Source organism: Labeo rohita, unplaced genomic scaffold, assembly GCF_022985175.1.
Source record: "Labeo rohita strain BAU-BD-2019 unplaced genomic scaffold, IGBB_LRoh.1.0 scaffold_363, whole genome shotgun sequence".
Lineage (NCBI taxonomy): Eukaryota > Metazoa > Chordata > Actinopteri > Cypriniformes > Cyprinidae > Labeo > Labeo rohita.
This window is the reverse complement of record NW_026129281.1, coordinates 1,605-73,693: the sequence shown is the minus strand read 5'-3', so window position 1 is coordinate 73,693 and position 72,089 is coordinate 1,605. Positions and strand designations below refer to the sequence as shown.

Below are 72,089 nucleotides of genomic sequence, written 5' to 3'. Positions count from 1 at the left end.
ACAAATCGTTTTTAAATTGCAGCTAATATTGTGATTTCAAATAATACATTTAATTGATTCCAATATACAATAACATATCATTGTTTTGCCTGTGCGGACTCTACCAAGTGTTTTCCCTGTTTTCATTGCCCTGTTTCATTGTTTTTTTTGTTTAATGCCATTGCAATTTTCTTGTTTCTGTGTTATTTTTTTCATTGTTTTGTTTCATTTGTTACTTTGGACTGCCCACTGGTATTTCTGACCCTTCTGCCTGTTTATTGGATTGGAGATTGACTTTGCCTGTCTGACTACGGTCTGTTAAATAAAGCTTGCAATTGGATCTATTCATGCTTCAGACAAGTCCAGTTACAATACTCATTGTTTGATTACTTAATTTAAAATAAATATGACACTAAAATACTGCAGATTTCTGAAAAAGACCAGTGTTTTTAATTTCTCATATGTTCACATTTAGCAAGTTAATTTTAAATGAACATTTTACATTCTGTTACAGTGCCTTTGTCAGGATCATGGACCTGTTTTGTTGTGTTTCTGTTTCTGTTTTCCCTTATATGGGCATGTTCCTGTCCTTGTTTAGTTTGATTATAATCCCTTGCACCTGTGTTACCAATTAGCCTATGTATTTAAGTTCCTGTATGTGCATTCCTTGTTTGTCGGGTCTAATTGTTGGGTTCGTGTGTGTCTCCTAAAGCCTCTGTTGTGGATTATCCTCTGTGTTTCGACAATAAATGAAACCCCATTTCAGCACTAGTTAGTTCTCACCACAGTTTTCAAAAATGCTGCAAAAGTGGGTGTGGTGCACTGCAGAACGCACAGCCCTTTGCACTCTGTTTTGAAAACATATCTGAGAACATGCTGTTGCATCTCTATAAACTTTTAAAGATGGTTTTGCACCATTTATAATCTTTTTGATGGGTTGCATCAAAGAGTTGTAAAAGATGCTGTTAGCCTACTGTCACGTGTTTTGGAGCAGAAACTTGAAGGAGCCAGGAGATCAAAGAAACTTAACTTTAATAAATCAAAGAGCATAAACAAGATGAAAACAACCATTTAACACAACGGTGACAGGACAAAGAAACTGAGGAAACGTAGGGCTATAAATACAAAACAAACGAGGACTAATGAGGATAATAAACAAGAACCAGGTGCAGGGAATAATCAATTAACTTAACAAGGAAAGGAACATGACCAAATAAGGAAAACAGGAACTAAGCAGGAACATAGAAGTGACAGCTACACTCACTATCCACAAGTTTCCGGGGGGCGCTACTGTAAAAAAAGAACGTGGGTACAACTTCCAGTGAGGCGGTGGACGTAGTATACCAATAGTATTTTGTGTGCTAATTAGTGAAGAGGCAAAGAGAAGTGGTTTTTGGACCATTGTTTACTTTGTAAAGTTGCAAGCCTTTATAAGAGATGTCACTACGGTTCTTAGGGACAACATATGCTGTTCAAATTTGTGTTCCCACATTGTTAGCAAGTTTGGATCACTAAATCTTGAATTACTGTCAACTAGTGAAATGACATTTGAACCGAGACATCAGAGCTTGTGTTAAAGGGCCAACCTTGCCAACCTTTTTCCACCAATCTAGCAGTCGACTTAAGTATTTCCCTTGTCTTCAAAGGGAGCATTTCTTTTCCTCAAGCAAAATAATTAATGACCTGGAAGTATTCATCTTTTTTTTTTTTTTTTGTTTGTTTGTTTGTTTTAGGTGATGAAAAAAAACCAAATTGGACATGTAAAAAAAAAAAAGTATTTTAATGTGATTGTGTTAGTTTGGTGTTTTTATTGATTACATTCCATGCATGTGATAATATACATTAATATGCATTAACTCATAATAGAGGGTAATTTTAAGTATTACCTTTCAACAAAATTGTTTGTATCAGAGTCAGCATAGTTGAAGCACCATCCAAAGTCAGAGCATGTGTCCAGCCAGTGATCCTTATGGATCACTTAAAGCTCATACCTCTTATGTTGCACAGCAGTTGATTTAAAAGTATACTGCTATTTTAACAAAATAAAAAAGAAATAACTTATTTAATGGCAAACAATGCAAATGCTAGAAAGAGGTGTTGCAAAGAGGTGTTACCAAGAGGACAAATGGACTACTGTCAAAAACTGAACAACAAATGCAGGTTGTCAGAAAGCAACAAAATCTGAACCACATGTCGGATTGTCTTGATCAGATCACAGTTTTTCAAAGACTGGTACTTTGAACAGGAAAGGTCTTTGAACCAGGACTTGAACTGGGGATACCTGAATATATCTATATGTGTGTGTGTGTGTATATATATATATATATATATATATATATATATATATATATATATATATATATATATATATATATAGATATAGGCTAATGACACCTGGCTGAGGGCAGAGCTCAGACTTGGAATCAGAAAGAGTTTCCTTTAAGGGATATAGCCTACAGTCTAGGACGGTAGTCTAGACTTTGGCCTGTCATCAGGGGGTTTACCTATTGCTTGTGTAACCCTGCTCGAAGGGAAGGCAGCATAGGTCATAGGCACCCCATTCAGAAGTATCATTTTTAAGCGATACATAGGTCAAGTGTAGCCCAAGATTCCGGGGCTGAACAACTCAAGAAAGGGTACAAAGCTGAGCGCGTGATCCCCACCATACAGGATTTGAGAAAGAACACAGGAAGGTAGTGTGCGTTCTTACCACAACGTGGATTTTAGAATGTGTCCGGCGAGCCTGGACACTGAAATACCATTCAAGAGGAGACTCTGGGAAGCAGAGAACACAAATCCCAAAAAAGGGAGGTTCTGAGCACTCATGCTCAAAGCAACCCTTCCGCAGAAAAGGGGAGCATTATAATGCTCAGTATGAGCGACATGAATGGGATGCCCCGGAGCAGAGGAGATATAACTCTCAGAGAAGAGAAATCTGGTTGCTCAACAGGGTATAGCATGCTCACAGAAGACTCTCAACCTAGAGAGGAGCAAAGAATGTAGATTTACTTCATCCCACCAGGGGCTACCACCTGGAAGCCAGAGCCATAGGGAGCAGAGGTCCCTCTCTCGGCACATGAGCTCCAAATGGCGTGACATGCTCAAAAAACACCCTCAGCGGCATTTGGCATGCAATGTCAGGAGACATCACTGGGGCAGGAAAAACTTGTCTAATTCTAGAAGGCCCTAATGGATCAGAGATAAAAACACATCGGGCGGCAGCAAGCCCCGAATCTCTTAGAAACCAAGGCGAGCATTTAGCAGTCACAGGGTAGACACCTCACCCACGGAGGGGAGGACCTACTGTGTGTTCTACTAGGAACGATACACTTAGACGGCCCTTTAAAAGAGGGAGGCACCGCCATGCTCATCTCCTGACAGGAGGGATATAAAGGCAGAAACGGGGTTAGTGACCCGTGCTGCCAAAATCATAAGCCAAACAGCCTTGGATACCCAGCTTCCGTACATGGCAATGTGACAGAAGCGGAGACACGTTGGGCGGCAGCAAGCAGCCAACTCCTCCAACGTGGCAATGATGGGACGCACAGCAGCTATAGGGTAGGTACCCAACCTACAATAGAGGAAGGACCTACCCGCTCTGCCCAACGACAGCCTGCTGAAATGACCCTGCATGGCAGGGAAGCACAGCCTACTCATCTTGTGTTAGAAAGATATCATAAGGGTAGAGAAGAGACCAAGGTTGCTGATTCTAAGAGGCTCCAGGAGGCAAAGGCCTCAAAATACCCAGATAGGGTGGTCATCTTCCATACACGTGTAATGTGATGGGAGGAAAAACACATCAGGCAGCAGCAAGCGGCTGATTGTCCGATGAGATGGTCATGGAGCATCAGCGGTCTCGGGGAAGATACCTGACCCTCCTCAGAGGGGAAGAATCTTCTCACTCTATCGAAGGATAGTGTGCTCTAGAACACCTCGTCCCTAAGAGGTGAGCACAACCTTATCCTGAGATGAGTATCCAGAAAAGGGTACAGAACGAGATCCAGCAACGAGAGGGAGTCGAGTCGTTCTTAGAAAAATGGGTTGAAATTACCCCATAACAGATAGTAGCGCTCTAGAACCTCCAGCCATAGTTGAGGTGAGCATCGAGGCTAGCCCTCCATAGAGGGTGCCTACCAGGGCCACAGCAATAGCTAGAAAGGGCATCATCACCTTCTGTCAAAGAGGGGCTTAGGTATACCCGCCCAAGTAATCCGTGCTCTAGAACCTTCAGCCCGTAGCTGAGGCGAGCACCAAGGCTAGCCCTCCATGGAGGGGAGCCTGCTCAGGGCAACAGCCATGGCTAGGAGGGGACACGGTCACATTCTGCCAAGAGGGATTCTAGCCATACTCGCCCAAGTACCTAGAACAAGGACAGAACAAGTCCTGTAGAAATAACATGAGACATGTAAAACAAAAGGTTACCTGAATGGCGCTCGACGTCAGCACTGACGTCATAGGCTGTCGCCGGCCAGTACCGTGTAGTTTTTGTATATGGCTTCAGACACGGGTCACATAGGAGACGTTCCCCAATAGCGACCTCTAGAGAACGCAGTTTGAGTTCCTTGAAAGGGAACTATTAGTTGTTCCAGATCAAATTGTTTTGGCAGAAATCTTTTTGTTGTTTCTTAAATACTATGATTCAATAAATAATATTTTAAATAATAGTAGTATTTATTGGTATATAGTATTGGGAAACTGTGTGTTCATGATGGTGATATAGTTCAATTTTCCTGCCATTAGATGGTGACAGGAGACAGGTGACAGATGTTTTTATGAGTCATTCAGTAAAGACCTCAGTGCTGTTGTAAACAAGAAGTTATTTTTAGTTTCAATAGCACCTTATAAGAGCAGATTCAAAGATATAGTTTCCCTTAGCAGACATTCAAACAATTTTTTTTTATTGTGAATATGAGATTGAGCTCAAGAATGAATGCTGTATCATATGCAGGTAATCACACTAGCTCTCAGTCTTTCTTTCATAATACTCTTCCAAATTAGCAACTTTTAATACAGTAATCCAGTAAGCTTTTAATGAATCAAGTCAGTGTTCCTTCATTACTAGTTCTAAAGTGATGTTTTTGAATTAGCAACTAAGGTTTGGGCTCATGCCTTATAATGCCAAACTGTGGTATAAACGTAATATCACACTTGTAGCTGTGATATATGGTTGTATATCAGCATGAATGTGATTCAGCCATAGGCATGAGGCCACAGGCCTCATTTGTTTATATATATATATACTTGAAATCTTCAGTTGCACAACATCGTATTTTGTGAAACTATAATGCAAACAAAAGCATACATTAAGTATAAAGTATGACTAAAAGTAAGTTTTAAGAAATAAAACAGCAAATCTAGCGTTAATATGTGAGAGAGAAAACAACCATCTTCTTATTCGAAAGCACAACAAATGTTTCTTTTTAAATGGAATGAAATACTCATTTTTTTAACATAGATGAAACAATTAACTTACAGACGATGGCCTCTGGCACAAAATAACAGAAATATAGCTTTTATCAGGGAGACATCTACTGCTGCATCACTGCTGCTGTGAGGAGAAATCTAAGATGGCTGCCATGACCTCTGACCTAAATCACATGATGCATCTTAACCAATGAAATTAATTCAAAATTAAATGACTACTTAAATACTCAGAACAATATATATATATATATATATATATATATATATATATATATTATTCTTGAGATACCATGTTATTCTATATGGTGTGCAGTTTGCTTCCATAATGAACAATCTGTGCTAAATCTTGACACGAATGCCAATCAGTGCTGGAGGCAGCCATAATTCCCATTGCCAGGGGCAATGCTAATTGAATGCTGGGCATCTTGCCACAGTAGCTTATTTTTAATTTTGTACACCAGTACCTTGCTCTGATGTCTGTACATGGACACAAGTGACTTAATCCTGTTGACCAGTCAAGGTACTGAAGCCACCAACTTGTCAGCATGCTTTCCCTTCACTTTTCATGAAAAGTAACATTTTTGTTGTAAAAATTATATTGCATAATTATAAACATCTGAATTTGCTCTTGTGAAGGCTATCACAGCAAACAGATTGCAGATACCAAAGATCAAGACCTCTGTGTTTTTATACACCTGACTATACACCTGATGAAGTCTTTTGCAATAAAACATACACTAGGCAGAGATTAATTTTCACATGTACTAACAAACCTTGCATGATGTTTGAATGATGTTTGTAATTGACTCAAATTGCTGCAATAATTCTGATAAGGTTTGACCCATGGTTCCAGCATTGGACTTAAAAATCTTTAGCAGACAAGGTGGATGTCTGTCAGATTGACCAAAAAAAAAAAAAAAAAAAAAATTACATCTGAAGGTTCTTGCAGACAATATTTGTGAATTCTGCAAACACATAATAAACAGCACACAAAATCAGTAATGTAACAATGCTAATGAAAACAATAAAGCATAATAAGATACCAATTTGATAACACTGTAAATTAGAAGACGCATTCATTTCCAATCCTTTCTCAAAAATGGGATAGTAATGCATTTCATCTATGTTATTTATTTTTTTTTTTTATGTTCTGTTTTGGAGGCTGTCCTTCAGAAGAATACTTGCCCCTCTTTCCTCATCTTGAACACAGAAGTAAGCCTATGGGCAAAACCTCAGGTTCATTAGCCACTATAAGGAAATTAACAAGAGGAATAACAACGTGCAGTAAATGGTAAAACTGTTTGCACTAAAAACCAGTCTGTTCATAATTAATACATTTAAATAATATGGTAAGACAAACCAATTTCAAATATCAAGCAGCAGAATAAGCTGTTTTTTTACAGCTAAAAATAGCTGGAGGTGAATGAGACTGGAAGGCAGACCCATAACATTACAAATGGCACATCCACTTTTGTGGGGAAAAAATAAGGTGGATACAGTTAATAAGTTTTGCTTGATGAATCACCTGATGTAACAGGGCATCATTCAAAGTGGGATCCATAAGCAGGCTTTATTCAACGTCGTGGTCAGACCGGCAAAAGTTCAGATAACAGAGAAACAGTGTCAGAGGGCAAAACACAATCGTAGTCGGTAAACAGGCTGGAGGTCGGGGCAGGCGGCTAGCAAACATAAATCAGAAACTGTCCAAAAGTCCGAAAGGCAGGCAGCAGAGAATTAGAGATGAGGAACAAACTGGGTCACAACAGGCGGGCAAAACAGAATATAAATGCTCAGAATTCTTAACCGTCCAAAGTTATGTTCTCTGATGAAAGTCAATTTTGCATTTCCTTTGGAAATCAGGGTCCCAGAGTCTGGAGGAAGAGAGGAGAGGCACAGAATTCACGTTGCTTGAGGTCCAGTGTAAAGTTTCCACAGTCAGTGATGGTTTGGGGTGCCATGTCATCTGCTGGTGTTGGTCCACTGTGTTTTCTGAGGTCCAGGGTCAACGCAGCTGTATACCAGGATGTTTTAGAGCACTTCATGCTTCCTGCTGCTGACCAACTTTATGGAGATGCAGATTTCATTTTCCAACAGGACTTGGCACCTGCACACAGTGCCAAAGCTACCAGTACCTGGTTTAAGGACCATGGTATCCCTGTTCTTAATTGGCCAGCAAACTCGCCTGACCTTAAAGGGGTCATCGGATGCCCATTTTCCACAAGTTGATATGATTCTTTAGGGTCTTAATGAAAAGTCTCTAATATACTTTGATTAAAAATTCTCAATGGTTTTGTAAAACACCCTTTTTACCTTGCCAAAATCAGCTCTGCAAAAATCATCTCATTCTAAGGGGCTGTTCCTTTAAATGCAAATGAGCTCTGCTCACCCCGCCCCTCTCTACTCTCTGTGAAAAACTGTGTTGTTTACATTAGCCGCGTTTAGCTGTGTTTAGCTGCATTTAGCCGCTAAACTTCCTAACTACCACGTTATTAGGAAAGGCGATCGCAAAGATTCATAAAAAACCCCTTATACTCACTTCTGCTGTAAGTGAAGTTGGATCACGAGTGATTCGCGTGAACATAGATGGATATATGTAGATCAGGAGGCGCATTCCATTCACAAACAAACATAATCCACTGCATCTTCAGCGGCTCAGATGTCGGGAGTAAATGATGACCACTATGTTCATTATTACATCCAGCAACACAACACCTCAATCGGAGATATTCTTGTCTAACTTACATCCCTGCTCCGGCATCGAAACAAAGAGGGCGGACTGTTACAGCTGATTCAAGGTAAATGGCTCATGTCAATCAACTATTGTGGGAGCGGCATCTGTTGGTGTGACGCCACAACGACAGGCATCTGAGAATGGCTCGATTTGAAAATATTATTTTTACAGATTAATTAAAATCGCTGCATGGATTTTTATCATTATAGGGTAGATTTGTACATACACTGCCAACACACATTAATGTTCAAACAGCATGAAAAAGTCAACTTAGCATCCGATGACCCCTTTAACCCCATAGAAAATCTATGGGGTTTGTGAAGAGGAAGATGCGATATGCCAGCCCCAACAATGCAGAAGAGCTGAAGGCCACTATCAGAGCAACCTGGGCTCTCATATCACCTGAGCAGTGCCACAGACTGATCGACTCCATGCCATGCCGCATTGCTGCAGTAATTCAGGCAAAAGGAGCCCCAACTAAGTATTGAGTGCTGTACATGCCCATACTTTTCAGTTGGCCAAGATTTCTGAAAATTCTTTCTTTGTATTGGTCTTAAGTAATATTCTAATTTTCTGAGATACTGAATTTGGGGTTTTCATTAGTTGTCAGTTATAATCATCAAAATTAAAAGAAATAAACACTTGAAATATATCAGTCTGTGTGGAATGAATGTATACATTATACAAGTTTCACTTCTTGAATGGAATTGGTGAAATAAATCAACTTTTTGAAGATATTCTAATTATATGACCAGCACCTGTATATTGTTATATTCTCTTATATATCCTTCAAAGATGTTGATGCCAATAGCTTTGTGGGCAGCACTGTCTTGGGTTTGAATCCCTACTCGGGGCCTTTCCTGATCCCACCCCCATGTCACTTCTTGTCATTTCTGATGTGTCCTTTCATAATAATAATAATAATAATAATGATGATAAAAGGCAAAATGTCTTTTATTATTTATCCAAAAAAAGTCTTTAGAGTTAACAGGATTTGTAGAATTTGTAGAAATTGTAGAATTTGACAGAAAATGAAAAGCAAATCTTGGTAACACTTTACAATATGTGTACAAAAATATGCATTAATTCATGCTTAATTAATGCACAGATAATCACAAGTTAATGTATAATTCATGATGAACTAAAGCATTTATTAATGATTCCTTCATCAGCAACAATTGAACATTTTATATGATTCATAGATTAAGTAATCATAAATGTGTCATAATGTATTAATTTCCTTTATCACTTATTTTATTAACTAATGATGTAAATTCATGTTAATTACCACAGTGTTCAAAGCTATGTACTTCAGCTTCCAGTTGTCTGCTTTAAATACTCATTAGTTAATGATTTGCAAATGTATCATTATGTTATGACTTTACTTGTTGAGGCACAGAACTATTAACTAATTGTTAAGTAATATGTCATTATGGTTATGGATTTACAATTAGTTAGTTAGTCATGTGCCTCAACAAGTAAAGTCATAACATAATGATATTACATATTGTAAAGTGTTACCAATATTTGCTTTTCATTTTCTGTCAAATTCTACAATTTTCCTGTTAACTCTAAAGACTTTTTTGGATAAATAATAAAAGACATTTTGCCTTTTATCATTATTATTATTATTATTATTATTATGAAAGGACACATCAGAAATGACAAGAAGTGACATGGGGGTGGGATCAGGATAGGCCCAGAGTAGGGATTCGAACCCAAGACAGTGCTGCCCACAAAGCTATCAGCATCAACATCTTTGAAGGATATATAAGAGAATATAACAATATATATGCTATATGATGCATTGTGACAAATTGCCATTCATTTTCTGTACAAATCTTCACTGAAATCTCCTGAAACTTGATACAGACAGAGTGTTGGGCATTCTGAAAAAGTATGAATAGAAATGTTGCTGTGAGATTTGAAGGAATTTAAATAATGCATGTATAAATGTGAAAGAATGGTCAGTGCAATGTCTCAGACTTTGCCATTCACAGACTTTGCCATTCATTTTCTGTACAAATCTTCACTGAAATCTCATGAAACTTGATACAGACAGAGTCTTGGGCATTCTGAAGAAGTATGAATAGAAATCTTGCTGTGAGATTTCAAGGAATTAAAATAATGCATGTATAAATGTGAAAGAATGGTCAGTGCAATGTCACAGACTTTGCCATTCATTTTCTGTACAAATCTTCACTGAAATCTCATGAAACTTGATACAGACAGAGTGTTGGGCCTTCTGAAGAAGTATGAATAGAAATCTTGCTGTGAGATTTGAAGGAATTTAAATAATGCATGTATAAATGTGAAAGAATGGTCTGTGCAATGTCACAGACTTTGTATGAATAGAAAATTTCCTGTTAACTCTGAAGACTTTTTTTTGATAAATGATAAAAAACATTTTGCCTTTTATCGTTATTATTATTATGAAAGGACACATCAGAAATGACAAGAAGCAACAATATATATGTTATATAATGCATTGTGACAGACTGCCTTTCATTTTCTGTACAAATTCTACACTAAAACATCGTGAACACAGATAGAGAAAAATAATTTATTGAAATGTTCATGGTAACTCTGAAGAAATTTTAATAATGCATGTCGAAAAAAGGAGCAAACATTAAGTGTTAGAATGTATTTTATCAAACTTTATTTTTTCAGAAAACTTCACAGTATAATGTATTTGAATGTAATATAAGTGTATCTTCTATAATGTACAATATATATACGTTTTGTAAATACTTTTTGCCTGTTTTCGGGCACATTTAATTTTTAACCGCTGAAATATAGATGTTTATCAGCTTTTTGGCCGCTTCGTGTCTCTGTACCGTAATTCCACTAATAGACGTGCAGCGGTATCCAGATGGCGGCTCACTTGACCGGGTGTTCGCAGATGGCGGCTCACTTGACCGCGGTAACGCATTGAACAAAACAGAGTTATTGAAAAAAATCCATTGAATCATTATTCTGAATTGTCCTTTTGGATACCAAAGGGTTGTTCTTGTTTTGTTTTATTTTTATTTTACTTGAAGTTGTCAAATCGGTACTTGAACATTTAGGGTGCTTTCACATCTGTGGTTCGGTTCATTTGGTCCGGACCAAGGGCAACAAATGATACATTGTAGCATTTTTCTCCCGTTTTGGGTCCTTTTCACACCACACTGATTGCTCTGGTCCGAACCAGTTGAAACGAACCAAAATGCAGTCATGTGACAAGATCCATATCACTCGTTGGCCAGATGTGTCATTGAACGTATTTCCTAAACTGCTTTTCGATTGGTCAGAATTAACGTGCGGGAAAATTCCAATGGAACTCCCGGAAGTAAACAAAGAGAGGAGAAAAAAGCCGGCAGACAACACGCCGCTTTTTAGTATGGAGAGACGACTGTGCTGGCTGATTGTATCCCTGTAATTTCTATGATTGTAATTTCTATGAGGCTCCGCACCTTCTCACAACTCCATCTCAGCTTGTCCACGAGCTGCCATGGGGCTATGTTGCTAAAGCGCTAACTGTAAACAAATACTTGTCCTCATCACATAATGCACAGCGCAGCTGATTACGGCAGCTGGATTAGTCCAAAAAGGTGCAGTACTTTTTGCAGTTGGGTCTGTTCGAGTTCGGATCATGTTCTCACCACAAACGAACCGCTCCAGAGTTCGTTTGAAAGCGTACCGAGACCACCTCTTCAAGGAGCCCTTACGAAAAAGAAGTTTATTCAAGTGTGCTATTAGTATACTTCTTTTAAACTAAAAATATGAAAGTCTACTTTCAGTCTACTTTTTATGTACTTATCTGAAATGTACTTTAGGTACTTCTCAGAAATACCCTTAAATTGCACTTAAGTATACTTGACTTATACTGACAGATAAGTCTAAGTATATTAGGCCTATACTTGTTTATTGATATATATACTTAAAAATATAATTACGTATTCTAAGTATAGTTGGCTTTTACTTCTTGTTACTCTTTGATTGAGTGGCATATTATTATTTTTTTTATTTATTTATTTTTTTTCACGTAATTAAACATACTTACATATGTCTTATATACGTACCTGTTCAAGTTCATATACTGTAGTAACAAGTTTTGGTGTGGAATAGCTTTTAAAGTAAATAAACTATGCATGTGACTGAAGTTGATCTGCTTTGTACAAAGCAATAATAACCCACACAGAAACTGATACATTTTTACAGATTTTATTGGCCAATCTTCCAAGATGTAACAGTATTGTAAAAGACTTAATTTATACTGGTTTCTATAATAAGCTATACCAGCATATAAAATTTCATTGCAAAACTCTCATTACAGAATTTCAAGCCAAACAGGAAAGTCTTTTATGTAACGTAAATACATAATACAGCACTGGTTAATATGACTAATGACTGCTTTTTTTTTAGTCCCGTTCATATGGGTTTGGCAAAGGTGTAATGTACAAATTGTCAGCTGTTTCAACAACAACACATTTCTTTCTTATCATTCCAGGCCAGATGGCACTGATGCTCCCAGTCTTCTTAACCTCATGTACAAACGTACTCTGTACATTTATTTGTGAATCTTTACATAAAGGGCTGCTAGATTTAACAAGTACCTCAACTAAAACACAGCAATGTTTGGTACATTTACAGTATGCTGGGCTTTGATGCACACACTTTTGTTTAAAAATGACAAAGTCATTAATTAAACAGAATGTACCATCTTTTAAGTATACAGCACTGTTGAATCTTTTCCTAAGTCGGGTATATTTTTGAGTGTGATACAGAACTTCATTAACCAAGAAACGTTTGTAAGACCAGAAGCAATTACTTACATTTCCACATAATTTAACAATGGCAAGCCTATATGCAGTTGTGATGTTTTCCTGGATTGGGGGACGCCCAAACACCTTGACACCGTCACTTAATATTTCACATTTGTCTGTTGTTCGCTTATTAAAATGAAGTTCTTTAACAAATGACTGGACCTTTGCACTCGTATGTTTGGCCTTTTCTGGCAATTCTCTCCACAAAAGAAACTGTCTAGCTATTTGTGAAGAGACATTCTGTGTTCCATTAAAATACTTCAATAGAGTGCCCATATTTGATTCAAATGGAAAGGCTGACGTAGCCCATAATGGTCCCCACTGTTTTACACTTTGTGCAACATGTGTGAGTAAGTGTATGTTAAAAGTCATGTGGTTTTTCCCATAAATTCTTTGAAATTCAATGACAAATTTTTTAAGCGCCAGTTCTGACAACAAGACACTTCTAGTCTTGATCTTATCCTGCAGTAATGTATATATACCAAAGACCAAAAGAAACAAATGATTCCAAAATCTCCCAGGTAGTATGCCTTTCAGTACAGGAAGAGCATAGAATAGGAGGAATGCTCTCCATTCTGAAGCTTTCCAGAACTTCCTTTCATTCACTGACCTTGGTGTCCTATTTATCTCAACAGGGGGTTTTATTTTTGCAAGTCGCACATCAACCTCTTCTATCTGTTTGCCGATGTACCAGGCGGCTTCACTGTTTGCTGAATCAAACCACAATGTGTACAGTTGCCGAGTGACTCCAAGGCACACACTGTGTTGATATTCAGGAATGAAACCATTTATCATTTGGAAATGACTAAGCTTCATTAAAGGAGTTGGCCCTTTGACTCCAAACACTGGCTCATTTTCTGAAGCTGACATTGCATGACTAAAATGATCTTTTTCATTTCGAAGTGGGGGCTCAGGTTGATCATATACATAGGATTTACCACCTTTGTGATAACAAAAGTCACAACCATAAAAGCCATTAAATTGCTTTGTGTTACGAAGCATTGGACGAGCCATCGAATCAGAGCTACAAACAACTACAAACACTTTAGAAACATGCCAGTTTCCCTGTGTATCTTGCCAGTCAATACCTTCAGTCTCTAATGATAAGGCTTCTTTAACAAATGGTGTTAGTAATGTTAACATGGATGGTTTACTTGGCCCAAACCATAATGCTGACATTAAAATGTGACTTTTTCTCATTTGTGGTTCCAGTTCAATTACCTGACACTGAATTGGCCAAATGCTACATTTAGAACGTTTGAACACTGGTGCGCCATCACAATTCAAAATTAGCGTCAAATCATCTTTTCCAAGAACTCCTCTGTCACGCAACATTTGATACTCTTCACCAGACTGTATGTCTGAGACAACCCCACAGGTTCTATTTTTTTCATTAAGACTGACATCATATTCTTGCAAAAGTTGCTGAATCTGTGCATGCAGTGGCAACACAAGAAAATATAATCCATTCTTAAAGTTTGCATTGGCATCAAATTCAGTATTGCAAGAGTCACACTGAGAGGGACAGCCTGATCTAACACCAAGGTATTTTAAACAACTTTCACAGTAAAAGTGTACTTCAAATTTAGATGAACTTCCAAAATCTTTGTGGAAAAGGTAACGTGAAGATGGGATTAGACCTGGAAACATTATGTTAAACATTTCCAGTAAGTGAGTTAATGCTTTGCCTGTTAAATTATGCCGTAAGAGATAGGACATTAACATCAACACGCTTTCTCCTTTTGAAAGAGGTGCACCAGGATACAAGGGCTTGTCACCAGTAACTGTATCTTCAATTCCCTAGAGAATAAGACAGAGACAAAATATTAAAAATATGAGCAGCAACAGAAAGATCAAGAATATCAGTCCAGCTTTCTAGTATATTTCCTAGAAATATTTACTCTGGGTAATCACAAAATGGCTAACATATATATAAGTCAAGTCAAGTCTAGCTTTATTGTCATTCTGTCATGTATGTATTTATATCGCTGGGGTATATTTGTAGCAATAGCCAAAAATACATTGTATGGGTCAAAATTATTGATGTTTATTTTATGGCAAAAATCATTAGGAAATTAAGTAAAGATCATGTTCCATGAAGATATTTTGTAAAATTTCTACTGTAAATATATCACAACTTAATTTTTTATTAGCAATATGCATTATTAGGAACTTCATTTGGACAACTTTAAAGGTTATTTTCTCAATATTTTGATTTTTTGCATATATTTGATTTTATATATATATATATATATATATATATATATATATATATATATATATATATATATATATATATATATATATATATATATACACACATACATATATATATACACATACATATATATATATATATATATATATATATATACACATACATACATACATACATACATACATATATATATATATATATATATATATATATATATATATATATATATATATATATATATATATATATATATATACACACACACACACACATACTGGTTTACATGTTTGATGGGGACCAACTTTATAATCATCACTTGTGGGGACCACCATTTCTAAAGGGTTTAAAGGCCTGAAAAAAATTAGGGACACTATCCATAGCTCTCTTAGCCTATACACGACTTCAGATACCTGCACTGATGAAGTAATGACTTGACCATGCTTAATGGGGACTTCTGAAATATCGGATGAACATGACTTACAGGGACCTAATTTGCATATTGTATGCAAATATATTTGCATAACACACACACACATTCCCATGATTTGTGGGGACATTGCACACACACTAATACACAATTATTCCCATCATTTGAGGGGACTTTGCGCACACACTAATACACATTTTCCCATGATTTGAGGGGACCTTGCACACACACTAATACACAAATCTTTCCATCATTTGCGGGGACCTTGCAAAGACACCATATGACATATTACTAATGACAAATAAAACTTATTTATATTCCATTTTATATTTATAAGTAAATCTTCAGACTGCATTTGTTAATTTGCTCTTAACATTGGTTAAATCTACAGCCAAGTAAAATTAAAATGTTTATTAATAGTACAAAAGTTTAAACATTTTTAAGTTTAACTAAGATCAATTTATGTGAAGATATGTGAGGTTATCAAACGGTGCTAGTAATGCAAACTTCCCTCATGCATGAAACGCCTAAACCCAGTTTCACAGACAGAGATTATCTTAAGACAGGACTAGGTCTTAGTTAAATGAGGGTATTCAACTTCTAAGGGGGTAACAGCTTCTATTAAAATGCCTTAGAAAATAAAAACAAACAAGAACATTACTGGGGCCTATTCCACAAAAAAGTTTTACCAAATAAGCCAGGCTTGTTTTAATTAGTCTGATATTTTTTGAACCAAATCAACTGACAATAATTCAGACTAACTGAAATAAACCTGTCTTATTTGGTAAACTTGTTTTATGAAACAGACCTACGGTGTGCATCTTGAGACAAAACAATGGCACTAACTTGCATTGAGGGATATTAAAATATGTCATTTTCAGCTAGGACAACTCAAACATGCATTTTAGTCGGGGACCAGTCTTAAGCATGTAATCCATCTCCTCAACATGTAGAAATATGGTTGGATTGACTGATTGATGTTTCCTGCATTTCATTGGAATTATCAGTGTGACTGAAGAGGACTAATGTTGCAGTGAACAAGTTTTTAATTAACATACAAAGGATTGTTTGTGAGTCGTGAATAATTGTCTGGACTCATATCGTTCCCACAAACATTTACTCCCAGTTTCACAGACAAGTCTTAAGATAGTCCCAGATTAAAATGCACATTTGAGCTGTTTCAACAAAGTATCTTGCTCTGAGAAATCTTAAAATATGTCAGTGTCATTGTTCTGTGTCAAGCTGCACACCTGTAATGTTTTCTTCCAAAGCATTTTTGTAAAAGTTGCTTAAATACCTTAATTTAACCAAGGCCTAGTCCTGGCTTAAGCTAAGCCACGTTTGTGAAACCGGGCCTTAAACTTTTCCACTTTAAACTATTCTTTCTATAATTGTGTTTTGTTTAAACAGTTTTCAGCCCGAACCAACCACCCAGCATCAGCTACTTATTCACCGTATACTTTTCAATACAATAAACCTACTACTAACTTCAAGACATTAATTCAGAGTAAAATGACTTCAGTGAATTCAACTTTTATTGAGTTAAACTTCACACAAGTTCTCAAATACAGCCAAGTGTAGTCAAACCTGAAAAGTTTTGTTATACTAAAAGTAAAAATAAAAATTACTCAACTTTCACACATGCTTCCTTTCAGAGACATGAATTTCAACAAAAATTAAAACGTTTTTATGCATTTATGCACCGGTTTAACAATAACAGTTAACAGTTATTTGGTTTTCTTTAAGTGCTGCTGTGGCTTGAACTTATTTTAACAAAACATGCCATCCCAGATTGCATATTCACAGTATTACCTGCACTGTAATTTCTTTTTGAAAGCTGTAATACGATTATAAACATAAAATTTTACGGTCTTCCAGTCGCGGTTCCTCAGAGCTTCTGGTTCAGCTTTCAAGCATTTCTCGCAGTCACTCTTTGATGGCACAGTGCCAGATACGATGCACTGTTTCAGGTGCCTCTCTACCGCCTGCACCTCTGCCTGCTGCCAGGGAGTTCTCTTCTGGGTAGTTTTACCTTAAAGTGATTAGAAAAAAAATGAATGATTAAGAGAGTATGTTGGAATTCCAAACCAAAATTCTAAATCCTATATTCAATATTCAAGTCAGCATCTATAGTGCAATTATTTGCCTATAAACAGAATTACATTGTCAATCAAACAGCATTTTTTATATTCTGTCACCTGCCCTAAAAATGATCATTGGTGAAAACAAAAAGTTACATTAGGATCAATGTCTTCCCTGTAAGTAATTTCTATGCATCAATCCACTCATTAAACCGGCCCAAGAGTTACTGATTTTTCAGTTACTAGAACAACTACAGTTACAACTAGTCAACTAAGTAAACCTATAAACAACCACAGATGGGTTGAAAAACGTGCAGAGAAGAACCATTTTGGGGTGCTGGCAGCAACATTTCTGCAGCAAATAACTGTTCGAATAAGTGTCTTGGTAGAAACATTTCAAAAAGATAAACAGCAAAAAAAAAAAAAAAAAAAAAGATAAAAATATAACAATTTGTGATTTGGTCTGAAGTCTGAATGTTAAAAGGTTCTCTTCTGCTTTATTTCAAGTATCTAGCTTTAGAGGTCTCATATGATATAATTACCTGTGTCCAACATAAAAAAAAAGAAAACTTTATTTTTTTCTTAATACATATAGCATTAGTGGGAGAAACTATTCGTTGAAGGATTCAATCTCTCTAAACCCTCCTTTAATGAACCTTTACTCTGCTCTGATTGGTCAGATGTCCCAGTCTGTTATCGGCTTTACCGTTGTTTGAGATTAGGTCAAACTACACATTCGCAAACAGCCACTGAAAACCAGAGGCTGGCCTTTTGTTACAAACCTACATAGGTTCATGCAGGAAGTAAGTCTGGAATTACTGATGACTCATTTCTTTCATTTGGACTTATTTCTTGCACTTATTTCTTTTTGCATTGACAAACAGCTATATTACACACTACATTATAGGTTATACCTGAGAAAGCATAAATATAGCACTTTAATAACTAGATGAATGATTTTGCTCAGACCTTGGTGACTAAATACATATGACATAACTAGAGATCTGTAGCAATTTTTTTAATTGTGGGGAGAAATAGGGAAAAAAAAGAAAAGAAAAAACATATACTGAAATCTACAAATTGAGAGTGAAATAATCAGCCAATATAGCCAGCAAAATCAGCAATTGCAATAATATTTTTCAGTTAATTATAGGGGAAAAAAAACAAAAAACAAAACCTCTCCTACCCAGTCTAAAGAAATTGATTTTCTCCAATGCAATGTTTCATGCCAGAGATCGTGCATTTATGCATTTCGGAAGGACCTACAAACCTCTTTAGAGACAATATACAACGCAAGCAGCAGAGCACATTAAATGTGTATGCCAAACATTACATGCGTGACATTTTATTTTATTTATTTACAGCTGAAATAGGAGGGTAACTTTGTAATGAAAGAGGCATGAATTTATTTTTTTAGAGATTAAATATCATAAACAGATAAGCTTAATGATTAAAAAGGAGATATTTAAAGTTTAATTTGTTTAATTCTACAGAAATCAACAGACATACAAAAGAAAAAATGGAATTCACCTTTACAAGGTGGCCTCATAGCACTGGCTCCTGACATCTGCTTCTGAGATGATGGTTTGCTTCTCTTGGGTGGTGGCGACATATTCCTCTCGGTAGGAGGAAGCACCACCTCGGCTGGAGGTTCTATGGAATATAATCAAAGTTTCAGAAAGATCACTGATTTAAAAAAACAAATAAAACAAAATGCTGACAATGCATAAGTGATATGTTTTTGTCACACTAATGATTTTAAATAATTAGTACATATACAGTAAGTGCAATTAACCCTAAAGTGTGCAGTTGTTTTCAAGTATAATTGAACTTCGTCTACATTATATGTCTCTGCAATAAACATGTAGAAAAACTCTAAACGGAGTAGTTATTTCAGTCATAATGGAATCGTCTGACAATTTGTTTTGTTCCTCAACCCCTCCAACATGAGAAGAGAATGGATCAGCTAGCATTACACAACAAATCTAAGTTTATCTTATGAAACCATTTTAAGTTCCTCCCAAAAAATCTTTACTGTAAGAGAGCTTGGAGGCATTTGATTCGTTACAGAAGTTTTAGTGCTCAAACGTCTTCAATGTTGGAACTATGTTTTGGCCAGACGGGTCTTCACAAATCACTTGGCTAACAACTATTAATAACTGCAAAATTGTGTATTTTTACAGTAACACAAACCATCTACAGTAGATGAACGGTGTCCCTCTTGTATGCTCCCGTCTTCCTCATCACAGTCAAGAACTTTTTCTGTAACAGTTTAAAGTACAGCTTTACAGTGGTATATAATGGTTTGTAAACACATGGTACATGAATAGATGGTTTAAAAAAAAAAAAAGAAGTATTTAAATAGCAAACCATCAGGGTCTATCCCAATTTCATCCAAGTTCTTGCCATGGAACTCAGACAATCTTCCTTGCTCAAGAGCCATTAAAACTTTGCTGATCTTGGCAAGTTGCAGGGTCTTCTCAGGCAGTCGATAGAACTCACGATGGATTCTTATGTCATGCCCAAGAAAGTTTTCCAGCTGATCCATCTCTGTGTCTGTCATGTTCAACACTGTGGAAAGGGTTGCAGCATGCTTCCGCAGCCTGGTGGACGTCAGTGCTTTGGGACACTTTGCACCACAAGCCTTTGCGAAGCCACGGAGGCAGTCTGACCCTCGGACATATAGGCATTGTCTTTTAAAACACCACAAGCCTCTCTCTGCTTCACGAGGAGTTCTAAGGAACAGAGCATTTTGGGAGTCAGAAGAATTGGAACTGGCCGACCACGCTTTCCCCTGGTGATAACCCTTGTGAAGTGCCTGCAGAGTTTTTTCTCCACTTCGGAGAGAGCCCAGTCCACATCCTCATGTGGATCAGAAGTGTCTCTTGATAAAAACGCAGACAGAGGCATGCTCGCCACCTCTCCTTCTCTCCGCCGGTTGAAGAGAATCATCTGGGCTAGACACACCTTGGCCAGCTCCATCCAGGCTTTAGTAGAGGGACTTTCAGAGAGCAGGTTGAACCACTCGTCTTGCACTTGACTGAGAAAAGTGTGCATTTTTTGCATGTCTTCAGTGAAGGGCATGAGAGTGGGCACATTCCACTTTGCTTCCCTGATATTCCTCAATGCTGTTGCCGAGATCATCTCGTTCCACTTATTTGCATGGACTTCTTGAAACTCACTGGAATTCTTCATGAGCTGTTTGTCATTGTTGATTAAGCCCCGAGCTTTTAAGAGTTTGCTTACTTTAACCAGGGAATTCCCAAGCTTATTTGCAAGTGATGGAATCATGAATTTGTCGGTTTCACTGTCATACCCACATGTGTACTTGACAGCTTTGACAGTCTCCATGTACTTCTTTGGGTTTACACAGTCCTCCAGTGTTTTTAAAGAGGTGACTCTCCTGGCATGGTGAATTAACCTTCCCAACTCTCTCATCTTCTCCCGCACACATTGTTTATCTTATCTGAAAGCCCACCTTTATTCAACAGGTGCTGCCCCATTTCAGTAATTACTCTGTCATTTTTGATTATATCTGTGATTGGGTCAGGATTCATGGCACCGATTACTCCCCACAGTTGTTTGGTCATGTCTGAAGGCACAGGCCCGGTGTAGGTACACATGGATTGAACACGGTTTCTTCCTGGTTTAGGGGCGACTGACTGCGGTTGAAGTCTACAAGTACGCATATGTCTCCACAGGACCTTCCTTGTAAAAAGTCCTTGACAGTACGCACAATGCATGAAATTTTCTCCCTGCACTTTTTTACATGGTCGTTTAAATGGCACTAGTTCCCCCTTTCCTGACTCCATAACAGCAGCATTGTGGGCATAGTTTCCTCTGTTGCGAATATAATTAAGCTGTCTTTTTCTCTCCTTTGAACCCTTTGGAAAGCTTAGAGCTCTAGCCACATCAGACTTATCTTCATGTGAACTTTCTAGGTGCCTTGCCATCTTAGCATAAGATTTAGTGCAATACAAACAGTAATGTCTCTTATTGTACACTCTAGCACCATCTCTTTTTTGGTATGCACTAACAACTACGCCGTCTGTTGTGTCCTGACTTGAACTGGGTTCTTCTCCTGTTCCAGATGCTTCGGACGCGAGGCTGTGCATTTTGTCTGATGTTGTTGTGTCACAGTCAGGTAAACTCACTAGGCCAGATTCATCAACATCCAGTTCATCAAGAAGCTGATGTTTTGTCCGGTTTGGTGTAAGGCTAACGTCACCATCACTTTCGGAAGTGGTATCCGGAACATAATCATCTGAGCTCTCTGGTGTAGAATCAAAGAGCTCATCAGAATCTTCAAGATTTGTGTCTTTCACCTTTATTAAAAAAAAAAAAGAATTAGGTGAAACTCCTGCAATTAAAAATGTTATGGAAAGTTGATCTGACCAAACAAAACAATAAGAAAAGAGATCTAATTACACAATTTTGGTCTTAAAAGTAAAAGAAAAGAATTATTCGGATTTTTTGCAGTCAGTATTACATAAGAATATATTAACATTACAAAAGATTTTACACCATTCCATCGAGTTATCGATGATGAGAATGATCTGATCAATAAAAAAGAAAAAGGACATCAAGTCTCTCATTGTGACTTGAAAACTTACTATGACACTTTTAGTCCGTCTCAGCTTTGGCACAAAAACCTCATTTTCATTTTGTCTCTGTCTCACAATCTGTAAACAAAAAGGATAAACAATATTTGACATTACTATAGTATTTAAAATTTGAAAATGAAAAAGCTGACCAGTGCTCAGAGAAAAAAAATTAAATTCCTGTCCAGCAGCCTCTGTCTGCGCTCACACACACACCTTCAGTAAAACAGGCCTTATGAGGACCTTTCACACTCAACGTTACTGTTCCTTATGGGGACCAGAATCATCTAATTTCACACACAATCTGAACTCCAACACAGAGCGACTAAAAGTGTGTTGTGGGGACGTCGTAAATGTAAACTTAAAAGCAGCAGTTAACCAAGAAAAAAATAATTGTGATAGACAAAACTGGCTCTAAATATACTACTACCACTAACCTACTGGACACATGTCATTTACCTGCTGGTTGAACTCTTTTACAGCAGATACGCATCAAAATATGCTCGAAACGTGACAAAAACAGACAGTAGACCTAACTTTCCAGTGATGAAAGTGAACGTACCTGTTGAGCAGACTTGGTTTGATCAGAAACATCATCCATTGGAGTCTGTGACTGGAGAGAAGCATCAGAGTCACCTTCTGCTCTGCTATTAGCAGCAGTACTGCTCTTCTGTAAGAGACGACATCAATAATGAAGATATTTCACAACACGAAAATACACCTCATGATTTCAGAGAGACAATCAACCTCATCATAAACATTTATTCCTGTCCAGCAGCCTCTGTCTGCGCTCACACACACACCTTCAGTAAAACAGGCCTTATGAGGACCTTTCACACTAAACGTTACTGTTCCTTATGGGGACCAGAATCATCTAATTTCACACACAATCTGAACTCCAACACAGAGCGACTAAAAGTGTGTTGTGGGGACGTCGTAAATGTAAACTTAAAAGCAACAATTAACCAAGAAAAAAATAATTGTGATAGACAAAACTGGCTCTAAATATACTACTACCACTAACCTACTGGACACATGTCATTTACCTGCTGGGTGAACTCTTTTACAGACAGTAGACCTAACTTCCCTGTGATTAAAGTGAACGTACCTGTTGAGGAGGACTTGGTTTGATCAGAAACATCATCCATTGGAGTCTGTGACTGGAGAGAAGCATCAGAGTCACCTTCTGCTCTGCTATTAGCAGCAGTACTGCTCTTCTGTAAGAGACGACATCAATAATGAAGATATTTCACAACATGGAAACACAAAAAACAAATCTGATGTAGATTTTCTTATTTTTGGTAATAACATTTTACCCATTAGACCAGGAATACAGCCCCCACTAACCCCTAAATTGGTCTAAGACCGAAAGACCCCATTATTTAATGTATACAAAAAAGTTATAATTGTGAGAAATTATATTTATATTTCTAATAGATTCAAATTCTAATTTATTCAACTACCAAAAATGAGCTATTCTGTATACAGTGTGCTGTGCAACTTACTTGGGTTCTCCATGTGTAGTCGCCTCCCCCATAATCGTATGAGATTTCTTCTCCTTCTTGAATGTCTTTAAGAGCAAATAAACACAAGTGTGGCTTTCCATTCACATCGATCTTCTTCATCTTACAATTTGGATGTTGGTGGTCATCGTTAACTAACCGCCCATATGATCCATCTTCCCTAGATGCATCAATGCTGAAATTTGAAAAAAAAAAAAAAAAAATCCAATTTTTAGCACAGATCAGATAAGAACCATGACTGTTAAAGCTAAAAAAGTGAAGAGCATGGATTTGGATAGTCTCAGATTGGTTTCAGGCCTCATTTATATGTGAAAATAAATATAATTGGATACATGCAATTGCTCCTGCGATTTATGCAGACAGATGGGATCTTCCCCAGTAAATGCAACTTCTATGTCACTTAAAAGTGAGGTTTTTGTTTAAACTCTACCTGTCACAAATGAAAAATCTCTATATTTGAGTTGCACAGTATTCATTCAGTTAATTCATTCAATAAAATTAACACAAACACGTTCCTGTCCTTGATATACAATCACTGATGAACGCATTTGTTTTTAATGAGGGAAAAACAAATTACGACTATATGATTCAAATGAATTCAGAAACTGTGACATGCTTAAATATCTACCACCTGGGGCCAATTTAATAAAAGTTTAGTCATCTAATTCTCTTTAAGACGTGTCAACATTTTTACAATTTGGTTACATAACTTAGTCTAAGCTGAATCCAAAATGTAGGACTAATTATACCTTGGTTAACTGGTAATTAGTCAAAGACACTGTCTTCACATAGAGTCTAAGTTTATGCAAATGCCCCCTGAGTATTAGTCCAATTGCAAGTTTTCAGTGGAGCTGTGTACATCATAACTGTCCTGAAGAATCTGTACTATATCATTATTTTAATGTACAGAAGTAACTATTGCATTAAAAGGTTGCTATATGAATTCTATGTCATACATTGGATAATTGTCACTCTTAAAAGAAACGCAAGCACGTCAGCCAAAAAGAATGGATATAGTCACAAAATTGTAATTAGTCATCGAGAGCAGCAGTGTAAATGTGGCCATGTTTACTATAGTATAGCATAAAGAATGTAGTTTTGGTGCAATGTGAATTCTTACCACCACGGTTTCCCTCTCCACTTAAACTCGAACATAAAAACAGCACAGGATGAGTGGTAGAGTCTTCTCCTTCTCTCCAGCTCTGCATAATCTATCATTTCACCCCTGTACTCCACAATAAAATCTCCTTTGCAAAAGGAACCTTTTGCAAATAGGCCACGCCCTGCAAATACATTAAATAAATGAATGAATAAATAAATAAATAAAAAAATCTAACAGATAAAGAATGATAATTGCACACACAGAACACATCAATAGTAGCTTATTTTAAATATTCTGCAGGCAGGTTCCTGATTAATGGGATGGCCATATGTGCCATTTATAAGGGACATGTCTGGGCCAGGATTTTTATATTGTCTAAAACATCTAAAGTATTTAGACCAATAGCCTGCAGGTATTGTACATAATCGACTAATTGTGGCACGTGAAAAGGTGAGAACGAGTCGAAGTTCAACTTGAAGCTGCGCACAGATCAATGACACCAAAGTACCTCGTGAGCAATTTGAAAGCATAAGGAGCCATCTGCTCTGCTTCATATAGCTCTCTTGAAATAATGTCATACAACGATCGATCTGCACAGTGCAAACAGCCAAAACCAGCATATTTTAGGCAATATAGAAATTCTGGCAAAGGTGCATCCTGTAAAAATGGCCAATATGGTCACCCTACTAATTAACATACCCAGAATTTTTGCATTACATACTCATAAGGTTATGGTTATATAATATAGTAATTATTAACTCATAAAACATACCAGACTCCAACTTACCTTTTACTGCATTGATGTACTTCACCTCTAACTTAGCTTTGTCAGACTTTGTGACAACATGATTCACGGCATCCTTAAGAGGGCTGATTCGTGGTGGCATTTCAATCTGAAAAAAGAAAAAAAAAAAAAAAAAAAAAAAAACAATAAAAATTACACTGAACATGGAGAGACATGCATAATTAAACTAAGGTGTTTAATAAGCAGATATGAATGGTATAGTCATGTAACAATGTATTGTATTTTTGTAATGCAACACTACATTAATATGTTATAAATTTATCAATGTGACAAATCCAAACTGAATGTTACATAAATCTTGCACAATGCTAACGTTTAGGGCATCAACTCACTACTTTTATTTAGGCTCTAATCTCTCACAAAATGAAAAATATGTTCCTATATAGTCGCAGGCCTTGAGAACTACTGATTTGGACCTTAACCAGACTACTCTTTTGGACAATCTCACCACATAATCTCTTGTTTATTTTACTAAATTTAAGTTTAACTTAATCATTTTTTTTTTCATCCAAAGCCATTTAGTTTATTTATTTGTTTATTTATTATTTATTTTTATTTTACTTTATTTCTCTGTGAAGAACTTTGATATGGCCCGATTAATCCACAGGACTTAAAAAAAAAAAAGGTTTTATTATAGTAAAACGTATTGACTAACCTTTATATACCCACACAAATACAATCTGTACTACGTTTTTTGTAGCAAAACCATGGAGTTAATAATCCCCACCCCTGCCCCGCATAACGCGATTTAAACCCGAGGCCAAACAAGAAATAAAACATTTCTTTAATTTAAAATAAAGTATCTCCCCTCCCCCCTCCAGAACTAACGCAAACTAACGTTATACAGAAACAAACTTAATATGAACTGAATCACTCCATTAGCAATCAGTCAGGCTAAACGTTTGATAAAGATTTCAGTCAAAACTAACGTTAATTTTTAAAGATTAAATTGTATGATTATGCGATCGCCAATTGAAAAACATAGAAATATTACAGGCCGCACGTAGGCCATAGCCTCAATAGTTAATTAGCTGCGATGTTAACTAGCTAAGGTTAGCCTACTACTTCAGATCTAATTAAGCTAATTGGTTTAAATGTTCTTACCTTGTGTTTCTCTTTTTCCACTGCACAAATTCAGCATCTCCTGCCTCTCCTCGAGTCGATATTCTCCCGCAAACAACCTTCTGATCCTCTGTCTGTGTAAAGTGTGATTCAATATTCATTTTTTTAATTGCTGCCGATATCGTTCATAATGAGGACGAGGAAGTGGGCGGAGCGAACCATATTTGGAGAACGTGTGTGTGGAGAAGCGCGCGCAGTACCGGTCAGAAATGTTCGGGGGCGCAGCTGAGCACTCCCTTCACACTCACACATTCACGGATAAACGTGTGTTATGAGCCAACGCTGAAACTCCGCCCACCACCTTCAGAACAGCTCCTCTATTCATTTATATGGCTTTCCCTTATGGGGACCTGACTTTTGGTCCCCACAACGCAAGAGGTCCCCATGACGTGACTGTGTAAACAGACTTATGTCCCCACAACCTGATGAATACCAGAACACACACACACACACACACACACACACATACATACATACAGTGCCGGCCCTAGGCAAGATAATGAAAATGGTCCCCACTAGTGTAAAAAACTGTCACAGAAAATAAAGCATAGAAGATATTTAAGCAAATAAAATAAAAAATAGGAGTCCAAGTGAGATTGAGTAAAGTATACACAAAAACTAAACATAATAAACAGAGCATAAACAAAATAAACATTGGCCTTAATATATATATATATATATGAATTACATTGGATCTGGGTCTGTAATTATTTAACGTAACATGCTAAATGTGGCTCTTTGCTATTTTTTTTTATTTTTCTAACATTACCAAAAAATTATAAAGAACAGTGAGTTTGTTGTGCCTGCGTGTAGTTTTGTTGTTTTTATCAATATGACTGATTCTGATTATTGTTATTACTAAATAAAAACATTAAACAAAACAATAATTATTGTTAATGATTATTAATATATTTTACAGAAAACTGCAGCATGACCTGTTAACATATATAAATGTTTAGAAAGGTATAAGAATTTATTGTAAAATTAATTATGATTTAAAATTAGAGTTGAGCCGGATACTCGGCTGAAACGAGTATCCGGCACGGATAAAGCACTTTTGCCGAGTACGAGTATCATACGAGTAATACGAGTCAATATCTGTGCTCGGATTGAATAAAAATTCTCATTGGGTAGTTTACTGTGTCTGCGTTCTGTGATAGGCTAGTCACAGCGCCCCTCCCCTACACACATACAGATTTATTGTGTTGCTGTGTCCTATGAGGCGCCACGTAGGATTTAAATCAAACTTCGCTTATCAATACATACATAAAACACGTGCATATACACCTAGAAATTACTTGCATATACATGTATACTGGTGGATGTTCAAAATATACATATGAAATACACGTGCACACTAATATGAAATCCATACCAATACATCTTTTATTAGTAATGAATACATATACACTTGTGAATAACTTGTATATACATATAAACTTAACGCATGCATACGCTAAAAAACACTCGCTTATACATATAAACTTGATCCATGCATATACACCTACAACAACACGCACATATACATATAAACTCGCTGCATGCAGACACACCTGTACATACTCGCATATACATATAAACTTGATCCATGCATATACACCTAAAAACACTCGCACATACATATAAACTCGTTGCGCGCATATACACCCATAAAACACTCACGCAAACATACAAAATACATTTCAGGTAAGACGCATGCTTGAGTTGTGTATATACATATATGCAAGTGATTTCATATGTGGATGTGCGTGATTTCAGTGCAAACGGAAGGCATTTCAGTGTAAACGGAAGGCATGTGCGTGTGCAACGTTTCAGTGTAAACGGAAGGCATTTCAGTGTAAACGGAAGGCAGCGGCATTTCAGTGTAAAAGGAAGCAGCGGCACTTCCGGCGGAATCTCCAGATGCCGGGGCATTTTAAAACGCTTAATATGACTTAATACATTAAAATAGTGTTTTAAAAAGACCTTTAATATAGCATACGATGTACCGGGGCGAATTTCCACTGGGCACTTTTCAAAATCCCGTTCAGCACCGCCGAGAGTTCGCGCGATCGTTCAAACAAAACCGAAAGTAAAACGCGCACGCGCCTTCAAAAGCAATTTTAATACCCCGCGTTTAGAGCGCGACTCCCCAATGCGTGCAAATTAGGCTACATAACATATTTATTCTGTATTTCATAAATAAATAAATAAATAAAAAATCACACTGCTCAAGGTTAAAAAAAGAAAGTTATGTTGAAATGAAAACTCTTGTTCATTACATTTTACTTCATAATTGCAACCGCATGTGTTGTATTCATTGTTGCAAAACTTGTTCTGTATATAGTTCGTTTGTTATCATGATCAAAACCACTGATCTGAAGCTCAATGCTGATGCTGTCATGTAAATAGTTTTCTAATCAGCAATAAATATAACAATTTCTGATCAACCCATATCAATTGCATGCTTAAAATAACATACCGGTTAAAGCCCCGCCCATTTCAAGACAACATGACCCACTTCCAGGTTAAATCCCACCCACTTCCGGGTTAGGCCCCGCCCACTCCGAGTACAGATACAGATACAGATAATTCATATGGTTAACAGATACAGATACAGATACAGATAATGCTGTACTCGCTCATCGAAGAACAATTTTTGGTTCCACAAAGAACCTCTCAGTCAAAGCTTCTTTAAAGAACCATCTCTTTCTTACATTTTTATGATCTGAAAAACCTTCTTTCACCACAAAGAACCTTTTGTGAAACAGATGTTAGGGAACCATTCTTCAGATGTTCTTTATGGAACCATTTAGAGAAAAAAGGTTCTTCTATAGCAGGGGTCACCAGACCCAGTCCTGGAGGGCCAGTGTCCCTGCAGAGTTTAGCTCCAACCCTAATCAAACACACCTGAACCAGCTAATCATGGTCTTACTAGGTATACTTGAAACTTCCAGGCAGGTGTTTTAAGGAAAGTTGGAGGTAAACTCTGCAGGACACTGCCCGTCTAGGAACAAGTTTGGTGACCCCTGTTCTATAGCATCGTGAAACACCTTTATTTGTGTATACGCTTTCGTATACGCATTTTAACTCATGAAACATGAAGACATATCTGTACAATTGTGACTAAATGTGAAGAGTTCAGATGCAAAACCAGCTAAAAGCCATCTCGGTCAAAAATGAGATAATGATACTGAGTGAATGCTCTCGACACATATTACACATCCATCAAATACTTTTTCTTCAAACTCGCTAAAATACCAGCCTCAGCCCAATCAGGAGTACTTGTACTTACATAGAAACTTATACAAAGTAGCCTGATAAAAATGAATTTTTTAAAGAAAGACGTCAGATGGATTTAGCTGGTTTTGCATCTGAACTTTTAATGTATTTTCTCTGTTCTTCGAGCCATATCTGGCATTTTTATATGAATATGCAATGTAAATCAACAGTCTTTATCACTAGATAAAGAAAACTATATAAAACAATGATTTTGCCTGATTCTGTGATGTGAAACCACATCATACCAAAAATGAAAGTTATTACAAAAAAACTGATGTTATTAAATGAATTTGGAGCAAAATCATGTCATTCAAAAGTTCTCAATAGACAACAGGTTTGTAAACAGACTCAAACCCATGCAAAATCCATGCATGCGTTCTACTGAGGTAAATTTAAATGCACAGACTGGCTTTAAGTTGCGCTGCGCACACGCCGATCTGTGGATAAAAAAAACAAAAACAAAAAACACACACACAACAAATTCCTTGAGTGTTTGCGTGCACCTGGCGAATAAAGCTAATTCTGATTCTAGGCCGCTTCAGAGAGAAAACAGGTTTTGGACAATATTGGCATGAATCCTTTTTAATTTGTGATAATTTTGCATTGATAAGGAAGAACACAAACTACAAAAACATATTTTATTACATAAACAGTTTATACACAGAAAAAACTGAAATTTTTGATTCATTAGCAGCTATTACAGCTCTGCATAATCTGGACCTAAATTCATTGTATTCTAAACTTAATTGGCAATCAATTGTTGAAGCTATTAAGGTGTGCTGACACAAAAATCTTTTAAAAACCTGGGCCAAGTTTAAACCAGTAACAGTCATCAACTGGCAAAGGGGCATGTCTGACTTTGATATGTATATATTGCCATTATTATGTAATCAAAATGAAAATTATTATTGCTGTTTTTCAATGATAATGTCAAGTTACTTTAACCAAGAAATGATAAGGATTTATGCTGATATCGTCCAAAATTGAGACCTTTTCGCTGTGCTGTGAAAGAGAATGGATGGATATGTTACAGTAGTTGTAAAGTTAAGTAATTACTGCTATCTCAAAGCAGTACAAATGACACATTGTTGTACCATTACAGCCAAATTGAAACCATGAGTTTGTTACTTTTTAGAAAGTTTTATTTTGTGTCCAGTTAACAATAAAATTTTAAATAAATATTCAGAATTTTAGGAGGTTGGTGGAGCCTGACATTAGAATGCCTCACACTATTACATTCTTCTTCAATGATATATATATATACTATAATTTAACGTAAAATAAATAAATAAAAAATAATTGCAGTTCATATAAACTGTCGTTTCCAGTTCTTCAAATCTGTGTCTGTAAACCTAAGGGAAACAGTTGCTACAGTTGCGCTATAGCTATTTTACATTGTCTACCCTAGTGGAAAGAAAAAAGAAAAAAAAAAAAAAACTTTTTATTATACAGATATCAGTCTCTAAATGCAAGATATTTAAAGTGTACCCAAAGTATACTTGCAATACCTCAACCTTTAGCACAATTAAATATACTTGAGTAAATATTTATTTGGACTACAACAATAACTTAAGTGCATTAAGAAAAAAATAAGTTGTTCCAATTTATCAGACTTTAAGTATAACAATTGAGTGTAGACTATGTTGGATTACAAATTTCTAAAAGGTTATGTATATTGTGATTTAGCAGACAGCCCAAGCCCTGAGACAGTAACCTTTTGTCTTTATACATTTCCTGAGCATCTGGCAGGTTTCCCAAGTTAAGTGTGAAGTCTAAGCTCAAGGTACAACTGTGCCTTTTGTTTAGCACCTTTGCATTTGAATGACACTTGTATGCTAAATAGATCAAGGCTGGGAAAAATCTTTTACTGGGCTGATTTCCTGTACCACATTTGCATGCTTTGTTTAGATTGATTCCACCTCTATGTACTCCGCCTCCTTCAAACCTATATACTTTGCTGTGCTGAGATATTGTCAGACTTTTGAGGACTGCAGAGCTACGCAGCGCATTCTCAATAAAGAATTCTGCTGAAGATACCCAAGAGTCTCCTGGTCTTCGCTTCTGAGTTTCCAACAACTACCAAAAGCAAAATTGCAGGGTATTTATATTAAGTACTGTAAATGTACACATATTTGTATTATACTATGAATAAAAGACATCCACTTCAAATACATGTAAACTATTACTGTAACAGACATACTGTCACTGAACCATTTACTACTGAAGGATTACAAATTTAAGAATCTGTTTAAAATATGCTGATCCTATGCATATTTGTTATAGGTTCCAATATAACAACTGAACTGAAAAAGTTATGTATATTGTGACAGTCTAAGAGCAGGCAGCCCAGACCCTGAGACAGTAACCTTTTGTCTTTATGCAGTTCCTGAGCATCTGGCAGGTTTTCCCAAGTTAGGTGTGAATTCTAAGCTCAAGGTACAACTGTGCCTTTTGTTTAAGCACCTATGCATTTGAATGACACTTGTATGCTAAATAGATCAAGGCTGGGATAAATCTTTAACTGAGCTGTTTTCCTGTACCACATTTGCATGCTTTGTTTAGATTGATTCCACCTCTATGTACTCCTCCCCCTTCAAACCTATATACTCTGCTGTGCTGAGCTTTGAGAAGACCACTTTTTGAAGACTGCAGTGCAGAGCAGCGAGTAACTGAATAAAGAGAAACTTCTGCTTCAAGATATCCAAAAACGTCTCCTGGTCTCTAAGAAAAAATTCACAACACTACATACCTCTGACAATTCAGATGCTTTTTCTCCACTTGTACTGCCCTCCATTAAGTGTTCTCTTTCCACATTGTTTTCATCTTCAGAATCCAGCATATTCTCTTCAGAATCTGACAGTTCATCGTCATTCTACAGGTTAACGTTAAATTATTACTTAAAAAATTATATCAGTAAATGAAAAGGGTAGGCACCTGTTTAGACAAAGGGAAAAAAAATGTGATGTATGTATAATTGTGTATTGTGTATGAAAGTCAGCAAACAACAGGCTAGCTGCTGAGGAGTTTTCATTGTCCACTTGATAATCTTCCTCTTCACTGTTGGATGCATTATTCACGATAGCTTCAGCATTTATTCTGCCATCTTCTTTCTTGTTTTAAATGTTACCAAAGGAAACATAACGAATAATTGAATGAATGAAAGAATGTCACTGAATTTATTAGATTGATGCACGTTAAGAGAATGCAAGTTTGATTTAATTTATATTTGACCATACTGCACCTTTCTGGTGCCCAGCCCACATGTGCTTATAAGACACAAGTAGTTAGAGAATGGAGTTTGTTATTTGGGCAAAAGGGTGGCGCTAGAGGAAAGGTCATAGGGTCACCACAATAAAGTGGAACCTTCCTTGTGAACCTCCAAATATCACAGCAATTCACTAACTACATGTAATATTTTGCATGCAAACCTGACATTTTGGCATGACTAAAGACAAAAGGGCATATGGTCAACAGAGTTGACAGATCATCGTCTGAAGAGCATGAATGTGCTCACCATATTTCATGGCATAGCATATTTTGAGATTTGCTGTCTTGGAACAATAAGATGAATACAAATAAATAATGTAAACGGGGCTACAACTGTGTAATTGTGTATTTACCTCTTGAATGTCAGCACACAATAGGCTGGTTGTGGAGGATTTATCCTTGTCCACTTCATTTGGTCCTCTACTGGACACATTACTCATGATGTCTTCTGTGCTTGTTCGGTCAGCCTCATTGTTGCTCTATAAAAATAAATAAATAAATAAATAAATAAATAAACAGGAAGGGTGACAGATATCCACAAACTGGATAGTTAAAGTGCCTCTATTATGCCATTTTAAAGGTTGCTAATATTGTTTTAATAGACTCCCAAAACAGGTTTACATGTATGCAAGGTCAAAAAACACTTCAGTTTTCTCCAAAAATAGATTTAATTTTACCCCATTTCTAAATGATTCCTAAATGACTCGTGCGAAGCAGTTCGAAGAATCAGTCTCTCTAAACCCCTCCTTTCCCTGAGCCCTCACTGCTGTGATTGGTCAGATGGCGCAGTCCTTTATGATTGGTCTACCGCGTACAGCGTGTCGGAGAACGAAACGCCCATTGCCATCACTGACTGACAACACTGGATACATGTCAATACATAGAAAAGATGGCATCGATTTTAACATAATTCCAGCCAGAGTCTGATGAGGAAACAGCTGAAGTGGCTGATCGACAAGCACTGTCTACCGTGGAAAGTGCTCGCAATTTGCTTATGTAAGCGAACCGGGCACAGCTCTATGTTGTAAACTTCAATGCATAATGCATTAAGCGGTTTCACGCCAAACGCAGAAAGCGCTGCGCTGGTCGCTGGGTTCAGTGCAGCCCTTCAGAGCAGGGGCAAAAGTTCATTTGAACAACTCATTTGAACTTTGTCCGCGGCACGCACTCCACTGCGTGTGCGCTTTGGTCGAGACCGAAACAAGCCGTCCTGGCAGGCGGAAGACATTAAAGGGGTCGTCGGATGCTAAGTTCACTTTTTCATGCTGTTTGAACATTAATGTGTGTTGGCAGTGTATGTACAATTCTACCCTATAATGATAAAAATCCATGCAGTGGTTTTTAATTAATCTGTAAAAATAATATCCCCTTTTTCAAATCGAGCCTTTCTCAGACGCCTGTCGTTGTGGCGTCACACCCACAGAGGACACTCCCACAATAGTTGATTGACATGAGCGATTTACCTTGAATCAGCTGTAACAGTCCGCCCTCTTTGTTTCGATGCCAGAGCAGGGATGTAAGTTACACAAGAATATCTCAGATTGAGCGATTGAGGTGTTGTGTTGCTGGATATAATAATGAACATAGTGGTCGTCATTTACTCCCGACATCTGAGCCGCTGAAGATGCAGTAGATTACGTTTGTTTGTGAAGGGAATGCACCTCCCGATCTACATATATCCATCTATGTTCACGCAAATCATTAATGATCCAGCTTCACTTACTGCAGAAGTGAGTATAAGGGTTTTTTTTATGAATCTTTGCATCACCTTTCCTTATAACGTGGTAGTTAGGAAGTTTAGCGGCTAAACGCGGCTAACGAGGTAAATGCGGCTAATGTAAACAACACCGTCTCTTCCACAGAGAGAAGAGAGGGGCGGGGCGAGCAGAGCTCATTTGCATTTAAAGGAACAACCCCTTAGAATGAGATGATTTTTGCTGAGCTCATTTTGACAAGGTAAAAAGGGTGTTGTTTTACAAAACCATTGAGAATTTTTAATCAAAGTATATTATAGACTTTTCATTAAGACCCTAAAGAATCATATCAACTTGTGGAAAATGGGCATCCGATGACCCCTTTAAAATGAATGGGTTTCATAGCACAACGCTTTCCGCATTCGGTGTGAAAGCCGCTTCATGCGCCATCCTTTATCATTACTCCAACTAATGACACAGACAGACAGTCAAGCTGCATCAATCACAAATTGTCAGACTACAGTGGGTCCACAGCTGAACATCAGAACTACAGAAGCGTGATTTAGGGTTGTTTCACAACATAACGTACACAACTACTTATTTTGAACGGTTGCTAGAAAATACAATCTTTGTAGATTCATCATCTTTTGGAAGTGAATATAAAACAGTTTTACTCACAGCGTATGATACAGCGTCTTCCGTATAATGTACCTGTAAATTTCCATGTGAGGTAAACCACATGGAAATTTCTGGGCGGGCAAGTTGTTCGCGACGTAGAACGTGGGCGGACATTATGCAAATGTGTTACTTCGTGACGTGTGGCCGTAACAGAAAAAGATTCGAAATCCTGACGACTCCTTCAGGCAAATGTGAGCCGACTCTTTTTTTTTGATAGACAATAACTTTATTTATCGTGCACTGTCGGCTTCACAGCTTTGCAGATAGTTTATGTTCACATACAGCTACATCCCAGGAAGCAATTTTTGGTCTAAAAAAAATGTATATTAGCCGTTGAAACACAGCCTAGACGTCTAGGCTAAAATAAGGTTGTCATTGGGCTGTCAGTGAAAATTTAATAGACGTCTAAACATAGCCCTAGAATAGACTATAAATATATATATATATAAATATATATAAATATAGAAATAAAACCAAACACCTTGTAAACGCTGTTGACTTTGCTTACATGATGAAATATCATATATCTCACAAGTATTTTGCCAAAAAATGACATGTAACTAAATTCAAGATTATTTGGTCTAGAAGTGGGTTACAAATAGCCGGGCTATATCGGGTCTATAGTTAAACCAGACGTTGAAATGACGACTATTGCTTGCTGGGATGACACACTACATGAAAGATCATATTTAAAAAGGCATAATAGGGGCACTTTAAATAAAATAATTGGAATAAAATTCCTCTAATAAAATTAATTATACATTATAACTGGTTCTAAAAATTCATTAGAATTAGTGTTGTTGCACATCCTATATGAACATTAGTTTTAAACAGCTACTTTTAATTGTAACAAAGACATGCATTTCATGCAATTTTAGATTGATAATTGCTGAAATTGAAAAAAACAAAACAAAAACAAAACAAAACAAACAAACAAACAAACAAAAAAAACAGTGGAAATACATTTGCCATTGTTGTGCCGAATTTCATTAGGTTATGTTGCCCTTTTTTTTATTTATTTATTTATTTATTTTTATTTTAGTTTTTTATGTAGTTATTGCATCCTTATGTGGATAAACATTATTTGTGAATTTGTTGAGAACATACTCAATTTATTTGTAGTTTTGAAGTTTTGAAGAAGGAAGAAGAAAGGACCACAACACGTAGCCTATACATGTTAGCATTTTTTTCATATTGTATAAAATATGTACGGTTAATGAAATAGGCTTTCATGTACAGTAAGTGGACTTCATGTAGAACAAGCCTTAAACAAATTTCAGTCTGCAAGAAATAGTAAAAGGTAAAGTTTAACTAAAATAAATACTCCACTTTAGGGTACGGTGTCCCATGAGCATCGATCCTTTTTGTCTTTTGTCATATTTTTTTTTTCCTTTAAATCACTTTGCCTGTCTTAGTGGCAACTGCATACTTTTCTCCTTCCCTAAATCTGTTTAAAACTACATACACAAAAATGGTAACACTTAAGGACTTAAAGACAAAAATGTCCCGACTGAAAACCCATTAAAACTTCAATTTTTAATCAAGGTTAGTTTAACTAATATGATGCAGTCTCTGCAGGTTTTCTTTATGTTGGCAAAGCTTCAAAATCAATAGTTTTACTATTCTTTACTACATAGCATACTTCTCTCAGGTTTGGCCTATAAAGCAAATGTTTAACGTTTTCTGCCTCTATTATATCATAGCGTCATCCAAATAAATTATGCAGCTATAATTTTGTGGATGTGTTTGTATGGATGTCAGAGTGTGGTTTGTATGTGTGTATTAAATTGTGTGGGTAATACAAATTATAGAAATAATAGCCTACTGTAATGCAAACAAGTAATCCTGATGCTGTGTGTACCAGTGAAGATTTGTTGGCATCTAATGGCTTAAAACTTACTGAAAGCTCTCTCTTTTTTTTTTTTTGAGGTATCAACCTTACATTTTAGAAGACAATTTGATTAGATTCATGGCTTTTAGCACATCACAATAAGCACATCACATTCATGCTGGTGATTTCTGGCCATGTTTGCTGAGAAGACTGTGACTGTGAAAAGGCAAGAGGTTTCCAGTGGGGCAGTATCAATCTTTACTGCCAAAATTATACTACCCTCTGCAGCTCCACTGTACAGGATACATTTCAGGCTGTGAATTGTGTTGGTAATAAGATTGCGAATAAATATATTCACAATATATTAAATATTGTTGACCTCCTGTGCCCTTCTCATACTAACCTGAAAAGTAGACATGACATAAGTCTAGCCTAGAGACTCATAGGACATGATGTACTGTTGTTTCCTGAAGGGTGTGATGTTTGATTTCACTTCTTCATATTTACCATATAAAATGTTGGTGTCTTCCTTTAATAAATGCCTTTGAGTGAATTACACCTTTTTGTGTGTGGTTATCTCAATGGTCCAGGATCCTGACTCTGTGCTCCATCGCTCAACTAAAATCGAATCTCGGCAGTTAATCAAGTTAGATATTAAATTCTAACAGTTGGGGGCTCGTCCGCGAAGGGGGGGAAAATTATTTCCCTAATCTCCCTACGAACCGGGAACACTGTCCCGAGATCGAGTGGGAAAGACGCGCCGGGGATCAGGAAGCCTACGATAAAGGGGGTAAGTGTTTTTTGATATTTCTTAAAGGAAATACAGCGCTTGCCCCTTGTAGGTTCCTAGTTTTGAGTAATCACTAGTCGTTAGTGGAACTTTGGTTCCATTGTTGTATCACTTCGGCTGGCAACAGTAATTTTAAGCTAATTATTAACGTGGGTGATTAGGAAATCACTAGTCGCTAGTGGAATTCGGTTCCATTGTTGTATCACTTCGGCTGGCAACAGTAATTTTAAGCTAATTATTAACGTGGGTGATTAGGAAATCACTAGTCGTTAGTGGAAATTCGGTTCCATTGTTGTAACACTTCGGCTGGCAACAGTAGTTACGTGGTAACTATTAGCGTGGTGAGTGATTTGGATATACGGTACTGATCACACCGTATTTTTGGATCACGGCTGCGTAAATTATTTCGCGGGTAGAACAAAATAAGGAAACTATTAATAATCACATATTTGTGAATTTTTTTTTCCAATTGTTACTGCATGTTGATATATTGTGACAAAAAGAAGGTGCTTTAGGGGCGACCCGAATGCGGTTCGGCGGGAGCTGAACGGTTTGGCAAAAGCCCAAAAGAAATAGGGAAGCACCCAAACAAAAGAAGGTGATTTAGCGGCGATCAGGACGTAAAGTCTTGTGTAAGCCGAAATATAGGACCATCACCCAAAGTCACAATACGATACATGTACTACAATTGAGGTTGAGCCATAAAGTGCAGAGAATTTGTGTTTACTAACTGCTAATACTAACTCCTAAAAAGTGGAAGATGGGGGGTTCGGTATCGAGACCGCTACCGGGGGAAACGCCAGTTGATTTTATGTACAGAAATAATCAGGGAATTTATACAGAACCATATGTCAGTAATATGGCAGGATGGTCAGAAAAAATGAAACCGCAAATTGAAATACCGTATCCACGAGAGGGTTCGTTCACAGACGAGGGCATGCGGTTGGCTAAAAGTCTAGTCAAAGAGGGCTGGGGCGATCCTAATTGGGATTACAACTATATGAATAAGAGTTATGGTATATGGAAAGAGATGAAAAAAGTTTGGGACCAGGGCCCAGAGAAAAAACAAGTGGCTGCTTATGTGGCAAGACAAAAAACCCCACCCTACTGCACGCCTAAAATTACAGCACCGTCTGCACCTAAATTTAAAATGACAGAGATGAACACAGAAACTGCAAAATCTGCTAAAGTTAACAATGAAATGGAAGTGTTCAATGAGAGATCCAACGGTGCAATGGTATGGCTAAGATCTGGTAACGGCATAGCAGTTAAGCCTATAAAAATGGCAGATATGGAGGCAATATGCAAAAGTTTGCCTTCTCCTCAGAACCCCAGCAAATTTGTGACTATTCTGCAAACGCATACAAGGTATGCTCACTTTACTGGTGCAGATTACAGGGCGGTTCTGGCGAGAACGCTAGAGGCAGATGTCACTGAATCAATGTTGATTACTGAATGTCCAACATTATCCTATGAGAATGATAAAATATCGGGCACAGCTACAGCTGGTAGCCCTCATGAGTTTTTTTGGGAGAAGTCTGAAAATCATGACACGTTCTTTAAAGAACTGAGAATTTTTCTAGATAAACGAATGGGTAACAGACAAGATCTATCATTTGCTGCAAATACAAAGCAGAAACCTAAAGAATCAGCTTCTGATTTCTACCTACGGTTTAAAAAGCCTGGGTAGAGGAGTCTAAACTCCCACTGAGTGCTGAAATGCGAGCTTTGTTTATTAATACATTCTTGAACAACATGCAATGCAAGCAAGCTCAACTAATCAGAATTACAACTACAAATCTGTTTGACACATGGAGATAGATGCTTTAGGGAAGCGAGTTAGGGAACTAGATTCCTCTGGAGGGTTTGTAGCTAAAACTGAGGCTGCGATGTTTACAGGCCAGGAAGTGAAAGGGATTCGGTATGGCCAGGGAGTAGAAGTGAAACCACGATTGGTCCAACCAAAAAACACCAGAATGGTGTGCTATTTATGTGGCCGACCCGGGCACGTACAGCGCTTCTGTCGGTCAGAAGGTCAAAGAGAAAGAGGTTGGATAAAGAGGAAGTTCCAAATGAGACAGCCACAGCCACAGCCACAGCAAGGTAGAGACAGGCCACAGCAGAGAGGCTTAACATCAGCCCAATACCCAACTACATGGGATAATAAACAACAATAGGGATGCCTACAGAGTGATGTCAGTTCCGATTTATCTATGATGACCCTTACATTTTCAAATCATGGTGAAGAATTACCATATTTTACAATAATGGTGCATGGTCAACCACAAATTTTCCTTTTTGATACAGGGGCAGATAGGTCCTCAATGACCTCTGCACATTATGAGGGTCCCATTTCTAATCAAATAGTTAACTCTGTGGGAATTTCAGGAACTGACATTGCATGTCCTGTAACGCCCCCTTTGGAAGTAAGAGCTCCTGGATGCAAGCCATTTTTTCACAAATTCACAATCATACCAGGAGCTCCACTAAATTTACTGGGAAGAGATATAATGCACAAATTGAATATGGATATTAAATTTACTGATAATCATGTTGTGTTTTCTTTCCTATCAAGCTTACAGGCCTCAATGAATCCTTTGCCTACATGGGAAGAACCCAGTGACCCACAACCAGCTGAATCCAAGGCTGACATACCACCAATGGTAGAGACCATGATTGATCCATCATTATGGTCACAATATAAAGATGAAACAGGTTTTATTGACATGGAACCGTATAAAGCAAAGCTTAAAACTAAACAGCCAGTCTACATTAAGCAATATCCTTTGTCTAAAGACAAGGAACTTGGTATTAAACCATTGATTGACAATTTTGTCCAGCAGGGTGTCCTCGTGCCGACTCATTCGCCATACAACACACCAATTAATCCGGTGGTAAAAGCTGATGGAAAAACATGGCGTCTGACTCAAGATTTGAGGGCCATAAACAAATTGATAATGCCATTAGCACCAATTGTGCCTGATGTTCCAATTGTTATCAATTCTATACCATGTACGCATAATTATTTTACGGTCATTGATTTGTGTGCAGCTTTCTTCTCTGTACCTGTGCATCCAGAGACGCAGCCGATTCTAGCATTCACTTTCCAAAATGCACAATATACGTGGACACGCCTTGCTCAGGGCTATGTGGACTCCCCCGCAGTCTTCTCGGCGGCTGTTCAAAGGACACTGGCCAAAATGACTGACCTGCCTTCCACAGTCTGTGTCCTCCAGTACGCAGATGACCTGATCATTTCTTCGGAAACGCGTGAGGACTGTGAGAAAGCCTCCATCATCGTCTGCAACGTCCTTGCACAAGCTGGGTTTAAAGCCTCGAAAGAAAAGCTCCAGTGGGTCCAGCCTAAGGTAACATACCTGGGACACATAATAATGCCAGGTTTGCGAGCAATTTCTACTGACAGGGTCCAGATGATCAGGAAGATGAAGTCCCCACAAACTGTGCAGCAGCTTCAAAGCTTTTTGGGACTCGTGAACTATTGTAGATCCTGGATACCTGACTGTGCGATACATGACAAGTATCTGAGAAGTCTAATCGACCGCAAAGCTCCACCTAAAACGCTGTTGAACTGGACTGATGAGGCAGAAATGCACTTCGCGGCATTGAAGAAGGCCATCACCACGGCTCCTAGCCTCGGTCTCCCCAGTTTTGAAAAGGAGTTCCATTTGCATGTCCGGGAGACGGAGGGGGTGGCCATGGGTGTCCTGCTGCAACAGCATGGTTCCACCTACAGACCTGTAGCTTACCTGTCTAAAAAATTGGATAATGTAGCTGCAGGCATGCCAGCATGTCTTTGTGCTGTGTCAGCGGCTGCTATAGTGGTGCAGATGGCTGAGAAGATTGTTCTGTCGCATCCAATGATTGTATATACTTCACATCAGGTGGGAGCAATCCTACACAATATGCAGACGCAACACATGACAGCGCAACGACGCTCAGGCTACGAGGCAATCCTGCTGGCCACAAAAAACCTCACCATTCAGCCAACATCATCAATTAATCCTGCTTTATTAGGGGTTCTTGGAATGGCTGACATGATAGATGGTAATGAAAGTCATGATTGTATCATTGAATTAACTTCCTCATGTTCTTCCAGGGCCGATCTCTTGGATTCGCCCCTGGATGGGGGGGAGCACATATATGTTGATGGATCATGTTCAAAACCTTTTGATGGTGTCTACCTTTGTGGGTATGCTGTGGTGTCAGAAACTGGGGAAACAATAGAAGCTTATGCCTTAGACTATAATTCAGCGCAAGCTGCAGAATTGGTAGCGTTAATAAGAGCATGTAAGCTGATGGAGGGAAAACGGGTAACAATTTATACTGATTCAAAGTATGCATGGGGGGTAGTGCATCACTTTGCCAGGACATGGGAAGCTAGGAATTTTAAGACAGCAGATGGTAAACCAATAGCGCATTCAAACCTAATAGGACAGTTAACTGAAGCAGTACAGCTACCTGCCGAAGTGGCCATTGTAAAAGTGAAAGGTCACGCAGCAGGGGATGATGAACAAGCTGTAGGAAATAGAAAAGCAGATGAGGCTGCAAAGCAAGCGGCAAAAGCCCAGATTAAACCTCCATTTGATATGGGTAACAAAAGTCAGGTAACTATGTCTGTGCACATAACTAATGTACCTGAAATTGACATTAAGATTCTGCAAAGTCAACCAACACAAACTGACTTAGAACATTGGAGTAAACACGGGTGTGCCCCAGACAAAGATGGTATTGTGAGAGATGAAAAGGGAAGAATAGCACTCCCAAAGTTAGGATTGGTAATCCTCATTAGGCATTACCATGGTTTGTCGCATACAAGCTGTGCAAAAGTAGTACAAGTAATAAATCGTTTGTACTGCATCGCAGATGTACATAAAACAGCCAAGCTCATTCTAGACTCGTGTCTTACGTGTGCTAAGGTAAATCCGCACAGGCCAATTAAACATGAAGCATTACTACACCCAGAAGCACCTTTTCAGCATGTACAGGTCGATTTTACACATATGCCACCAATAGGTAATTTAAAGTACCTTCTGGTTATAGTAGACCGATTTTCAAAGTGGCCAGAAGCGTTCCCATGTGCAAAAGAGGACGCTAAGACCGTGGTCAAAATTCTAACTAAAGAGATAATTCCCAGATTTGGTATACCTACTACAATTGAGAGTGACAATGGGACGCCATTTGCGTCCAGGGTAACGCAGTTTTTGGCCAAATCATTGTCCATCGATTGGCATTTCTCCATACCGTACCATCCGCAATCATGTTCAAACGTGGAACGTTTAAACAAAACCATTAAGGGACGACTGACAAAAGCCGTCCTGGAAACGGGGAAAAAATGGGTAGATTTGCTACCAGCAGTGTTAACAGAAATAAGAATGACTCCATCTTCCACCACTAAACTGTCACCATTTGAAATACTAATGGGTAGGCCTTTCCCGACCCCATGGGTCAAAGGCCGCGCAGGCATTGCTTCCTTAGGAGACCTGGAGGTGATACAGGAGGACTACGTGACTTCCCTAATAGAAAAGCTTAACTCTATATGTGCTGATGTTTCTTTGTGTCTCCCTCTCCCCTCAGAAAAACCTACTCATCCTTTTGTTCCAGGCCAGAGTGTGCTGATCAAAAGTCTGAAGCCGACGAGGATAGGAGAGCCGAAGTATCTTGGACCAGCCACTGTGATTGCAGTAACCAGGACGGGAGTTCTGACGGACTACCAGCCACAGTGGATACACGCCTCAAGAGTAAAGCAGTATTCTACAGGAGAGCAGGAAAGCTCCAATTTAAAATTGAATCCTGGAAAAGGGAAAAACACTGATTCACCTTTAATGAGGTTTACAGGCTAGAAGGTAGATGAAAAACAGTGCTAACACTGATTAAAATTGATGGATTATCTGAGAGTTTCACGCAGTGAATTCTACTATTCTTGCATTTGATGAACTTATTGTTCAATTGACCAAAAGTCTTGGAGGGTACAGATCCACGATTTCAAGTGAGCATAGTCGATAAGATTGTTTGGGACAAGAAGATTATGTGCTTGTTAAACAACTATATACAATGTTAAGTTCACTGATGCTGGGTTATATTATTGTGCATGGGCTAGATGGGATGCCCAGATTAATGTAATCCATCCAGAACCCGACCTGAAAATACAGTAATGAAGGGACTTTTTCCAAATTTAATACGCCAATGTTTCACCAACTGATATAGAATTTATTATGAATTCAGGTATGAATGCTGGTATGAAGGAAGTTAGGGCAGCAAAAGCTAAGTGTGAAGGAAATTATGCATGTGCATTGGCACTACTGCAAAGAAGTGTTTTGAAGAATGAGGTAGGAGGAGATTGTTGGATTTGTATGCAGTTACAGTCAGTGTGGAAAACACAACAAATAACCTCAGAAATGTTACACCCTGAGAAAAACAAGTGTGATATGCCAAAACAGATGACTGTGATAATGCAGATGGCAGATAACATAAGAGCGAATAGGGCACTGAGGTTTGCGCTCAAAGATTATAATTGTTCATATCCAGGCCTACCTTTTAAAGGACCAGCATTTCAGGTGCAGTCACACCTTGCAGATTTATGTATTTGTGTAACTAAGGGAAAACATTATGTGGGGATGTCAGATTGCAGAACCACCATAACAGTGGATAACACAGTTCAGAGTAAGAGTAATTGCACTGGTAAGTATCAAAATGGGATAGTAGAGCATTTTGGGTGTCCGTTCTCACATCTTGATAGTGCACCAGGGATGATTTGGACCTGTGGAGGAATGGCTTATTATCACTTAGATGAAGGAGATTGGCATGGATGTTGTTATCCTGCTCTACTCTCCACAGGAACCACAGTATTGGTAAAAAGAGGTAGTGAGACTATCATGGGCAGTGCTGCACAACAGAGCAGAGAGAAACGAGATGTAAATAGCATGCCTAAGCGATATAACGGGTATAAGACAGTGGATCCATGGACAACTCCAGGGGAGAATATAGGATGGTCCTTAGCGGGATTCTTTACTGGAGTAGGGACAACAGTAGCCTTAAATAAAATCAATGGGTTAGCATGGCAGGTTTTGTCATTGGAGAATGATACCGCTCATGCATTAGGGCTAATCACTGACGAGCTAAAGAAAATGAGAGAAGCAGTTATCCAAAATAGATTGGTCCTTGATCTGTTGACCTCTGAGAAAGGGGGAGTTTGTAAAATGTTGGGGGTATCTTGTTGTTTCTATATTCCAGACAATTCAGATAACATCACAGACATCCTAACTCACATGAGGGAATCCATCCCAGAGCCAAGAAAAGATGACTCCTGGTTCAGCTGGCTGGACAGCCTCTGGGGTGGATGGGGAACCTGGATTTTCACCACTGTAATACCGATTATTGTTTTGTTGTTCATTGTGTTGTTGATCGCTCCATGTATAATTCAGTGTATCAACAATTCTATTATGCGTACTATTACTTCGCTTACAACGAGAGGGACTTATCAAGTTATGCTCAGTGCGCGACGAGAAGGAGCTCGTCCACCAGCTCCAGATCCAAGGCCTAATATTGAACAAGATGAAGATGATTACAATACGTATGCTCGTGTGTATCAGTTAGAGCCTGAAGAGTATAATCGGAATGCGGAAAGTGCAGTTTAAATGAAGTATAACTGAGTCTGATTTTTGTTTGATTACTGATATAATCATAGAAATGATTACAGCATTTTATATCATTATAATCAGAAAGATATTCCAGATGATTACATGTATTCAATTGCAAATGATATTAGTCATATTCATGTGTATCTTGATTTAACAGTAATACGAATGTGATTGTTTTGTTCCATGATGATGTGACATTAATACCATTACTAATGTGAATACTAATACGATTGTTTTATACGAGGCACAGGAGTGTTAAGTAAGACATTCTGTCTTAAAGTGGCCATTGTGAGATTGTAACAATCCTGACCTCCTGTGCCCTTCTCATACTAACCTGAAAAGTAGACATGACATAAGTCTAGCCTAGAGACTCATAGGACATGATGTACTGTTGTTTCCTGAAGGGTGTGATGTTTGATTTCACTTCTTCATATTTACCATATAAAATGTTGGTGTCTTCCTTTAATAAATGCCTTTGAGTGAATTACACCTTTTTGTGTGTGGTTATCTCAATGGTCCAGGATCCTGACTCTGTGCTCCATCGCTCAACTAAAATCGAATCTCGGCAGTTAATCAAGTTAGATATTAAATTCTAATTCCCTCTTTTTCTCGCTTTCCTTCCGTAAAAGTGCAATGCATATTTTACTTTCACTTTCAAATTAGCAGAAATTCGACCTCAAGCAGTTGTTTGTTTTAAGTTTGTTTGTTTTCCCTCTTTTCTTCACTTTCCTTCGGTTTTAAGTAGCTTGTAAAAGCGTCGTGCACATTTTTAGACTGCCCTGACTTTTTTATGCGCGTAGGGCCAAGTCTGTTTTAGGCTTCTCCTTATTTTTATATTTTATACATCCACCAATTATAGTGATGATATAGCGCTGGTGGAAACAACACGATACTTCACTTTCGCTTTCACTTTCGAGACCGGCTCGGAAGGCGTTTAGTGTCTCTGTCAGCAGCAGTAGCCAGCGCGCCTTTAGCGCATCTGCGTTCAAGCGCACGTAATAGGCTGAACCTTGCAGCAAAGCACCGGCAAAAGTTATTACCACGAATGTGTCGGGGGTAAATAGTGAGGAGATTTTTGAACTATTTATTAATAAACTAGTGTTTTCTGAGTCAGTGTCGCAGTTGCCGATCCTGACTCGCCATCTCCTCTTTGGACGCGCCTTCAGAGAGAAATGCATCTTTACAGATTACATAATGAAAGAGTTTTTGTTTTCGATTTGTGTTATTTCGTTAAAGTAATAATTTAAAGCTTTCAATAGATACATTTATCATGTCTGTGAGGTATTCGCTGAGTTTCGGTTCATTTTTGTGAAGCGCTCCTGTTGAGTCGACAGAAAGCGCATCACGTTTTTTTTATTATTATAAAAAAATTTATATAACTTCAAACGTTTTTCTAAATTAACCTAATAAAAAAACGAAACGAAATATAATCACTTTACCATTACATACAAAAACGAACTCTTTTAATAGCTGAAACAGTAGTATAAGCTGTTTTGGGAGAAGGGGGGAAAAAAGACGGGCTCGGGACAGACTCGAGCCGAGAATTCTGATAAGCTATCGGACAAAGGTCGGGCTAGGGCCTATATTTGAGGCCCGTGCAGGGCTCTACATATTTCACTTTCACTTTTAAATTAGTGGCATTAACGTAACGTAACGAACTTTTATTAACAAAACAATAAAAATACACCATGTTATATGCCTAATATAAAATAATTTACACAAAGTTTAAATAGGTACAAAACAGAAAACAAGTAAATACTGTCACCAAATAAATAAGAACGGTTATTAGCAATACGAATAAGAAACCTTAGACGCACGGCATATTTTACTTCATGTAATATATAGTTAAAAAAAAAAAAACGAATGGCAGAAGTCAACAGGCTTTTCAAAATCCAAAATATTTTTTTTAAAAACATTTCGTTTTGAAACTCTTCCGCCATGGTTTTGTCTTTCTCACCTCTTTCTTCTTGTCAATCAGCTCGACAAACTCTTCACGTGATAAATGAAATCTGATCTGTGATGTGACTGTCCTTCGGCAAGCTGCATTGAGAAGCCGCGTTCAGTTTAATTGTATTGTCTGTTCTCTAACTGAATTGTATTGTCTGTTTTTCAAGGCCTATTTAAACTTATTTTTAAGACTTTTTTAAGACTTCTTCTTCTTTTTCTTATTTTTCTGACCGCAAATTTTTTTTCTTAATTTGGACACTAACTCCTCCTAGACCGTTCAAGCTACATACTCCAAACTCGGGTCAGATCTTCATACTGTTCTGACTTAGTGTGCTATATCTTTTCAGACTGGTTTGAGTTACGGTTTTCTTAAAAATTAATATTAAAAATCATAAAAAGTCCCATAGACTTTCATTGACCAAAAGTCCATGTCTGTTTGAACTATGTTTAATGTAAACTGCTAGAAGCCATTGATACTCAATTAAGCTTTAAGATATCTATGTTCTTTCTAACTAATAACTAATCTATCTATCTATCTATCTATCTATCTATCTATCTATCTATCTATCTATCTATCTATCTATCTATCTATCTATCTATCTATCTTCAAACTATCTATCTATCTATCTATCTTCTATCTTATCTATCTATCTATCTATCTATCTATCTATCTATCTATCTATCTATCTATCTATCTATCTATCTATCTATCTTCTATCTATCTATCTATCTATCTATCTATCTATCTATCTATCTATCTATCTATCTATCTATCTATCTATCTATCTATCTATCTATCTAACCTTATCTATCTATCTATCTATCTATCTATCTATCTATCTATCTATCTATCTATCTATCTATCTATCTATCTATCTATCTATCTATCTATCTATCTATCTATCTATCTATCTATCTATCTATCTATCTATCTATCTATCTATCTATCTATCTATCTATCCTTATCTATCTATCTATCTATCTATCTAAACCTTATCTATCTATCTATCTATCTATCTATCTATCTATCTATCTATCTATCTATCTATCTATCTATCTTCAAATCTATCTATCTATATCTATCTATCTATCTATCTATCTATCTATCTATCTATCTATCTATCTATCTATCTATCTATCTATCTATCTATCTATCTATCTATCTTCTGCTAATCATGTTATCTATCTATCTATCTATCTTCTATCTATCTATCTATCTATCTATCTATCTAAAAACATGCTATCTATCTATCTATCATCTATCTAACTATCTTCTATCTATCTATCTATCATGCTAACTTATCTATCTATCTATCTATCTATCTATCTATCTATCTATCTATCTATCTATCTTTCAATCATTATCTAATCTATCTATCTATCTATCTAACTGCTAATCATCTTCAAAATCATCTATCTATCTATCTATCATGCTCTATCATCTATCTAACTATCTATCATCTTCAAAACATGCTATCTATCTATCTATCTATCTATCTATCTATCTATCTATCTATCTATCATTTAACCATTACTATCTATCTATTTATCATGTTATGGCATAGCTATGCTAACCAGAATCATGCTATCAACTTTGCTAATCATGTTAGAAACATGCTAGAACTTGCTAATCATGCTAGAAACATGCTAGCGACTTTGCTAATCATGCTAGAAACATGCTAGTGACTTGCTAATCATGCTAGAAACATGCTAGCAACTTTGCTAATCATGCTAGAAACATGCTAGCGACTTTGCTAATCATGCTAAAAACATGCTAGCGACAATCATGCTAATCATGCTAATCATGCTAGAAACATGCTAGCGACTTTGCTAATCATGCTAGAAACATGCTAGAAACATTGCTAATCATGCTAGAAACATGCTAGCTCTTGCTAATCATGCTAGAAACATCATGCTAGCGACTTGCTAATCATGCTATCACATGCTAGCGACTTGCTAATCATGCTAGAAACATGCTTGCGACTTTGCTAATCATGCTAGAAACATGCTAATCATGCTAATCATGCAAACATGCTAGAAACATGCTAATCATGCTAGAAACATGCTAATCATGCTAATCATGTTAAAACATGCTAGCGACTTTGCTAATCATGTTAGAAACATGCTAATCATTTGAATCATGCTAGAAACATGCTAGCGATGCTAATCATGCTAGAAACATGCTAGCTAAACATGCTAATCATCATGCTAGAAACATGCTAATCATGCTAGAACTTTGCTAATCATGCTAGAAACATGCTAGCAACTTGCTAATCATGCTAGAAATATGCTAGCACTTGCTAATCATGCTAGAAACATGCTAACACTTGCTAATCATGCTAGAAACATGCTAGCAACTTTGCTAATCATGCTAGAAACATGCTAATGACTTGCTAATCATGCTAAACATGCTAGAAACATGCTAAAAAACATGCTAGCAACTTTGCTCATGCTAGAAACATGCTAGCAACTTGCTAATCATGCTAGAAACATGCTAGCAACTTTGCTAATCATGCTAGAAACATGCTAGCAACTTGCTAATCATGCTAGAAACATGCTAGCAACTTTGCTAATCATGCTAGAAACATGCTAATAACTTGCTAATCATACTAGAAACACTTGTTATCTATCTATCTATCTATCTATCTATCTATCTAGCTTTCTGACAGACTGAATTCAAACTTTAAACTTTTTAAAAACTTCATAACTTCTTAAAAACTTTTAAACTTTTTTAAACTTTTCAAACTTTTTAAACTTTTTAAACTTTTCAAACTTCTTAAACGGTTTACAAACTTTTCAAACTTTTTAAAACTTTCTGGTCCGGCTTTCTCAAGCCAACTTAAAGTTTGTCTTGACAAACTTTTTTATCTAGTTATTCTTCTTCTTCTTCTTCTTCTTCTTTTTTTTCTGACCGCAAATTTTTTGGACACTAACTCCTCCTAGACCGTTCAAGCTACATACTCCAAACTCGGGTCAGATCTTCATACTGTTCTGACTTAGTGTGCTATATCTTTTCAGACTGGTTTGAGTTACGGTTTTCTTAAAAATTAATATTAAAAATCATAAAAAGTCCCATAGACTTTCATTGACCAAAAGTCCATGTCTGTTTGAACTATGTTTAATGTAAACTGCTAGAAGCCATTGATACTCAATTAAGCTTTAAGCTATCTATGTTCTTTCTAACTAATAACTAATCTATCTATCTATCTATCTATCTATCTATCTATCTATCTATCTATCTATCTTAATATCTATCTATCTATCTATCTATCTATCTATCTATCTATCTATCTATCTATCTATCTATCTATCTATCTATCTATCTATCTATCTATCTATCTCTATCTATCTATCTATCTATCTATCTATCTATCTATCTATCTATCTATCTATCTATCTATCTATCTCTATCTATCTATCTATCTATCTATCTATCTATCTATCTATCTATCTATCTATCTATCTATCTATCTATCTATCTATCTATCTATCTATCTATCTCTATCTATCTATCTATCTATCTATCTATCTCTATCTCTATCTATCTATCTATCTATCTATCTATCTTATCTATCTATCTATCTATCTTTCATCTTATCTATCTATCTATCTATCTATCTATCTATCTATCTATCTATCTCATCTAAAAACATCTATCTATCTATCTATCTATCTATCTATCTATCTTCAAACCTTTCTATCTATCTATCTATCTATCTATCTATCTATCTATCTATCTATCTATCTATCTATCTATCTATCTATCTATCTATCTATCTATCTATCTATCTATCTATCATCTATATCTATCTATCTATCTATCTATCTATCTATCTATCTATCTATCTATCTATCTATCTTTAAAATCATCTATCTATCTATCTATCTATCTAAAATCTATCTATCTATCTATCTATCTATCTATCTAAATGTTATCTATCTATCTATCTATCTATCTATCTATCTATCTATCTATCTATCTATGTCATGCTAAAATCATGCTAGCGATCTATCTAGTCATCTAAAATCATGCTAAAATCATGCTTGCTTCATGCTAAAATCATGCTATTGCTAAAATCATGCTAGCAACTTGCTAGTCATGCTAAAATCATGCTAGCAACTTGCTAGTCATGCTAAAATCATGCTAATGATTTGCTAGTCATGCTAAAATCATGCTAGTGACTTGCTAAAATCATGCTAGCAACTTGCTAGTAATGCTAAAATCATGCTAGCTAGCGACTTGCTAATCATGCTAAAATCATGCTAGTGACTTGTTAGTCATGTTAAAATCATGCTAACGACTTGCTAGTCATGCTAAAATCATGCTACTAACTACTCATGCTAAAATCATGCTAGCGATCATGCTAAAATCATGCTAAAAATCATGCTGACTTGCTTGCTATCATGCTAAAATCATGCTAGGGACTTGCTAGTCATGCTAAAATCATGTTAGTGACTTGCTAGTCATGCTAAAATCATGCTTAATGCTTGCTAGTCATGCTAAAATCATGCTAGTGATAAAATCATGCTAGTGACTTGCTAATGCTAAAATCATGCTAACGACTTGCTAAAATCATGCTAAAATCATGCTAGCTGATTTGCTAGTCATGTTAAAATCATGCTAATGACTTGCTAGTCATGCTAAAATCATGCTAGCGACTTGCTAGTCATGCTAAAATCATGCTAGTGACTTGCTAGTCATGTTAAAATCATGCTAATGATAATGCTAAAATCATGCTAGTCATCATGCTAAAATCATGCTAAAATCATAGACTTGCTAGTCATGCTAAAATCATGCTAGCGACTTGCTAGTCATGCTAAAATCATGCTAGTGACTTGCTAGTCATGTTAAAATCATGCTAGCGACTTGCTAGTCATGCTAAAATCATGCTAATGATTTGCTAGTCATGCTAAAATCATGCTAGCGACTTGCTAGTCATGCTAAAATCATGCTAGTGACTTGCTAGTCATGTTAAAATCATGCTAATGATTTGCTAGTCATGCTAAAATCATGCTAGTGACTTGCTAAAATCATGCTAAAGTCATGCTAAAATCATGCTAGCGACTTGCTTGTAGTCATGCTAATCATGCTAAATCATGCTAGCGACTTGACTCATGCTAAAATCATGCTAAAATCATGCTAGTGATTGCTAAAATCATCATGCTAAAATCATGCTAGTGACTTGCTAATCATGCTAAAATCATGCTAGGGACTTGCTAGTCATGCTAAAATCATGCTAATGATTTGCTAGTCATCCTAAAATCATGCTAGCGACTTGCTAGTCATGCTAAAATCATACTAACGACTTGCTAAAATCATGTTAGCGACTTGCTAGTCATGTTAAAATCATGCTAGCGACTTGCTAATCATGCTAAAATCATGCTAGGGACTTGCTAGTAATGCTAAAATCATGCTAGTAACTTGCTAAAATCATGCTAGCGACTTGCTAGTCATGCTAGAATCATGTTGTCGACTTGCTAATCATGCTAAAACCATGCTAGCGACTTGCTTTCTATCATGCTAGCAACATGCTTTCTTTCTAATCTAATCTTTCTAACTAATCTTTCTTTCCTTTCTAACAAATCTTTCTTTTTTCTTTCGTTCTAACTAATCTTTCTTTCTTTTTTCTTTCTTTCTTTCTAACCAGTCTTTCTTCTTTCTTTCTAGCTAATCTTTCTTTTTTCTTTTTCTTTCTTTCTAACTAATCTTTCTTTTCTTTCTTGCTTACTTTTCTTTCTATCTAACTAATCTTTTTTTTTTTTTTTTTTTTACTTTTCTTTCTTTCTTACTTTTCTTTCTTTCTTACTAATCTTTCTTTTTTCTTTTTTACTTTTCTTTCTTTCTTACTTTTCTTTCTTACTAATCTTTCTTTTTTCTTTCTTTCTAACTAATCTTTCTTTTTTATCTTTCTTCTTTCTTTCTAACTAATGTTTCTTTCTTTCTAACTAATCTTTCTTTCTTTCTTTCTTTTTCTTTCTAACTAATTTTTCTTTTTTTCTTTATTTATATCTATCTAGCCTATCTATCTTCAAACTTTATCAATCAAACTAAAACTATTTCAAACTGAAAACCTTTAAACTTTCTTTAAACTAAAAGCTTTTAAAACTACTTAAAACTTACTGGCTAGGCTTTCTCAAGCCAACTTAAAGTTTGCTAACAAACTTTTAATTTGTCTGCACCAATGCCAACGCACATGCACGCAGAGGGCAGTAGAATTCTGGCAACACTGCACAACACTGGTTAGCTTAATTAATAATAATAATAATAATAGTTTTTACCATAATGTCATTTGAATTCCATCTGAACTTGGTTCTCCTTGGAATTCTTTCTGTGTCGTCCTCCAAGTACCTTTTGTAAGGTCCCGAACGTTTTGCCATTATTTATGTAGCAAGCCCTTGCTATGAACAAAATGTTGACGGAATCTCCGAAAAAAATAAATACATACATACATAAAGAAAGAGAAGAACATAAAAAAACAGAGCAGTGGCTGTCTGTCGCGATATTTGGTCATGTGATACGTTCGCACACACCTGAATCTGTGCTCTTGCCTAATTAACGGCACAACACACGGTTGTTATCATTTTGGAACAACCACCAAAAAAAAAATAAATAAATAAATAAAAAACCACACACACACATCGTAATTATCAGTGACGACAACTTAACAATGGCATTTGCAATATATTATTTCAAAGACAAAACGGTGGAAGTAGGTAAAATTGACTGGATGAGTACTGAAGACCAGCAGACATGTTCAAAAATTATTACACAGTGTCCCAGGCTTGACGATGAAGATGGGTGGATAAGTGTCAAGTGGGACAAAGGCAGAAAAAAGAAAGGTGGTCCAGCCCTTTTTCCTGCAAAGGTCTTGATGTTTGGTGGTAAGTATATAAGTATATAAATAAAAAAATAAATAAATAAAATATATATGTGTGTGTGTATATGTGTGTATATATGTGTATATATGTATATATATATAAATATAAATATATATATATATAAATATAAATATATATATATATATATATATAAATATATATACTGTCGCGATTTTAGCTCAAAGGGAAATGTATATAAATAATTACAATTAATTATGATTAATTACAATTACTTATATCAGCTGCCAGTAGTAACTGTAGCAGAATCAATTTTCCATCAACTAATCTGTTCGCTCAGCGAACATTCAGTATAATCTTTATATCAACTATAAGAAGTGATATTTTCTTAGCCACAGAAAATGACTTTCTTAAAGTACTGTTGCATTAGAGCATGTAGCTCGAATCGGAATCGTAAAGGGACATTAATTTGCAAAGCAGAATCAGAATCAACACTCATGTAATTTGTGCACAAGAGTTTTATTAACGAAGGACTAACACATAACTAATCTAAACAACAAACATAAAAGCACTCATACATGGGGGAATGGTCAGTGAGAAGCAGTTAGAGAGAGACAAGGAAATGAAGCTATGAAAGAGTCAGTTAACCACCTGCTGTGAAACCATCAGTGCTGTCTACAGCTTATACTAAACCTCTGTATGTTTAGTTAAGTGTATGATACTTGCATTGCCTTGGTCGTCGAACAAGTGTCCAAATGCAGTCTCTGGTGAAGGTCTTGATGGTTGGAGCAGTGGTGGTTTTGGAATCGTGATCGCGTTCTTCTGGGTCTGAAGAGTGGTGAATTCCAAAGATGTCCTGACTCGTGGGTGACTGGGAGTTTCTTCCCATGTGAAAAGTGAAGAAGAACCAAGAGCTGAGAGGGACCCAGCTGAAGTCCTGTGGTCTTTGGGGAATGGAAAGACAAGGCTGCAAGGCCTGGCGCACGCTTAGGGAAGTCCTGAAGAGTTCTAGCTCATCTTCTTAGGTTCTCCAAGAACCACTGACTGGCTGAGGCAAGTCATGAAGATGAATTCCAGGGTTGAGTGGAACTGTCTGGCTCTTTGTGGTCGAGAGCCACAGTTCTGTGTGTTGGGCCTGTCGGGCCCGCCGGGCACGCCCTGTGCCGGCTCAGGCTCCCCGTGGGTTCCTCCACACGGGCAGCAATCAGAAGATGTTGCAGACGAAGGAGAAAGTGAAGAGAGAGAAGAAGAAGGAAGAACCAGGGGGAGGCGGTCAACCGTTTGCCTTTAAGCTCTCTGGAGGCTGCGCCTCCAGGAGGTCCGCGAACCAATGGAAACTTTCACCTTAGGAGGGAAAGTTTACGACTCTTTGTCTGTGAGCATGGTATTTTGCATATGTAATTCGACTGGGTGTTGATGCAAAAACTACTAAAGTTTCTTAAAACACTAATATGTTGCGTAGGTATCAACATCTAATTTACACCATCTTTTAGATCATCAACATACGAATTAAAAGAGACCAAACATGACATAGGTGCTTTATACGACTAGTCATCTATCATAACGCATGCATAAAACAGTAGAAAGACAAATACGAATACAACAGACAAAAATTAAAATACAATGCAGTAATACTGTACACAATAACCTGGGCTATGTGTGATAGGAAGGTCAAAGAAAGGTTTGTCTGTGAATAAATAGGAAAGAGTCTATGTCTATAGGCATTGTGTCTTTCCTATGGCAAATGTAGCATGGGCAGATGTGCATTCCTTGAAGCAATAAAACCTCTTATCAGATAGTCACCGTGGCAACTAAGCCCTTTTGGGGTGTTATTTGCTTTGGGGGGTTGTCTTCAAACTCCAGCATATAGCTGGGTTGTTGGTTTTAAAGATTATTTGTTAAATGTAACAAATAACTGTATGTCTGATTGGTCCAGATGCTACAATACACACACATACACAAGTAATAGGCTGATGAACCCAGTTTTTCACAATGTACACTAAACTTTATTTTTTTAAAAATTACAGACAATTATAGTGACCTCTGCCAGAAGAGGGAAGAATTTATAAAAGGTGAAGACATCTGGAAACAAACAGTAAGGAGGAAGACAAAGCCAAAAAGTTGGTTGATGGAGGATGTAGAACAGGAGGATGAATGATCGTCAAAACAGGTAATAACATAGATAAAACAGAATGGAGATAATTTGGAGATTCTGTGCCACCTCTGTCTGTGAATCTAGTAGAAATAAAAATGTACATTTCAATAATGAAGCAATGTATATATGAAACTCCTTTGATTGTAACACAAATAGACATTTCTGTAAAGCTGCTTTGGAATTATATATCTAACGCACTGTACAAATAATGTGAATTGACTTGAATCCCTGGTATTGAAAAACTTTAAATTGTCATTTTCACAGCAAAAGAGCAAAAAGACAGTCTCTACCCCAAAAGAGGTAGCAGACCAAATGATTGAAAACCTGAAGAAGGAGCTGATGGCAAAGCAAACATCTTTACAGGTAAATTATTGTAATATTTGCACATTTTAGGGAAAAACTCATTAGAGTTAAATTCACACATAAATACAGTCATTCTGAGTTGAAGTCATAGCTTTTATGTCGCCTTAGCTGCAGAAGATGATGCAGATTATCTCATCTTCGTTTGCAAAGTTTTAAATTTTATAGATTTTTTTTTTTTAATTATTATTATTATTATTATTATTATTGCTCATTGTGTTCTGGTGTAGTCATCGATTGAAAATGAGTCATCATCAGATGAGGACCTATGTGCCAGGAATTGGAGTAAGGTACAGCTGCAAATGAAGGAACTTAAAAGAGAAAACAAGAGGCTAAAAGAAGATAATGTTAAAGAGATCCTTGATGCCATGAGTTTTAAGAAATTGTCTTAAACAAATACCCTTCTGAAGACAAGATCACATAAATAAATCATTAAATAAATAAATACCATTTCTAAAGTTTGAAGGACCAGTAAACCCCAGTTAAATGTATTTTCTCCATTTTGTTGTAATTTAATGTGCCCCATCACTAAAGGATGCTATCAGGAACTGGTACTAAATTGATACAGATTCCTGACTGGTCAGTACTAAAATATCAATAAACTCCAGTTCTGCTGTCATTTTTTATGTAACTTTAATTGATTACCTTCTAGATATGGCCACATAGCAGGAATTTTCTAATTCCTAACCATTCCCCTATTAAATGAAGTTGTCATACGTTTAACATTGAGCAACTGCGTGTTTACATTTTGTACTGTCTAGTCATGTCCAGTCAGCTGACAGCGCAAAACTACAAGAAGTGTTCACTTTCAATACATTTAAAACACATTCAAATATAACATTCTATAAATCAGAAGTAGTGCATTATGTTTGAGTGCTTTAGCAGCTAACAATTTACTTACCAGACTCAAACTGACCGGTGCTGATAACAGCTTTTCAAATAGTTAAATCAGTTGCTAAACATTGCTATATAAGGTCATAATGTTGAGTTCACTGGTCCATATAAATATAAACATAGATCAGTGGGAGAGTCTTGGAATGTAAATATAGTTTGTTCAAATATTATATATATATATATATATATATAATTATGTGTAGTCAATGTCACTATTGGCTGTTTCAGAGGTTGAGGGCAGCCATTTTGGGTTGACATCATTATAGTCCTTAGTGATTTCTGGCATTAGTGTCAGCATGCGGTTATGAGGCTTTTGCACAATTATCTTACAATGATTCATTTGCATTCTCTTAACAGAGCTTCCAGCAGTAGTGACAAAGTTGAAAGAAGTGATTGGACAAATTACACTTCAGACCTCACCTCCTGCATCCACATGTGCAACACCTTCACCGTCTGTAGACTTACCAGTTTCTGCATGTGTTTCTCCTCAAGTGCTGTCTGATGATATGGTAACTACCACACATGCGTATAAGCAGTATGGTCCATGTGGGAAGATACAGTGTCCCAGTAAATCAACTTGTTGATAATTATACACATTACCTGAAAAATCTACATATTCAACTGTATTGTGAGTGTGTATGTTAAGTGGTAATTATGAATATTGCCTGACCTCAGGAAGTCTAGAAGGCATTCCCATATTTCCCTATGAAACTGTTAATGCTGTGGAGTCAATAAATAGTGTGGGCAGACTTTCTTACATTGTACAGGAGCATTTTGCACACTCGCTAATTTTATTGGGGCATGTGGGAATGTCTCTCAGATTTCCTGTTTGGTCGGGGAATAATAATTTAGTTTTTTTTTTTTTTTTTGCATTTATGCACAGATGATGAATAGGTATATATCCCAGGGAATGCATTTCATTATCTTCTCATTAGTTTAGTGTCTAACAACAATGTAAAACCAAATGCAAACTATCTGATCACTCTGTTATTTTTCAGGTGTTTCTCATGCCAGGTTGTGATGTCAAGGTCCCCAAGCGAAAGCTTAACTCTCTGCGGACCACAAATCCGTCAGTGTACATTGGGGACCTTGCTGTGCTTGTCTATGGTAGGGAAACTCTGTCTCATTCAAGTTTGACAGGGAGACAGTCCTGACAAAGACGTGGAATCAAAGCAATAGCTTGATAGCAAAAAACTTGATGCTATATTTGTAAAGTGCATGTAATTAAAGTGAAATGTCATTAAAAAATACAATTAATTCCTACACATTACTCAAACGTATTATTTAGTTTATTTTACTAATTTATTTATTTATTAACTTTATTTTATTATTTTTATTTTTATTTTTTTCAAAATTATGTTTGCCATTGTTGGTGACAGTGATTGTGTTGAATGACTGTCAACTCCAACTGTCAAGTCCAATTTGGGATCATCAGTTTGGATTTGTGAATTTCACAAAAGTAAAAAGAGAAATCTAATTTATGTGAAGACCTTTGTCTGTTTTACTGTGTTAATTCTGGACTGATGAATTTGGGGTGACAGAAAGATATTTTTGTTCTGTCTCTCTTTCTCTCTCTCTCTCTTTCTCTCTCTCCCTGTGTGTGTGTGTGTGTGCTAATTCACAGACCATGCTCTGTCAAAGTTCCCTGACCTCACCATGCAAGATGTGAGACGCATCATAAGGAAAAAATGCAACAACGAAAGTTACATCAAGCAAGCTACTGCAAAGAAACCCATATGAATAGAACAGTTGCTGTCATACATTTAAACACTGATTGGATTTACTTTTTTTGTGTTTCCTCCAGTGACTGATTTCTCGCATGACCCTACTTGAAACATTGTGTTCACAGTTTTTTTGAACTGGGGTGTAAATTTGACTGTAATAATTATTTTATGTTTATGTGGAATCCAATACAATAGATTTGTTTGAAATAACACATTTATAAAGAAAACTTATGTTCAGAATTCTGAGTATGTGTTTTTCTGTGTAGTCCACTGATAGCGTACATAAGATTTAACTTCAAATTTACAAAAGTACAATTAAAAGGTATATGTCAAGTATAAAAATTAATAGGTACATAGGAGCATTGTAGTGTATTTAAGGTGCAAAAATATTAAATAATAAAGTATGAAGTTAAATTCACTTAAAGAAAAGTTGTAGTATAAAAGTAGTACTTTAGTGGTTTGCTGAGAGTACAAAAAATAACACTTGCAAGTACAGAAAAGTAGTAACATACAAGTTTACTAAGAGTACACTAACAGAACACTTGCAGAATAAGAGTAGTAAACGAAGACTACACTAAAAGCACACTTGCAAGTATACTGGCAGCACAACAGTAGTAACCTACTAGTTAACTAAGAGTACACTAACAGAACACTTGCAAGTGCACTTGGAGTATAACGCTAGTAAACCACAAATTAACTAAGAGTACACTAAATGAACACTTTCAAGTATACTTTGAGCACAACAGTAGTAACCTATTAGTTTACTAAGAGAACACTAGCCGGACACTTGCATGTACACTTGCAGTATAAGAGAAGTAAACTACTAGTTAACTAACACTACACTAAAAGAACACTTGCAAGTATACTTTCAGCACATAAGTAGTAACCTACTAGTTTACTAAGAGAACACTAGCCAGACACTTGCATGTACACTTGCAGTATAAGAGAAGTAAACTACTAGTTAACTAACACTACACTAAAAGAACACTTTCAAGTATACTTTCAGCACAACAGTAGTAACCTACTAGTTTACTAAGAGAACACTATCCAGACACTTGCATGTACACTTGCAGTATAAGAGAAGTCAACTAGTAGTTAACTAAGACTACACTAACAGAACACTTGCAAGTATACTTTCAGCACAACAGTAGTAACCTACTAGTTTACTAAGAGAACACTAGCCGGACACTTGCATGTACACTTGCAGTATAAGAGAAGTAAACTACTAGTTAACTAAGACTACACTAACAGAACACTTGCAAGTGCACTTGCAGTATAACACTAGTAAACTACAAATTAACTAAGAGTACACTAAAACAACACTTGCAAGTATATTTGCAGCACATAAGTAGTAACCTACTAGTTTACTAAGAGAACACTAGCAGGACACTTGCATGTACACTTGCAGTATAAGAGTAGTAAACTACTAGTTAGGGAAGACTACACTAAAAGCACACTTGCAAGTATACTTGCAGCACAAAAGTAGTAACCTACTAGTTTACTAAGAGTACACTAACATAACACTAACATATACACTTTCAGTATAAGACTAGCAAACTACTAGTTAACTAAGAGTACACTAAGAACACGTTCAAGTATAATTGCAGTATAAAACTAGTAAATTAGTACTTTATTGAGAGTATATGTCAAAGTGTACCTTCACAAACTAATAATTTACTACAAGTATTACAATAGTAAACTACTTGTATACTGAAAAGTTCACTTGCAGTACAAATGAAAAATCTAATTGTGGACTAGTAGTGCACTTAAAGTTTACTACTGCTACACTTATAGTACCCTTAAAAGTATACTTTTATATACTAAAAAGTGGGCCAATTTAGTCCCAAGCGGTATTTAATTAGTACACTAACAAGTATACTAATAGTACATATATGTTAGTATACTTACTACATTAAGTATACTTAAAAATACACTTCAACATTACTTAAGTATACTTCATAAAATGAACTTAAAGTAAACTTCTTTTTCTTAAGGGAGGTCTTGGTACGCTTTTTTGGTCCGCTTTTGGTGCGCACTCGAGTGCGATTGCTACATTCACACCTGCCCAAACGAACCGCACCAAGAGGGAAAACGAACTCTAGTGCGATTCAACTGAACTAAATGAGGCAGGTGTGAAAGCACCCTTAATGTTGAAAGGCTGCATTCTAACTAAATGTCCTAGTATTGGGTGCACCCAGATTAGTCAGTGAATATCTTTAATTCTCTGTTATTGTGATTTAACATTCAATCTGACACTGTAATACTGTGAACACTTGATTTATTTTGTTTTATTGCCCAAAGGGAATCCATTTATTTTCAATACAAAATTATTTCCTTTCGAAAAGCAAAAGTTTTTTCATTTACATCTCCATAGCCGAACCTACTGGTCTGAAGTTAATATTAGCAGCAAGTGCATATTATTTGACACACGTGCTACATTAAGTATGTGAGAAACAAGCAGAAGATGTTTATTGTATAATGTTGTTTTACCCAACTGAAATCAACATTGTTTCAACGTTGGGTACGCCAACCAATTGCATCGATTTTACATTAGTTTTGAATGGCGTGCCTGACGTTGGTTCAACATTACCCCGATGAGCAAAACGATGCTGGATCAACATCAGAGATCAACGTTGTTTTGATGCCATGAGAAACATCGATTCTATGTTGATTCTATGTCAGTTTGCTGTCTGGGAAATTATCTTTTTAATTAAAAAAATTGTACTCCGCATGAAATAGAAAAGAGTCATGTAATGTAGTGTTTGAGCGTCAAATACTGACTTTCAGAACAATTTAATTGTCAGGACAACCTCACAAGCTCACCTTCCTCTCAAAAAGAAAAAAAAAATACTGGCTTTATGTAACTTCTTATAGTTATGCTGAAGACAATGCAGTCAACTGTTTGTCATCTTGGAGTGTACATATCTTGGTGTTACGTTGCAAAGCGGCAATGTTATGTTATAGAAACGCACACATTAGTGAGCAGCACAGCCAGATATTCAGCTATTCATGCCTAGAACTAGAGGGGTCTGAGCTGTACTTGACTATTTACAGCTACTGAATATATGCAAATGTTTGGAGAATTATCTATGTCTGTCTGACATTCTTTGCTGTGTTAGACTTTCATGCAGAGACTTTATATTGATGAGTGGAAAACTGTGCACTGACTGCAAAACAGCTCATTTTGCTGCTTGATATTGCAAATTGGCATGTCTTACCATATTATTTTAATGTATTATCTTGATTATGAGCACACTGGTTTGTAGTGAAAAAAGTTTTACCGTTTACTGCACATCTTCTTGTTATTTCCTTATAGCGGCTAATGAGCCAGTCTCACCCATAAGCTTACTTCTGCTTTGAAGACAAAGGTGGATAGTGTTTAAAATGTATTTCAAACCAGTCACTGTGGTCTAAACTTGTCTTCAGCTCCTCTAAAACCAACCAACACCAGTCTAACTAACATCGACTAACATTAACATAATTAACATAACACTAACACCATTATAACATATTTTTAAAAATAAATAAATAAAGCTAAATAAATAAAACTAAATTAGTTTAGAAAGTCATTAAAATTATACTAACTTAAATGTGAGATGTTATATATATTCTAATGGACTACTAATAGAATTCTCAGCGTTCAGCACACTATTGTGACATCACAGTGTAGATTTCGTTCTGGCAGCTTTAAACTGCTGTTCTGAGTCTTGTCTTCTGTGGTGTGTTAGGAGTGAAAAGATCGAAAGCTACTTTCATGACTTTCTGTGAATATTGATGACAAATACTGAATTTACTTGCAGCATTCAGTGTTCACAATGGCACTGTTTAGAAACATATTTAGACAACTTTTTGAGCATTTTGCTCTCTTCTTGCGCAGAAGGGAGACACCTCAGATGGCACAGCCTGGTGGCAGTAGAGAAACTTCCAGAGGTGCCGCTGACGAAAGGCATGTGAGAGTAAGGCCTTCGACAGGAACAGGAGCTTGCACTGAAAGCAAATTGATACCTCAAAGTACCCAAAAATTGCTAGTAAATTTCATAATTAATTACAAAGAAACTGCAAGTAGCACACTGAATCAGTCTTCTATTTTGAAATACAAAGACTGAAATAGTATTGTCTTGTCATGTACAACCTTGAAAAAAAAACTTTTTACAGTATACAGAGAAAAAGGAGGAAAGACAGGTAAAGAGAAAGGTGAAGAAGGAGAGAGAGATGAATGAGGAAGAAAGTCATAAAGACAAGGCTGAGAAATAGAGAACTTAGAGACACAAAGAAATAGAGACACTTACCCAAAGGAGATAAAGATAAAGGAAATTCAGAGAGATGCAGAGTCTCAAAAATTTGATGGAGGAAGAAAGTGAGCATAGAGAGGCTGAAGAAAAGAAAAAGAAGAGAAAACTGAAGGAAGGAAAGACCACTGAGCCCGATCCACTTGTGGAGGTCAAACCTTAGCAAACTCAAGTCAGTTCTCCAGTGAGATCTTCCTTCTTAAAGCCAATATAGAGGCAAAACTTCCAATGCTTCCAAGTGTCGCTGAACACTTCGTTCTACCAGCCACTCGCTTCAAACCCCTGCCACCAGTGACCAAACCGCCCATGCATCCTCAAAAGCCAGCTGCTGTACCTGAGGAAATGACCCTGCCAGGTACTCCACTTCAAGTGGATCCTCCAAATGTCTCTGAACACTTTGCTCTACCAGCCACTCGCTTCAAGCCCTTTCCACCAGTGACCAAACTGCTCATGCATCCTCAAAAGCCAGTTCCTGCACCTGAGGAAGTGACCCTGCCAGGTGCTCCTCTTCAAGTGGATCCTCCAAAACCATTGGTGGTTCCTCCACATCCCACTCCAGCACCTGATGAACTGTTTTCTCTCTGATGCTCCCAATTGAGTTCTCCCAAACGACTGGTGGTTCCTCTGAGCCCCACTCCTGCACCTGATGAAGTTGTAGCTCTACAGTGTTCTTCAGATGAAGTGTGTCCTCCCAGCCTGCTGAAGCCTCAGCCAGCTACTTCTTCCCTGTTTGAGCCGCCTCCACAACTCATGCTCATTGACATAGAGGATGAGGAGAACGAGTATGTGCAGTACACAGGGAAGACCATCCGGGTCTGTGATTTACTTAAGTCTGAACGCCCCCGACTACTGGAGGCTGAAATTAATTCAAGAATGCCTGCTTGGGTGGAGAGTGACAGTGAGGTGCTGGAAGAAGTGTGGGCGAGTGAAGTGGTGGAGGTCCTGGGTTTTGAGGAAGAGAAATTGGATGAAGCCTCTCAGAAAAAGGAGACGGATGAGCACATGATGAAGCTGTTCTGTGTAACCTCTATTGAAGGTCCCAAGAATGAGACCCAGCACCATGTGAATGTCCAGAAGGAGCCAAAGAGCAAGAGAAAAGTGCCACTTGTTCTGTTCATCTGGGCAGAAGAGAAAGCCAAGAAAAAGGAGGAGAAGAAAATACTTAAGGGGAATGAGCGAAGAGATAAACAGTTCCTGCTTGAACACTACAGGAACGATCCAAAACTAAAGCACTTGTTGATCAACAAGCACAACCGCTACTACTGCTCCTCTGTATAAAGATCATTGTCCATCCCCAAAACATCATCTTCACCCCTAACCCACTGCAAAATCCTGTGTACAAATAAAAAAAACTGTGCAAAGTAAATGCTGAAAGATGCATGGAAGTGTCCTGACTATTAAAACATAAACACATTTAATGTTCAAATGTTTAATATGAAAACACTTTTTAATATGAAGTGACTTTCAACCATTTTGAATAACATTTTGAACTGGAACAGCTATGGGAATTAAATGGTTCATCTCAGATCACAACAGTAAGACCTTAAAATGTTACTCTACCTTCATGACACTTTATTTTTTATTTACTTAGTCAATTTTACATGTTTCCGTACACTCTAAAAAAAAAAAAAAAAAAAAAAAAAACATGAAACCTGGGGTAGTACCTTTTCAAAAGCTACACTTTTGTATCTTTTGGGTACTAATATGTACTTTAAGGGACCAATATGGACTACTTTAGGTACAAATGTGTACCTTTTTTTTTTGAGAGTTGCAACTATTACAGAAGGTTCAAATGTTCACTGATTCTTCAGACGGAAACACATGCATTGGGGTGTAAACTTTTGAACAGAATGATATTTTTTTTTCTTTCTTTTTTGGCCTAAATATTATATTTTTTAGTACTGCCCTTCAGAAACTACACAAGATACTTAAACATTTTCCAGAAGACAAAAGTTAAATTTACAATGATCTTCAAATTCAGAAAGTTTTTACTTTCTGGGGCACTAAACAAAAAAACAAAACAAAAAAAACAAACAAAAAAAACCCCCACAGCGGTTAATCTTTCAGTAACAACACAGTATAAAGATTCAAGGGGATATAAACTTTTTAACAGGGTCAATTTTATAAATTAAACTATTATTTTCTCTGTAATAGTGGACTATATGTAAACATTTTATGTAAAATATTCAGGTCAAGACTAAATAAAAACATAACATGCATTTTGTATGATCCCTCTTATATTGGTAAAATAATTAACATTTTGCAGATTCTGCAAGGTGTATGCAAACTTTTGACTCTACCTGTATAAACCGACATTGGTAACTAGATGTGTAAGATGGAACAATTCACATCATGTGACATTTCATACCTGATTTGCAATCTATACCAGTTACTAAAACTACAACAAATGACACCTTCATGCAGTCTTTTCCTCTCATTTTATTTCTATTAAAAAAAAAAAACAGGCTGCAGGAATATAATTTAACTTCAGTTTAATGCAAATGTACAGTGCAAAGAGATTTACAAAGGCCTAACACACTCTTCACACCTCAATCCACTATAGCTTTACTTGTGCAGAAGTTAGTAATAAACACAAATATTTCATTAAAATTAACAAAACAAAATTAAACCTCCCAAGTCAGTAAATTTTCTTAAGCCATGACTTTCACAGCCAGTTCAGTGAATGTTATGAGTTAACCAATTAGCTGTAAAACCATTTTACATTTACATCTAAAACCATGTGGAGTGTGCATTTTTATTATACAATTTTAAAATAACAGAAATCTGTCCTTATATACTGCAATTAGCCTAATATGCTTAAATAAATGCCTGTCAATGTTGTTTTTTTAGATTTAAATGTATCACAATTTTAATTTAAAATGAACCATATTACCATGTTCATGACAATTCATTCATTACTTAGCATTACTTAAAATAAGGGAATACATATCTTTCCCTCATTCACACATGTATACACAAACAAGAATTAGACTACATACATGAGTCATGCTATACCAAACAACGTCCTTGTACACCATGATTGAATGCTACTGGCCGGGATGCATAGTACTGATCTGGCTAATTTTGCAAGTTTTGTAAATTATGCCAAAACGTAATCGCCAGAGGCAAGCCTCTGTTTCACCTCATCAGCATCCATTTTTACATCTTTCTCACGCTAATCGAAATGCATCACATGACCGCTCATTTACCGTGCAAGCCAGAGCGCAAGCCCGTGCCCGGCCTGAGCCTGTGTAAAGTGATATTAATTAAGCCCGAACCCATTGGGTCCCGTCGGGTCCTGTCTGGTTCGGGCAAAGATCTTCACCTCTACTACATACACGAGTCCTGCTATACCAAACTACGTCCTTGTACACCATGATTAAATTTACACAAGTCCATAAGATTATTGCAAGTTCCACTGCAAGCTTTTCTAATTTTCTTTTATTTACACTCAGACCAGCTTATACAAAAGAGCTGCACCTCCAGACATCCTTTTTTCTCCATGATTTTATGTATGCAGATGTGTTCTAGGTGGCCATGAACTCAGCAAATACAACTGAAAATGTGTTTGAAAGTACAAAAGCAGAGCTATTAGCTTACCTTGCAGCTTTCAGTTGGCATAAAGTCATCTGGTGAAGTGACTTTGTAGGTCTGGTGGCTTGAGGAGTTGACAGGAGAGGAGATGCATGCATTATAATTTTTTATTCAGTGAAAACAGAAGACTTTGCATCTGACTCAGAACCACAGTCTTTTTATCATACAGCTAGTCACCAGGCTGCAACCCTACATGAGGAAAAATATGCAAAGTGATGTTGTTACCTGATGCCTCAATTTCATGGTCGTCCAGATCTCTTTGTCGTTGAGCACTGTTTGCTCGTTCATTGGCTTCTAGCATTACATTGTATAAGAAAAAAGTATGTTTTGAACACATAATGCCTTAATGTATGGCAGTGTCTTTATTTTAAGAATTAATGATTGAATTTACACAAATGTGATGCAGAGTTAAGAAGTAGTAGCTATGAGACTACAGGTGCATCATGAAAAAGTTCATTTTTTGTTTGTAACTTATTTCAAAAACTGAAACTTTCATATATTCTAGATTCATTACATGTAAAGTAAAACATTTCTAAAGTATTTTTGTTTTAATTTTGATGATTAGAGCTTACAGCTCATGAAAGTCAAAAATATTGAGAATATACTCACTATTTCCCAAGATGAATCAAAAAACAGATTTGCAAAACAGAAAAGTTCAAGTTCTTTAAAGTATTTTAATTTATGCACTCAATACTTGGTTGGCAGCACATATTACAGCAAATTTCTTGCTCCTAGCACAAATTACGGCATCAGTAAAGTGTGACATGTTAGTGATCAGCCTGTGGCACTGCTGAGGCACTATTGAGCTATTGAGCACTATTGAATATGATCTGTGAAGTCTGTGTAGCATCTGGACCAATCAGACGCACAGTTATTTGTTACATTTAACAATTATCTTTAAAACCATCAAGCCAGCTACATGTTGGAGTTCTGGAGACAACCCCCCCAAAGCAATTAACACCCCAAAAGGGCTCAGTTGCCAGGGCGACCATCTGATAACATGGGTTTTATTGCTTAAAGGAATGCAAGCACAGCACACTACATTTGCCCATAGGAAAGACACAATGCCTATAGAAATGGACTCTTTTATATTCATTCACAGACAAACCTTTCTTTGACCTTCCTGTCACACATAGCTCCGGGTTATTGTGTATAGTACTACTGCCTTGTATTTTAGTTTTGTCTGTTGTATTTGTATTTTCCTTTCTTCTGTTTTATGCATGTGTTATGATAGATAAATAGTAGCATAACCCACCTATGCCATGTTTGGTCTCTTTCAGTTTGTATTTTATGATCTAAAAGATGGTGTATATTATATGTTGATACCTATGCAACATATTATTGTTTTAAGAATCCTTAGCAGTTTTTGCATCAACACCCAATTGAATTACATATGCAAAATACCATGCTCTCAGACAAATGGTCATAAAACCCCACAATATTTCTAACCTCCCGCTTGGAAATTCAGTCTTTCTTATTGGTCAACCCCATCCTACGTGAGTCTTCCCAAAGGGCTTACGCACATTTCCGCCCTTCTCTCCTCTCTCTTCTGCAAAATCTTCTGCTTGCTGCCCATGTGGGAGGACTCACGGGGAGCCTGAGCCCTAGCGGCCGGCCACAAAGAGTCAGACATTTTAACTCAACCCTGGAATTCATTCTCGTGAAAATGTCCTCGAACAGACACTCTGCTTGTCCACGCTTTCACTTTTCTTCACATGAGTGTCTCACCTCAGTCAGTCAGTCAGTGGTTCTTTTAGAACCTAAGAGGATGAGAAGGATGAGCTAGAACTCATCGGGACTTCTCTAAGTTGCACCAGGCCTTGTTGCCTTGTCTTTCCATTCCCCAAAGATCATAGAAATTCCCAGTCACCATCAAGTCAGACCATCTTTGGAGTTCATTACTCTTCAGACCCGGAAGAATGTGATCGCGATTCCAAAACCACCACCGCTCCAAACCATCTAGACTTTCACCTGAGACTGTATTCAGACACTTGTTCAACAACCAAGGCAATGCAAGTAATGTACATTTAACTAAACAAAACTGATGGTTTCACTCAGGTGGTTAACTGACTTTTTTCATACTGTAGCTTACCCTTCCCCCTTGTATAAGTGATTATATGTTCTTTGATTAGATTAGTTATGTGTTAGTCCTTCATTAATAAAACTCTTGTGCACAAATTACATGAGATTTGATTCTGATTCTGCCTTGTAAATTAATGTCCCATTACAATTCCGATTCAAGCTACATGCTCTAATGCAATAGTACTTTTAAGAAAGTTATTTTCTGTGGCAGAGAAAATTCATTTCCTAGAGTTGATATAAAAATTATACTTAATGTTCGCTGGATGAACAGATTAGTTGATGGAAATTTAATTCTGATACAGTTACTACTGGTAGCTGATATAAATAATTGTAATTAATAATAATTTATTGTAATTATTTGTATACTTTTTCCTTTTGAGCTAATTTGCAACATCTGTTAAGTTTACATAATGCCTATTCATGGTCTTTTCCATTTTGGGGTTAAAGGGTGTTTTCTTTTAAGCCACACTAAATCAGCAGTTTTTCCTCTAAATGAGTCAAGAGTTTCTGCCAGTGAGAATGTTAGGTGAGCAGGCTGTACTTTGCTTTAATTGGGGCATTCAGAACACATCAGATTTATTTTTAAATACAAATGTGTTCTAAAATGAGTGAATCACAATATGACTAATACTAATTTAACTAATTCTACCATGTCAAATTAAAAGCATTACATTAAACATTACAATCATTAAAACATGTTATAATAGTATCTCATATTAACAGAGATTACAGTATGACCCTGATTAACTTTGAATGTGTTCTTTTGTTGACATGCCAAGGAAGGTCAGCTCCTCCATAATCGTAGGTTATCTCTTAGCTTTCAGAAATATTTTTAATTGCAAACAAACAGAGGTGTGGACTGCCATTCACCTCTATTTTCATCATTTTTGCATTAGGTTTTGTCATCACTTACTAGTCTACCCAGCGAACCATCATCATGTGATGCATCAATTCTGTAAAAAAAAAAAAAAGCTAAATAAATAAATGAGCACATTTTTTAAAGTTATTTAACATTTACACACATCATTGACTAAGCAATGACAGTGAATTTACTGTAGTGATATATTTTTGGCATGTTATTGCAATTTTTTTAATGCTAACTAATGCATTGTGTAGATATTTATTTCTTAAAAGACCAAGCGTTAGTAATAAAATTAAAAACTACCCCAACAAACATGAGACGTCCACCCGACGTGCAGATCATGTTTTTCCGTTTGTTCTTTGGATGTGCTCAGTGGGAGAGGTGTTTCCCAGTGCCTGGGCCTGTGTTTTTCTTTCTTTTGGTTTGCAGGTATGGTGGTGGTTGTGGGCACTTCAGACCTTGCTGGGCTAGCTTACAGTCCTCTGCCATACATCCTTTCGTTACTGACTTCCACTACTACTGACTACTGATTGTTGAAATTAATTTGTTAATTATGCTTTTGTTAAATAAATTAGTTTTCTTTTGCTTTGCTGCTGGTCCGAGTTTGCACTCGTTTATGTTGCAATTTTGAGCCGGTTATAACATATGGGGGCTCGTTTTTGTGAGAGGCACGCAGACTGGCAGTTAGTAAAGAGAATCAGGTGCATGCGTGGTAGGGCAGAACAGTTTGTTCGTCTTTGGCATTGGACAGGTAAGTCAATGCGGCTCATAATACTCCCTAGATAGGTTGTTATTGTGTTTTTTTTTTTTTTTTTGTGGGGGACTGTAGAGAATTATAAATTTGTTGGGATCGATATACTTACAAAAAGATGAGTTAAGAGCATTGATCAAAGGGAAATTGGTTTATTGTGGCATGCTGACTGAGGTGTCTGAGATGGCTTAGGTAGAGGTAGGAAAGTCTGATTTTTCAATGAGTAATTTATCATATGAACAACGAAAAGAAATATTGTTATGGCAGGCTCATGAAAAAGAAATTTATAGGCAGGCTACAGAATGTGAGAGAGAACTAAAAGGAAGGAAATTGTTACCAAAACTGAGGGCTGAGGAGCTGGTAAAGCAACGTGAAATTGAATATGAAAAACTTAGACAGAAGAAGACTGTCAGCAGACGGTGTTAGAGAACGTGATCGGTCTGGGGAATTAGTAAGTAATCTGAAGTTGCTACCCAAGTTTAATGAAAAGGATCCTGAGGTTGTTTTTTTTTTCGTTATTTGACAGTGTGGCCGATGAACGAGGTTGGCCTAGCACTGATCGGACAATTATGTTGCAGTCAGTGTTGGTGGGTA

At 36.8% G+C, this 72,089-nt stretch overlaps 1 protein-coding gene across 1 annotated transcript; it reads left to right on the top strand.

Annotated features, from left to right (window-relative positions):
* The first annotated feature begins 37,951 nt into the window (after positions 1 to 37,951).
* On the top strand, positions 37,952 to 44,203 carry LOC127160488 (protein NYNRIN). Its single transcript, XM_051103131.1, has 2 exons — positions 37,952 to 38,342; positions 40,918 to 44,203. Exon 2 carries the CDS (start codon positions 40,931 to 40,933, stop codon positions 44,201 to 44,203), a length of 3,273 nt encoding a protein of 1,090 aa, XP_050959088.1. The 5' UTR covers positions 37,952 to 38,342; positions 40,918 to 40,930.
* The last annotated feature ends 27,886 nt before the right edge of the window (positions 44,204 to 72,089 follow it).

What these genes read in the sequence shown, in the direction of transcription:
- LOC127160488 (XM_051103131.1), top strand. Translation starts at nt 40,931, where the DNA reads ATGAATCCTTTGCCTACATGGGAAGAACCCAGTGACCCACAACCAGCT.